This window comes from Mastigoproctus giganteus, chromosome 8 (genome assembly GCF_048544385.1).
Source record: "Mastigoproctus giganteus isolate SK-2022 chromosome 8, ASM4854438v1, whole genome shotgun sequence".
NCBI classification, from domain to species: Eukaryota; Metazoa; Arthropoda; class Arachnida; order Uropygi; family Thelyphonidae; genus Mastigoproctus; species Mastigoproctus giganteus.
The window spans coordinates 228,850,133-228,922,221 of NC_143582.1; the positions used below are offsets into that span (position 1 = coordinate 228,850,133).

The 72,089-nt window shown below is 36.5% G+C and overlaps 1 protein-coding gene across 3 annotated transcripts; it reads left to right on the plus strand.

The window, feature by feature from the left end:
* The first annotated feature begins 582 nt into the window (after window positions 1-582).
* l(2)09851 (WD repeat-containing protein 1 l(2)09851) lies at window positions 583-45,811 on the plus strand. 3 transcript variants are annotated; one of them, XM_090380544.1, is made up of 6 exons: window positions 583-899; window positions 12,139-12,425; window positions 20,894-21,089; window positions 23,891-24,033; window positions 40,094-40,291; window positions 45,450-45,811. In XM_090380544.1, the coding sequence occupies exons 1-6, from the start codon at window positions 629-631 to the stop codon at window positions 45,759-45,761; spliced, it is 1,407 nt and encodes a 468-aa protein (XP_090236670.1). In that variant the 5' UTR covers window positions 583-628; the 3' UTR covers window positions 45,762-45,811. The 3 variants fall into 3 exon arrangements, with proteins under 3 accessions (XP_090236670.1, XP_090236669.1, XP_090236671.1); XM_090380543.1 differs by having other exon boundaries at window positions 12,139-12,410; window positions 20,879-21,089; XM_090380545.1 differs by lacking the exon at window positions 40,094-40,291 and having other exon boundaries at window positions 12,139-12,410; window positions 20,879-21,089.
* Window positions 45,812-72,089: the final 26,278 nt, after the last annotated feature.

Consider the following 72,089-nt stretch of genomic DNA (forward strand, 5'->3'; position numbering starts at 1 on the left):
CGCCATAATAACGGATAGGACAATCCCACACAACAGATCGGACATAACCCTTGTGGACAAGAAGGAAAAGGCTACCTATCTGATTGATATAGCGATACCCAACCCTGCATCCTGCAGAAAACTCAAATACACGATAGTAAGACAGGAGATCAAAGTTCTGTTGCATATGCAAAAAGTAACGACCATTCCGATCATCGTGTCAACCACAAGTATGGTGAAAAAGACCCTATATAACAGCCTAGCAGCAATAGGTCTCCCAGCAAGCACCTACTAGGAACTCCCGAAAGTCGTAGTCATGAACACCTGTAGGATAGTCAGAAAGTTCCTCGACCAACAGTAGCACCAGATATAACAACAACTACCCTGTGTACTTTATTAGCAATACCCGTCACGAGGTGGAAACCCAAATCAGGGAGAAATAATATAAGAGCAATAATAATAATAATAAATAACTTTATTAAATTACAGTATTTATGTCGTCATTAATTATTGAATTTTTTGTAATTTCTTAGAATTTTTATATTTCTGTGCTAATTGGACGCTGCATTGGACACCTGGCGGAGGTTGGTTGGGAGAGATTTTGTGTATTTGGTTCTAAACACGGTGTAGTATTCCACGTGTAGGAGAAATGGCTAGTGACGGTAACGAAATGTCTTTAGTTGAGAGAAGGGAGACGAACGATGAAGAAAGTACCGGGGATGATGAGGAAGAAAGTATAGAAGCACAAGAAATTTCTGGAAGTGATGACTCTGAAGATGAAGGCATTGTAGGTTGTGACAGTATTGACCAAGAAATGGACGATGAACTTTCGAGAATTTATTTGCCGAGTGCTAGCAGTACTGATGTCCCACTTGAATGCGACGAGTCTGCATATATCTTTTATCACCAAGCTCAGTCAGGTGAGATTTAACACATTTCTGCTATTGTGTATAAATACGTATTGTAAATTGTTGACGGGACTGGAATTTCCATAAGTTGCAAGTGAGATATGTGTTCAGGCTGGTTTTAATTAAAGGAAAAGGTGGAATTTCAGATGCTAAACTTGTGATGAACAGTGTTCTTGAAAAGCTTAGGCATCTTGTTGAGATAACACACATGGGAGGTTGCAATTAATTTAGGTTAGTTTCTGGAGATGTGCAAATGTATCCCCAATTCACAAAGTGGGGGGGTGGGGTCAAAGGGTGATACAAGTAATTACAGACCTGTTAGTTTACTTCTGTCCCTGGGAAAATAATGGAGTCACTGGTTAAAGAAGCATTGCCGGATCGTCTAGACAAGACTGCAGTAATAATTCAGATACAGCATGGGTTTGTTAATGGGAAATCAGATATGAAGTTTTCTGAGCAGTGCATACAGGCTGCCAGAGTAGATCATGAGGTATTGTCAATGATATACAGCGATTTTGCTAGTAGGGAAAAGGAGGTGATTATCCCTTTGTATGAGGCAATCCTCGGATTGCTCAGATTACAAACCTGAGGTGGCATAAATTCAAATTGAGGAAAGACAGTTGTAGAATAGGTGTGCGGAAATTTGGCTTTAGCCAGCAGGTAGTTGAGTGTTGGAACAAACTTCCATCTGTCATTTTGGAAGTTGATAGCTTAAATAAATTCAAGGAGGAGCTGGACAAACTTTTAGAGGGAATGGATGTGTGAAATGGTTTTTTTTTTTGGCTAATGCTACATAAGCTTGCTTTCTCGCATCACATGCCTCTACTTCTACTACTACTACAAATGGTATAGATCTTTGCAACAAGCAATGGTAGAAGTGTAGCTCCTTTCGCCATTTTGGCATTGTTTTAAAATTGGAAAATGAGATCCTCTCCACAGTGCTGGTTTAAAATCTGGAAACAAATCCCCCCCCCCCCCCTATGATGGTTTGAAATCGTTTTCCGATTTAAAAACTGCCAAGGTGTGAGAAACTTGTTTCCCAATTTTAAACCAGCAGAAAGATGCTATTCACTCTCTCTGCATTCATTTGCATCCTTAGAATCTGTAGAAAAGAGTTTCCCATGTTTCTGCGTATTCTAGTGCTAACCTGCCAAGGTGCAGTATAATGTGTAGAAAAGGGTACGCATATTCTCTCTTGATTGCTTGTTGCTGAGATCCGAGGGAAAGCACTAGCTTGGCAGTGCAGATGTAATGTGACCAGCTTACGAGGGCAAGTGCAGTCTAGTTCAGTGGTGCACAAACTTATAGGCGCCTCCATAGCCAGGTGGGAAGGAGCAGCAGTGCATACCACACCCTTCTTGATTAGACCTGGGTTCGAGCCCGTCACCACCAAATACAGAGAATGCGGAAAGGTCAGGGAATGACCACTGCATATCCCGGAGCAATATGGCCTTAGTTGCTAATGCTCCTAATAACAAACAAACAAGCACAAACTTATTTCGCTCGTGACCTTTTTTATTAAATATAAAATTTATGCGACCTCTCAATGTGAACCCCGAGGGAGAATGACAAGATTTTTAAAGAAAAATGGCATTTTATAAATTATGTAGTAGAAAATTTTATTTTTGTGCTGAGAAAGGAATAAAAAAATTGTCTCCATTTTAATTTATTTTAATTTACACATTAAAATAATTGTTTAATTTTTTAATTGAATACAGCAAAAACAACAAATCAAATTCTTATTCTTTAATTAAGATTACAAAACAATAAAAAAAAGAACAGTTACAAAACAAAGCAATTTATGAGAAGGATGAGACTGGATAACTGATAATATTTGGATGCAATATTTGAAATTGCTAACCTTGTGTCATCTTCTGGATCAAGTCTGGAATGCTGTTTTGTTTTTATATCTGTTTATTTTGAGAAACAAATATCACATAAATGTACTGAAAGGTAGCTAGCTCTCTTTGTATCACCGTTTTCAGTAATTTTGGATACTCATCTCGAAAAGAAAGGCGGATTTTTTTCACAAGTAGTCTTGAAACGAGCACGGAATGGTTCATCAGATGACAGATCGATAAGATCTTCCTTTTGCTCAATGGTACTTTCGGGACATGAAGGAATTTCAAAAGCAAAGGGATTACGAATCCAATACAGCTTTTTATCTGGAGATACATTTAATCATTTTGAAAAATTCTTAATTAGCATTGTTAGGTGGGAGGCAATGATATCTCTAAATTATAAAATATCAATATTATTGCTATTAACAAAATCAGAAAAACATGGGAACATATTATTACTCTCAAATTCAGTTTTCCAAAGGTTGAGTTTATTTTTGAAATCTTCTGTATACAGTATTTGTTCCCTGTCCTTAAAGACTTAAATTTAAATCATTAAGTTTTTTGAATATATCAACAAGGTAGCTAAGTTTTCTGAGCCATTTTTTTATTTGTAAACAATTGAGCAAGGTTCTGATCTGTATCCGATAAAAACAATAAAACTTCATGTTTGAAGCCAAAGAGACATTGAAACATTTTACCACTGGACAACTGCTTTACTTTCGTATGTAAAAGAAGCATTTCATAAGCCATTTCATTAAAAAGTACAGCAGACTCACGATTTACCAGGATCGGATTAATCAGGACACTTCAAGACTCCAAATAAAAAAATAAAAAAGAGAGAAGAAATTTTTACTTTGTTTTAGTATGTCACATCCATTGTTGTGCTCCATCGCACTGCAGAAGGACAAATTTTGTTTCGTTATTTATGTCAGCAATGTCGGAATTTTTTTTATAGTAAATATATATATATTTTTTTTTTCTTTATAAATCACGAAAATGATGGGCAAATGCAAGAGAATTAAACAAAAACTTGAAATTATTCAAAAGTCTGAAAATGGTGCCCCCATTAAATCTTTAAAGAACCTTTGTAATGTTTTATGCATCATTTTAAAAGATAAAGGGAAGCTCAATATTTTAAATTTAATGATTTAAACTCGACATCGTAAAAAATATAGGGAAGCATCGTATTGGACACGCAAGTAGTATGTGGTAAGTTTTTTAATTTTTTTTTTTATCTATTGCCATACTTTTTACGTAGGTTGCTGAACATTTTTCGATACAGTAAGTCCCTGACTTAAGTTACGTTTTTCATATTTTTTTTATATGACTGAAGATTTCAGTGAAGGACACACATTTCACTATAATAACTTAAAAACCCACAGAATTCTAGCTATTAGTATTATCGCAAATGCAATAAGATTGAGTTTACTACCTGTTTATAATTAGATGCACTAACAGAAAAGCCCAGTAACCCAGAAAGTGCAAATTGTTTTTATTATTTTATGGCAGTGACCTCCAGAAATGAGCTTTAGTAAAATGTGAGCTCGTAACTCAGGGTAACTCAGAAATTTTTTTTACCTGGTGCACCATAAGCGTCAGGCTTCCTTTCAATATATGGCTAATAATAATAAAACTGAAAACTACTGTCAATTGAAGTAGCCATAATGGTACCGCTCACAGTTTGCTCTTTCCATGTCTGGAGAATTTTTCCGTAGTTTTCTGTCTACAGGTTCGAGGCCATTATAGCATCTAGGGAATACCCTCTCTACAGCTGCAATTGCTTATCTCCTGAATCTTTTCGTATGTCAATAATGGAAGCATAGACACGACCAGGTAGCCAGGATAATACATCAGAAGCTAGCAAGGAGGAAATACCAGTTGATCGAAGAAAGTGTACCGTACTACAAGTACGACACCCAGGCAGTACTAGAGACCCCAACCCATAAGCTGTACTGGGACTGCGCCATAATAACGGATAGGATAATCCCGCACAACAGACCGGACATAACCCTTGTGGACAAGAAGGAAAAGCTACCTATCTGATTGACATATCTGTACCCAGCAACCTGCAGAAAACCCACAGGGAAAAAATCAGGAAGTACATGAACCTAAGACAGGAGATCAAAGAGATGTGGCATATGCAACAAGTAACGGCCATCCTGATCATCGTTTCAACCATAGGTATGGTGCCAAAGATGCTACATACCTTGAGTGACCGGGGTTCAAGCTCGTGACTACTGAATACGGTGCTGTTTCTAGTATTCTATCTATCTTGTGAACTCTTCTGACCGTTTGGTCGTCCCAGAGTATAAACAGAAAATTTATTTATTATTACATAACAGCCTAGCAGCAATAGGTCTCCCAGCGAACGCCTACAAGGAACTCCAGAAAGTCACAATCGTAAACAGAGTTCCTCGACCAACAGTAACACCAAACATAACAACAACCACCCTGTGTACTTGGTAGCAATACCCATCACGAGGTGGAACCCTCAGTTAGGAAATATAAGAGCAATGATAATAATAATAGTGAGTTTTCACCTTAAACGCTGTGAATTTATTTTCAGAAAATTTAATTTTGGCTGTTATCATGGTGCCGACTAAGAGAATAAGTGACAGCGGTACTAGTAAATCTATCAAGAAAAGGAAAGCGATCGAGTTGGATCAGAAAATTAAAATAATAAGGATGTATGAAAATGGCCAAACATTAACAAGTATCGTGCGGAATTCAGATTTGTCAGTGTCAATGGTGAACACAATAATGAAGAAAGGCAGAATACGAGAAGCGGTCGGCACCAATAAAGGTCAACTGTAATAACCAAGCCTTCGAAATACATACCAGTTTTTACAGTACAATTACATGAGTTTTTTCTTACTTTTATGTTTTCTTTTCTTATGTGCCACTCCGGCTACTTCACCGCTGTCCCCAGATAGTTTTTAATTGAACTAATTAAAAATATATAACTATTTTTCTATATTTATAACTAATATATAAAAAAATATATAACTATTTTTTTCATTCTTCTGAGGATATTATGAGGTTTTTGTAATTTTGGCATATCAAGGATATAGTAGCAATATTTTATTAGTCATTCCCGAGTTAGATAAAACACAACTTACGTAAGAAGTCCTGTAACGTATGTCGGGGTTTTGCTGTATTTTTGGGTTAGCCGGGAAATCGATTATCTGGGAATATTTTATTACCATCTATCCCAGAAAATCGGGAGTCTACTGTATAGTGAAAAGTTTGCTATTTAAGCTTCCACTTTCTATAAAGTAGATCACACTTACTGCATCTTTCAAAACTTCCTGCAAATCAGTTTGCATTTCCTTCGTTACTAATGCTTCCTTGTGTATAATGCAAAGATTAAAAACTGTATTTGGAGCAATTTTCTTTACTTTGCCTTTTAAACCTTTATTTAGTGCAGCCATCAGTACAAATCACAGCACAGTTATTCAGATTATTTGTTTGAAAGAAAATATTTATAACATCAAAATATTTATAGTACTTCTCAGTACTATTCAGCATTTGAGTAGTGCTGAGAAGTATTAATACATACTGAGAAGTCACACTTATCAGCTGCTTTTTGTGTCCCCGTAGCCTATATTAGGATTTTGTTTTCCAAATAGAAGCCCATAGGCTTTTATTGGGGACAAATAATAACGCTTTCTCATAATGTACCATATATCGGCGCTCTGCCCGAGATGTCATTGCAATGGATGTGAACTGTGCGTCTTTACTCGTTGTCAGAATATTTAACCCTAAAAATGGAAAATAAAAAGTCTAGTAAACGAAAATCATATACTATCCAGGAAAAACTACAGTTTGTGACACGTTTAAAAGTGGGGGAAAGTCAAAATTCGATATCGCAACAAACAGGCATTCACAGGAAAAATCTTCGCCGTTGGTTGCAACAAGAAGCAGAATTATTGAAGCTGGTTAAAAAATGGAAAACACAAACATCTTGATGGTGCAGGAAGGAAGGCATTTTATCCCGGAATTGAGAAAAAACTATTTGAATTTTTCAAAAAGGAACGAAATAATCACCGATCAGTTACCTATAACACATTGCAAAACTATATTTTCTCACCAGAATTTGGCCTTAAAATACCACCTGCTTTTAAAGTAAACAACAAGTTTCTTATTTGGATAGACCAGGAGACATCAGATTAGATCACGTAAAATAACTCATCACGGACAACTGAATAATCGTGATCCAAAGGAAACACAGGAACAAGTAAAGCAATACTTAATTCAAGTAAATAACGCTACAGCAGAAATGACAAGTGATAGTGTTTTTAATATGGATGAAACTCTATGTTACTTTGACATGGCAAGAGATTGCACTTTTCACTTTGTTGGGAGCAAAAATGTTGATGGTGCGGATACAGGATTCAGAAAAAATCGATACACTGTCTGTTTGACAATATCATTTGATGGACGCATACTCCCACCTATGATTATTTTTCGTGGCTTAAAGAAAATTCCCAAAGTAACAATCCCCAGTGGTAAAGCAGTTGTTGCTGTAAACAAAAGCGGACCAATGGACACAAATCTACTGAAGACGTGGATGGATACTGTTTTCTGCAAGAGAGGATCTTATTTTAGTAACACTCCATCAGTACAGTAATTATTTGGGATTCTTATGGAACTCATAAGAAAGAAGAAATTTTAAAATATCTTTTTAAAAATTATGGCTCAAAGGCAGTAATAATTCCAGGAAAGACAACGCACTACACACAGCCCCTAGATGTTGCCATAAATTCCAGTTTCAAAGCTGCTATGAGAAAGGAATGGGATAATTGGGTGAGAGAAGAAACTGCTGAATTTACTCCAAAAGGATATAGAAAAAGGCCATCTTACCAAAAGATTGTTGAAATCGTTATTTCTGCGTGTAGTACAATCCAATCAAAATCAATTCAAAGAGCATTTGAATGTTGTGGCATTCTTGCAAATGGACAAGAAGTACCGTCGACCAATATATTAAATCAAAAATTGTGAATTATCCCTGAAAACAATCATGGACTTGAAATTGAATCTGATGATCTGGCTGCTAGTGATGGAAGTGATGAAGAATTAATGGAATTGGATGAAGACAAAAACAACAATTCTTCCACTACTAACTCGGATTGCTCTGATACAACAAGTTCTGAATGAAAATTACTAATATAAATAATTCTCTTCTTGCAATTATTATTTGTCTTATATATTTATATTTTTTTAAGATAAGAATAATTTTTAATTTAATACTGTTCTGTTGTTGCAATATTTAAAATAAAAATAACCTTTCATTAATCAAATAAATATTATTTCAAAATAAACCTGTTTCTGTTAAGAAGCTCATGGGCTTCTATTTAGGGACAACATTTAATGACCACTGAATATCCCTGGAGCAATATGGCCTTAGTTGCTAATGCTCCTAAAAACCAAATAATAACAACAACAACAACATCTTTGCACCACTGGAGATCAGCATTTAAGGAATTGGTAGGGATATTCGAGAAGTTGAAGCTGATTGAGCAGAGTAAGGTTTCTCAAACTGGAAAGTGGAACGCAATGTGCTATCATCAGCAAAACTATGGATAGGATTTCCGGTCAATGGAAGAAGATCATTAATATACAAGAGAAAAAGAGTGGGGAAAAGAACTGAACCTTGGAGGACACCAGCATTGTTGAAGAAGTTAGAAGACAGAGCCATCTACGATCACCCTCAGTGAGTGGTCAGAGAGAAAACTGGATAACCAATCACAAAAGACATTTGGCAAACCATAAGATGGAAGCTTGTTTAGAAGACCTTTATGCCAAACACGATCGAAAGCCTTTGAGATGTCAAGAGCAACTGCTTGCGTTTCACGGAACTTTTCCATTGAATTTGTCCATAAATGAGTAAAATAAGCCAGATCACCAGTGGATCGACACTAATGGAATCCATACTGGCGATCGTTGATTACACGGGACATTTCTAGGTAGTTTGAGTTGGCGGTTAATTGATTTCTCCATTACTTTAGAAAGAGTAGAAGTAATTGCAATGGGATGATAATTGGATGGGAGGGATTTGTCACCCTTTTTAGGAACTGGCTGGATATGAGCAAATTTCCAAGCAGAAAGATAAACACCTTTGGAATAAGAAAGTGAAAAAAGCGGCAAAGTTCAGGAGCACAGGTTTTGAGAACAAGTGGAGAAATACCATCAGGACCTGGAGCTTTCTTAGCATCAAGATTTGTCAAAATCCTTTTGACAGAAGACCATAGGAGGCATTGAATAGATCGTTTTGAGAATGGTGGGAGGTGTTTTACCAAGATCATTAATATGTGAGTTGGAAGAAAAATGGGATGCTAGCAGGTCAGCTTTATCCTTGGCTGAAGTGACAACAGAACCATCTGGTTTTGACAGAGGTGGGCAAAAGTTGTGGCCAATAGCTTTGGCAAGAGACCAGAATGCTCGGCTACCATTAGGGCAAGAAGCAAGTTTTCTACTCTCAGCCTGTTCAAAATCTAGTTTGGACTGATTAATAACTGCTTTACAATTGTTGTGATCTTTGGTGTAGGCAGAAAATGAAACTGAAGAATTGGAAACAAACCAATTACGATATGCAACATTCTTCTCTTGAACAGCCTTAACACATTTATTGGGAAACTATGATTTAGATAAAGGACGAGATTTTAAGGCAGAGTGTGGGATAAAGAGTGTGGGTAGTAAATGGATGGCCACTGCTCAAAACAGAAGGAACTGGAAAGTTGCTGGAGAGGCCTTCATCCTGCAGTGGATTGAAAATGGCTGATGATGATGATGTGGGATAAAGGATTCCATTCCTACAAGAATAATTTCACTGACAATATCTGAGCAAACGTTGACATCAGAAGTTTTGAAACAGTAATCTAACCAAGGAAAAGAAGAAAAGAAATCTTGCAGGGCATCCTATTTTGCATTCTTATAATGTGCCAAACAACGCAAGGCTGGGAACAGCAATTAACAGGTGGTAGATGACTCTCATCAACCGGTGCAATACCACCACTTTGCTTATTGGAGGCTTGAAGTTGTGAAACCCATGTTTCGTCTCTAGAGCAAAGTTTCCAGCATCCCCCTGCCATACTTCTCCTTCAACCCATGCACGGTACTAAGTACTATAGGTTTTGATACCTTTCATGTGTGGGGTTTTCATAAAAAAAAAAAAAAAAAAAGCCAGTGAGCAAATTAAAGCATATTCCTGAACCCTACTTCCTACCCTACGTGGTAGGAAGTAGGGTTCATTCGTATCTCAGACTTAGTTTGAGTAGCAAGGTCTCTACACTTACAGTATTGAAAAAGTAATTTTAACAATAGGTTTTTTGCTTTTATGTACATAAAAAATAAATTTATTTAAAAATTTCCACGATCCCTTTAATTTATCCTGCAACCTCTCTGGGGGTCATGCCCCACAGTTTGCACACCATTGGTCTAGTTTGTTCTCTGGGCATACATTGTGTGACAGTCACTTGACGTGACATTGGGAGCATTGAGAGCTATGCTTGCCAAGCACCCTGTCAAAGCAATAAGTGGGAGTAACTACACTTATCACAAAGATCCATGGAAGGGTTATCGCTTATAAAGATTAACCTTAATTTAAATTGAGGAAAGGTGATTGAAGCATAGCTGTGTGGAAATTTGCCTTCTGCCTGCGGATAGTTGATTATTGGAACAAACTGTCATCTGGTGTTGTGGAAGTGGGTAGCTTGAATAAATTCAAGGAAGAACTATACAAATTAGAAGTTTTTACATCAAACTGTCATCTGGTGTTGTGGAAGTGGGTAGCTTGAATAAATTCAAGGAAGAACTATACAAATTAGAAGTTTTTTTTTTTTTTTTTAGCTGATGCTATATGAACTTGCCTTCTTGAATGATTTGCCACTACTAATACTAAGAAAATACTATGATTCTAATATTTTCTTCCATAGAAGAATAATACACTGATCTCCAGTAAATGGATGCACCTTGTCACTGCATTATGGGCATGGCAGAAGAATGGAGTGATTGTCCGGTCGAGTTCTGTCATTGGCTGATTACTATGTGTAATTTGCTTTTCTGATTGTTTGATTGGATGCAAATTTGCTTCTGATTTTAGCGGTAAATACGAAATTATCATTTGCTTTGTTTCGTCGTGTTTAATCATTATTGTGCTCTCGGTTATTGTTTAATTGTTGCGGCCATCCTGTTCTCACATATTTTGCTCTGCTACCATTATTTATTCTTTGCATATTTTTTTATTTGTTATTCCGTCTTCAACCCCAATGGAGCAAGTGATTAGCAAGGGAGGCTGGAATTGAACAGAATTCAAGAGTGATGAGGCGAGTTTTTTTTTTTATTCAAGGTAGTTTTTTTTGACAATTTGATTGTTTTCACAGTTATTGTATTAGTTGTTAGTATAAGATTTTCTTGATATGGTTCCCTTGATAGCAGCAGGAGTCTGGGGACAGCAGTCCCCCAAAAGCATTTCTATAGATGTGCATTAGCAATTCTCATTAATGCCCTCAAAATTGTCTAGTAATGTACGGGCGATAAGTATCAGTGGTTGTGTCTGGTATTAATTTTTGCTACTTGTTTAAAAAAAAATGCATTTCTATTCACCTATCTTTTGCTTCCTATTGCTGTTTCTTTCTTCATTTCAGCACTGACACATTGTGATGTCACGTGACATCCACCCATAATATGTGGGCAAGGAGGAGAGAGAGAGAGGGAAAGCAGGGAGATGTCCTCACATTCTGGAGTATAACTGAATGATATAATATGGTATAATTATTCCAGTGATTCACCTTAATTCTAATCCCTAAAATAAATGAACTGCTGAACTGGTCTATGTGATTGTGGATCTACACAGGCCACCATTAAGTTGTCCAGTTATAGTGGAATTTCTGATTTTTACAGTCAGGTATTTATGATATGCATATGCTAAGAAAAATAAGAAGTCATTGTCAAAGATGGGCATATAAGTATCAGTTTCATGTTTTCAAGAAATAAGATGGATCGGGTTTAATACTAAGTCGGTAAATAAGTTTTCTTCTCCCTTCTGGAATGTTTTTTGGTAATCTTTTCTACAGAGTTTGAGGCTGATTTCTTGTAACAAATACAAAATTTTGTAGATCTTTGTTCTAAAAACAATGTAAAAACTTATGAGATAGAATTGTTGCCAACAACAAATAAAAAAACCTTTGCAAGTGAGTAGCTGAAATACTACCTACCATAAAAAAAGAAAGGAAAAAAAAAAACTAGATGTTCTGAGTTATAAAATAAAATGTTTTGCATTTTATCTCCTCATTGTACAATTTAGTAAAGAATGTTGTTGATATGTATATATGTATGATATATTTGAAGGAATTGGATTTTGCTTTGTTTATTTCTAGAATTCATACCGATTTTTTGCTCTCTTTTCATAGGAGCCCCTTGTTTGAGCTTTGACATAATTCCAGATAATCTGGGTGATAACCGTGCAGAAAATTTCCCACTTACAGCTTATATTGTTGCTGGAACTCAAGCAAGCAGGTCACATGTTAACAATATTTTGGTAATGAAAATGAGTAACATGAGCAGAACAAAACCAAAGGAGAATCAAGAAGAGGAAGAAGAGAGTGATAGCGAAGATGAAGATGAAAAACCAGAGTTGGAATGTGCTTTGATACATCATCCAGGTTGTGTGAACAGGATAAGGGTGAGTTGGAAAGTTGTCATTGGAATTTATATTGTATTATAGCAGCCTTTTACATGCTGTGGAAAACATAATTTCCAGAATTTTTAATTATTTTGACTTTTTCGATAGTGCTATTATATGAATTAGAAAGTGAAGTACATTTTTTGTTTGGATTCATGTAAGGATTTTAGTTTCTTGGATAAACTTGATAAAAACTTAAGCATAATGAAAAGGCCACACAAATCCCTGTAAGAATATTGCTGTTCTGCGAGAACCATACCTCTTAAAAATTCACTACCGCACATACATGGCTTATGCTTGTTTTAAGGTCTAATTAGTTCCAAAACAATTAGCTTGTTTTGAGGCTGATAAGGCACGTCCTTCAAGTTTCCAAGTATCATTGTCTTTCCGGATGATAATTTAAAAATAACGATCCATATAAATCCTGCAGATTGTTAGCAGGGCATTGCAGTTTAGCTCAGTGGCCTTTGCTGAATACCTAAGCCAGTTCAGCCTCAAGATAAACTTTATTGGTAGGTTTAGTTAAAGATTACCCAACCCTACAGTGAGAATCTCTCTCTCTCTCTCTCTCTCTCTCTCTCTCTCTCTCTCTCTCTCTCTCTCACACACACACACACACACACACACACAAAAAAAATCTGGAAACAGTAATGTTTCTAAAACATTAGATGTAACTTTTCAATTTTAAACAGGGAAAAATGCAATTTAATTTGATATTTGCAAAAAATTAAGCTTAAGGAACAGCATGCAATGCATGAAAAGAAATGCAAAATGGTATGTCTTTCTATGCATCTTCATTTGAGTTAGTATTAGTAGAGGCATATAATGCAAGAAAGCAAGCTTATACAGCATCAGCCAAAAAAAACAAAAATTCCATTTCACACAACCATTCGCTCTAAAAGTTGTCCAGTTCTTCCTTGAATTTATTTAAGCTATTAACTTCCACAATGACAAATGTACATTTGTTCCAGCAGTCAACCACCTGCTGGCTAAAGGTAAATTTCTGAACATCTGTTTTATAACTGTCCTTTCTCAGTTTGAATTTATGGTCCCTCACTTGTGTGGTCTGAACAGGAGGAAGAATCCCATCAGCACTTATCTTTCTCAATCCATTTAAAGCCTTAAACACCTCAATCAGATCACCTCCTTATCTGTGCTATCAAAGTTCCTGTATATCATTGACAAAACACCACAATGAGAGATGTTGGATCAATAATACAAGTAACAGGCACTGCAATATGCTCCCATGGTCTGATGAATGAATGCCTCATTATCATTTTCCCTCCCCCATTTGCTGTAACTGATTCACAGTTAGCTATTTATGCATGCGTGGGTTTTCTCTCTATAGCAGTGGTTTTCAACCTTTTTTTAATAACGGCACCCCTAAGTAATTTATTTTATTTTGCAGCACCCCTACTCAATTTTCTGTCTGTTATTTCTGATTCTCTCTTTGTATATATCCGTATGTGTGTGTATATATATATATATATATAATGAAAGAGGCCTACGTGCTCTGGATTCATACTACGAAAATTTTTATTTTTATTTCTCAGAGCAAACTAAACTAAAATTACAATTAATTAGCTTTCGGCTGAGTGGACAGCCTTCTTCAGATAGAAAAATACTTTGAATGGCAGTTGGAATAGAGATGTGCACTGCCAGGATGGTGCGTGAGGTTCGTGGCTAATTGTTTGAGGTTGATGTTTGTGGCTGTCACTTATGGTGGTGACGTGGCCAGCGTTTGTCTATGGACAGAATTACTGCTTCTGTGATGGGGTTAACTTGACAACCACTGTTCCTGTTCAAAGAGGTATCCGAGCATTTTATGTTTAACGATTCCAACCAGGTGCACCTTAGGTAATGGTGGGACCTGTCCACGACCATGACATTGCGGTGTGGGTCAATGTCGTGGTGGGTTGCCCAGACATGCTCGGCGATAGCTGAGTGTTCCACATCTGCCAAACGGATCGCCCTTTTATGCTCTGAGAGACGTTTCTCGAGTTGACGTCCAGTCTCTCCAAAGTAGCAGCTAGTGCAGTCACGGCAAGAGATGCGATAGACCAAACCGCTCTGTAGAAGGGTGGGGACGGGTGTTTTTACGTTGGAAATGAGAGAACGCAGTTTCTTGCCCGGGAGTTGGATGCACTTTATCCCATGTGATTTTAGGATTCTACCGATCTGTTGTGACAGGTTGGGGTAGTATGGGATAAATGCCCTCGTGGATGACTTGTCACTGTTGGCGTTGCTGTTGGTCGTCACATTGTCGCATGCCTGTAGATCACACCTGTCAAGGATGTCGATGGGATAGCCACACCTCGTAAGGTCTACTTTGACCCTGGTGATCTCTTTGCGTCTTTCATCTGCGGAGCTGGAGTGTGTCCAGGCGCGAGTTAGCAAGGTTTGGACAGTGGAGAGGAGGTGGCCCCATGCGTGTGCTGACCGGAAGTTGGTAAAATGGCCAGCACGCATAGGTTTACGATAAAATGTCGTCTTCAAGCATGTGTCTTCACGCCGGACGAGGGTATCTAGGTATGGAATAGTGTTGTTCGACTCCATAAGTATAATAATGGGAAGAATCCCATTATTATACTTATCCATTTATCGCATGAATTACCTTTTGACCGTGTTAAACAGGCAGATGATATCAGAAACTGATAGCCGGGTTAATTGTAGGGGACATATTGAAAGGGTTAGCCCTCGATAAAGTCCCTTTCAATATGTCCTATTACCTATAATTGACTTGATATATATTATTATTATGTTTATTAATTGTTTTATTTTTTGCTTTGACTAATGATCATTCTTTACTAGGTTTGGCCTCGTGGACCAGTTACGGCTATTATAGAGTTAAGTAGCTAGCAGCTTATCCTATATGAAATATATCTCGCCTATTTTACTAATTGTACTTAAACTATACAAAAAATATATAATAAGACTGTTGTAATGTTCTATCTAGATATGTATAGATGGCATTAATTAGTTCTTGTTTAGTTAACTTTACATAAGTTATTTATTAATTTTCTATATTTTATATATATATACACACATACACATATATATAATATTAAAAAATATATGTGTTATATGATATTTATTACAATAATATAATTATAAAAATCACATTTCATAATACAAATTATATATACAAAGGGTACTAGGAAAGTTTTGCAATATGACGCAACAATGAATCACGGGAAGCTGCTTGTTGCTGCATGTTGAGACATGTTCATACGTGCATAGTAGCCGCCACGCCAAGTCGATGGGCTCAGTTATTTATTAGTAGTGAGAGTGTAAAGTGCTTGCGATGGCATCGTGGTCACGAAATGAGATAAGGACAGTTTTGCGGTATAATTTCGTGCGTGGTTTAACCATAGACCAGTGCTTAGAAGAAATGACTCTTGCACTAGATGATGATTTTCCACATCGTACAATGATATTCAGGTAGTATAGAGAATTCCAAAGGGGAAATTTCACTCTGGAGGATTCTGAGAGGCTGGGAAGGCCACGAACGTCAGTTACGGAGGAAAACGTTACTGCTGTGAGGAAAATGCTTGACGAAAACAGGCGAGTGACCTACCAACAGATAGAGGATACTTTGGGCCTAAATGCACCAGTAATTCGTTCGATTCTGCAAGATCATTTGCACATGAAGAAACTTTGTTCTCTCTGGGTGCCGCATCAACTGACTGAAGAGCAGATGACACGACGTGTGACTTGGTGCCGGGAGATGTTAAAAAAGTTTGATAAGGGACAATCTCGGTATGTGAACAACATCGTGACAGGTGACGAGACTTGGCTGTACTATTACGATCTGCCGACCAAGGCTCAAAACAAAGTTTGGGTCTTTCATGATGACGACACACCCGTAATTGTCAGAAAATCCCGATCTGTAAAGAAGAAAATGATAGCTGTATTTTTTCAAATCGAGTAGAATTGTGGAACGTGTCGTTTTGGACACGCAGAAGACAGTCACAGCTAAGTGGTATACTGAACAATGCCTGCCTAAAGTCATTGGATCTATGAAGAACCTGCGGCAAAAGTCAAGAATGGACACCTGGTACCTCCATCACGATAATGCTCCAGCTCACCGTGCCAAAGCCTGCACCGAATATTTGACCACGACAGGACTGAAACTTCTCGAGCACCCTCCCTACAGTCCAGACCTTGCTCCCTGCGACTTTGCACTGTTCCGGCATGTGAAAATGAAGCTAAAAGGGAGGCGGTTTTCCAGTGATGAGGACCTTCTACGGGCTTGGGACAACGAGTGTGCTTTACTTCCTAGTGAAACTTGGCAGAACTGGTTTAAAGATTGGTTTCGGAGGATGGAGAGGTGTATTGAATGTAGAGGAAATTACTTTGAAAAAATTAAATAAACAAAGCTGTATTGCAAAACTTTCCTAGTACCCTTTGTATATACAGTATATAATAATTTTATTCTTTATATAGAGGTACTAAGTAAACATAAATTATAGATCACCACAAATTTAAAAGATACTGTACGCCTTTTTATAATGAAATAAACATATAAATTAAAAATAATAATAAGTTTAAGTAACTTAAACCCAAATTACGTGGCACCCCTCAAATGTTGTTGTGGCACCCCGGTTGAAAACCACTGCTCTATAGTATATTATGTTCACCGCTGTAGATCTTTTATAAGTAGAGAAAGAGACTTGTCACCTTGAAAGCTTCTTGTTGCGTAATTTATTTTATAAGAAGAATTCTTTATTATATACAGAAAGCACATTGCTGTATACAACTCCCTTCACGGCTACAAGCCAGGGGTTTACATGAAAGAAATCATATAATACAATAAACACAAAAAAAAAAAAAAAAAAGCATTATGACTCCTGAAAAGTTTGTACACTGAGATGATGGATTCAGGGCAGTGATGAATAGGTCTCCGGGAGCAGGGTCTACTGTCCTCTAACGTGGTCCTGGGAAGGAAGTCGACCGAGTACTTTCTGCCTATATTCCTTGTCGACTGCGAATTTGTAGAGGTCGCCGTCCAAGGACTGTATGTCTTGCAGCATTTGCACGGGTAGGAACCGCTCAGTTAGCTTTAACCGGTTTGGAATGGCCTGTAGGATTGGATTAGCCCTAAGGCTTGGGACCGGGATCCTCCATCCACAGTTAGCCCAGAAATCTGGCACTGAAATTATGTTATGTTATATTTATTGCTTTTAATTGTATATATATTAAAATTTTTGGCTGATGCTCACACGCTTGCTTTCTTGCATCACATGCCTCTTACTATATGAGGTGCTACCCAAAATGTTTCTGAAATGTATTTATAAAATAAATTAGACTTACCCTGGATCTTATTCATCACCTTCGAAGTAGTCCCCTTGAGAGCATAAACACTGATCCCAGCACTTCTGTGATTTGAATGCGTCCTGCCTGAAAGTCCTTCGCCATAGTATTTAGCACTGCCTGCAATTCGGTTTGGATATCCTCTTTGCTGTCAAATCTTCGACCCTTCAGCTTGATTTTCATTTTTGGGAAGAGGAAGAAGTTGCAGGGGCTAAGTCTGGCGAATAGGGGAGGTGGGAACGATTATCATGTTGGATGCCAAAAACTGTGCCACCAGTGGGAGGTGTGTGTGTGTGTGTGTGTGTGTGTGTGTGTGTGTGTGTGTGTGTGTGTGTGTGTGTGTGTGTGTGTGGCTGGCATGTTGTCATGATGGACCCAGTTCTTTGTGTGCCACTTCTCTAGACGTTTCCCCCTGACGGCTTTCCTTAACCGCCTCAGGATGTCGCAGTAGAACTTTGTTTTGACGGTCTGGTCAGGAGGGACAAATTCCTTATGGATAATCCCATAAAATGTCCAAAAAAAGATCAGTGTGGACTTCACATTGCTTCTCACTTGTCAGGCTTTCTTCAGTCTTAGCAAAGATGGGCTCTTCCATCGGGATGATTGTTGCTTGGTTTCTGGGCCATACCCATATACTCAACTCTTGTCACCAGTGACAACCGTAGAAAGGAAATTTTGATCACTCCTGGTCCGTTCTTGAAGATCTCTGCTAACTTCCATGCGATGCTGCTTTTGGTCTTCACTCAGTAACTGTGGCATGGACTTAGCCGCAATCCTTCTCATGTTCAATTCGTCTGACAAAATTCGCTGACACGTGCCATACAATAGTCCTACAATGCCACAAATGTCGTGGATGGTCCACCTGCGGTTTTCATGGATTGCCGGCTGAACTTTTGCAACATTTTTCCAGGGTGGTGCTCGATGATGGATGCCCAGAGCAATTGTCATCATCAACCAACATTTGACCATTTTTAAAACTGTTAAACCAGTAGTAGGTCTGCATCTGACTTAAAGAATTGTCACCAAAAGCTGGTTTCTGCTGTTGTATCGTTAAGAAGGGAAAAAAAACTTGATGCAAGCATGTTGCATTCTCACATCAGCCATCGCAACAATTGCAAACTACATGAAACACACCGCCAAAGAACTGCACATAAATATTTAGTGACTATCTAGCCCGACGCCATGTGGCACTCTGATTCACAAAGCATGCATGCAGTGTTACCTAGTGCCACAAGTCTGTACTAGATGTAGTTCAAATTTCGGAAACATTTGGGTTAGCAACTCATATTTTCAGTTTTTAAGGTATGTTTTATTGTGCATCGTAATCACACAACTATTTTATGTTCCTAATTGTACATATTTTCATTTAATTATAGAAATTTTACTATTTTAGCATCCATGTAATTCTGTTGTTTTAATAAATGGTTAAGTCGGTGGAAGCAGAATTAATAATTTGTTTAATCTTTTTTACTATCCTGAGCTTTATATAAAATAAAATCCTATCATGGTTTTCTCAATATATAAAAAACTTTTGAATATGTAGATAAATTATTATTAGTAATAGTGGCATATGATGGAAGAAAGCAAGCTTTTGTGGCCAAAAAAAAAAAAAAAAACCTGCTGCATTACCTTTTATTTCCTTCAATAATTTGCCTAGTTTTTTCTTGAATTTATTCAAACTGCCCACTTCCACCACAAGAGATGAGAGTTCGTTCCAACAATCAACCACCTATGTGCTGTAGGCAAACCTCTGCACATCTATCCTGCAACCATCTTTCCTCAATTTGAATTTGTGTCCCCTCATATATGTAGTCTGAGCAATAGAAATAATGCCATCACTGAGCTTGCTCAATCCATTCAAAGCCTCAATCGCATCACTTCTCAGGTGTCTAGTGCCCAGATGCTGCAATTTGCAGAACTGAAGCCTTTCTAGGTAAGAGCAACCCCTTTTGTTCCACTCACCAACTCGTTGCCCTTTTCTGTACTCATCACATCCTTCCTAAAATGAGGCCTCCAGACCTGTTTGCACTACTCAAGATGTGGCTTAAGCCATTGCCTTATACAATGTGATAATCACTTCCTTATCCCTGCTAGCAAAGTTCTTGTATATCATAGACAAAACTCTATGAGCTGCCACACTGCTCAGAGAACTTTGTATCTGGCTGCACAATTACCCCCAGGTCCTTTTCATTTTCCCCTATCCCCGAGTGTAATACAACACAGTTGGTAAGTTAATTTGGGATTACTGATACCCATATGCAGTACTGTACCTTGCATTTGTAAGTGTTAAACTTCAACTGCCATTTCTCAGCCTGTCGGCCTAATTTTTTTAATCTTGTAGTATTAGCTTATCCTGATTACTGTCATTAACCATCCTGCCAACTTTTGTATCATCTGAAAACTTTGACCTTAAGCCTTATATATACCTTAATCAGCATCATTAATAAATATAGCATAATGCTGACCCCATATAAACGTGGGAAGAAGATGAAGAAAGAATAAATATAGCACCAGCAATGGGCCCAGCACTGAACCTGGGGGACTCCACTAATAACATCAGTCCATGAAGAGCAGTGCTGTTAATAACCTTCTCTGCGTTCTCCCATTCACCCATCGCTTTATACAGAGCAATAACTTGCCCTTAATGCCACTTATTGCAGTATTTTCAGTAAGCCAGTCTGCCACTAACATGCTGCCACTTTATCAGAGAGAAGACTGAACAGTTTCTAAAATAAATAGTTTTATGAGAGAAATAAATAAATTCAATTCTATCTATGATTCAACTCTATCTAAGGAATACTGTTGCTACATTTATAAAAACTGGCACCTGCAGGCCTTGGACTGAAGACTGGATACTTCATAAATGGAATCTACAATTCCATTTCTTTCTCCTAAACCAGCCTGAACAAGTGTGTCAGTCTGCCACCATCCATTCATGGTTCAATCCCAATTCAGTGAGCTTGGATTGAAGACTTGAATTGCAGCTCAGAGACCACACTTGGAGCCTCCTGGTTGAATCCATTCCTGTTCCTTATTTTAACCAAAAAATATAGTTTTAAAAACTTCTTGAAAATTTTATTCTTTCATGTTGTTACTTTGTTATTATTATTTGTTAATGATCTCCTTTGTTATTTCTTTTCCCTGGGTCTGTATAGTTAAAATTTTATGAGGATCATCCCATTGCAGCCAGCTGGTCTGAAACAGGTAAAGTTCACCTTTGGGATCTGACACAGCCTCTTTCAGCTGTCAACGATCACCGTCTTCTCTCTCGTTATGTCCGTAATGATGAGTCACCAAAACCTATATTTTCGTTTGGAGGACATCACACAGAAGGATTTGCTATTGATTGGAGTTCTGTAAAATCAGGTAGGAATATATAATAATTTTCTCTTTATAGTAAGATATAGTAATTATTTATCTCTTAATAGTATTCTTGGTAGCTAGTTAACATAAAAATTTCTATTTCCAAAAATAGTGTCTCTTATAGAAAAGCCATTAATGCAGGAAACAAAAGCTTTCTGTGAAAACAACATTCTTATATTAAATTATATTACACTTTAAAAAAAGACAGATTTAAGAAGAAAATTGCCTTTACTTAAAAAAGTCACACAGGTTAACAGTCCCCTCCCCAAAAAAAAACAGCATAAGGCAAACAAATAAAAATAAAAAACACCAGAAAATAAATCTGGTGTTTTATTATTTTAATATGCCAGCGTATTTTGGAATCTGATCTCCACAAAGAAAATGTACTGAATTGCCACTTGTCAATCGCTCCTCACCAAATCATGCACACTGTCAACAGCTTCTGGAGTGATGGAAGTTGCAGGTCTTCCACAGTGTGGGTCATCTTCTAGGCTCTCCCTCAATTAAATTCTGCTCCCCACTTCTTAACCATGGAATAGGAAGGGACATCCCCCCCCACAGTGTTTTAACCGTTGCCTCATGAATTGCCTTTGATGTTAGTTCCTTTTTTTGCAAATATTGGATGACTCCACAGGGACTGATTTTATTCATCCTCATTCACACAACTTTGTTGACTTCAGGACCCTTAATTAAAAAAAAAAAAATTAACTGAAACTGCATGTGGGTTACTATTTGAAGTATTATGCATTTAGTACAGAAATTTTTAAACTGTACCACAACCTTTTCATATTCATGTCACAAACTTTCAAATACCCCTTGTAAATGCTGCTATATCTTATCTCTGTGTGTCTAAGTAATTGTGACACAGTTTATAAGATATGACTGCACAAAGAAAATAAAATTTAAAATTAGAGGAAGAGATTTTGGTTATTGCCATTATTGCCCAATTTTGGTTTACAAAAGGGGAAGTTACCTGAAATTCAGATCCAGAAATTGATGAAACTGAATCATGATACATAAATAGATTTAAAAGATAAAATTACATCAAAAAGAGGTAATGCCGAGTTTTTTATGAATTTGTTTTTTTTTTTTTTTTTTTTTTTTTTTCAAATTATTTTATATTGTTTTTTAAATCTTGATTTTATTTTTGAAATAACTTCACTCTAATATTGGGCAACCAAGTCAAAACAAGAATGGATTAAAATTTCATTGAACTAAAAACTCACTCCACAAAGGCCACTGCTAGTGAAAAAAATTACTCATCAGGGCCCAGATATATTCAAATTACCTCATTCCAGAAAGGTTTAACAACTAGCACTTCCATTTAAAATGCTTCCTGTTTTTATCACTTTTTCTGTGGTTTGGAATGACAGACACTAATATAGCAATGACAGAGACTGATGTCTAGAAATTGTTTATAGTGCAGTTTGTTTAATTCATTGAAATCATTTCTTCCATAGGTGACATTTGTCACCTATTTATTTAATTCCCTGATATCAAGAAACCTTGCACAGTACAAAGAGCTTCAACCTTTTGAATATCCACCACCAATTACCTAAGTGCCAATTTCCAGATAGTTCTCCAATTGGGTGAAGAAAACTTAGTTAATTTCAAGCTCTAAAACTCAGTCTTCCCTTATTTTTCTCAGAAAAAGTCTACTGCTCCTATGCTCATCTTTGATGGCACCTAGATTTTTAAACACGATCGCATATCTCTGTTAGGGATTACCCTGACTTCTAATGATTAGAAGTCAGGGTATCTCTCTTGGCATAAGCACATCATGAATATTGCTTTCTCTACTTTAAAAATACTGGGTTTTCTTTTTTTCCCCTCTCGCTGCCTTACTTTTCTTGTAAACAGCTGCACTCTTTAGAAAACTCAAATCTCCCCTTTCATGGAACGTTGTTCCCAAATCTGGGGTAGTGCCCTGAAACCTCTCCCAAGCTTCTAGACTTCCAGTCAGTTTAATTAATGACCTGTGTCCCGTAGATATTCAGTTTCTGTTAATGCCTTTTCTGTAGATACAGATACTGGACAAAAAATTAGTTGCCAGTGTAATTTTCAGTTGATAGCAACAGTCATGCTAAAGCATGAATCGTTTCATGAATTCTCATTGGGGAAGGATTCCCCCCCCCCCCAGGTGTAAGATTTGCTAACTATATCTCCAATTGATGATATGAAAGAATTCCTCCAGTCTGCAAGCAAGAATTGACTGCAAACCTCCCAAGATGATTAACAAGTAGCAAATCTGTTATACTGTCACATGAAACATGTTTTGTAATAGTCTTTATTATTTGTTACATTACAGTTTACCAAAGTTAATATCAGAAAATTTCTGGGTGGTAAAGAGGACAGTGTGTTAATTTGACTGTTTGAATTTGCAAAAGTGAGGCAAAAATAATGTGCAAAAATTTATTTACAGTATGAACATTGGGTGCATTTAATTAATAAATCATTAAGTAAATATAAGTTCCAAAATTTGAAATAGAAGGGTCTTAAATTGACACTACTGTATCATGTTATGTATACAGCCAGTTTAGTGTAGCCAAAACTAAAAAAAAAAAAATAATAATAATAATTGTCTATTATTAGCATACTGTAATCATCATCTTACAAAATATAAGGTGTGAAATGATAAGGGGAGAATCAGTTTAAAATTTTTCTCAACTTTTTCAAATCAGATTCATATATAGACAAAGCCTTTTTATTCTCCATTGTTTTCCATCAAAATGTTTATGTAATTATCACAATAGCAATAGGAATTCACTATTTCTTTTGAAATTCATTTTACATTTTTGTTTCAGGAGTTCTTGCCACTGGAGACAATCATAAAAACATTCATGTATGGAAACCTCACGAAGGTGGAACGTGGAATGTGGATCAGAGACCATACGTTGCACACACCTCATCTGTAGAAGATCTTCAGTGGTCACCAAATGAAGCAGATGTATGTATTTCCATAGTATAATCATATATACAAGGAGTATTTGAAAAGTTTCTGGTATGTCATGGAAAGAGCGAAGCAATCTGGAAATGAATCTGGCCTTGTTTTGGGATTTGGAGGCTGGTCCACTGGAAAATCTGCTCTCCCAGTAGTTTAATCCTCCACTAATTACCTCCATGATTACCCACATCTTGTCATTAACACACTGTGACCAACATAGTTGCCATTTAAGGTCCACAAACATGATACAGTATTCTCACATCTTTTTTTAGACCCCCATAATAGAACCCACTGTTTAGGTCCTCTAACCACTCATTGCATGAGTGACTTAATTATCTGTTTCCAAAGTATTGCTTTCAAATGTGTATTTACAACACAGGATGGAAAAAATGAAATATTTTTTGTCTCAAAAACTGATGCCATCAGTTAGTACAGTTGTTCCTCGCTATAGCACAGTTCACTTTGTGCTCGTTTGCTATAGCGCTTTATTTTTTTTTGATACTCTGTCCCAGTGTTGTGCTCTGTTCCCCCAAAATGTCACTATTCATTTAAAATGGGGGGAAAATTACCCGTTAACAGGTGTTGGGATGCCTGAGAGGCTCTGTTAAAAAAAAAAAATTAACACATTTGCTGCTGGAATGCAAACTTGTATCAAAATAACCAGCAAAAAGTTGTGCCTTAATGCAAATACGCATTCATTCAATTTCAGTCAATAAATGGATGCTGTAAAAGGAAAGGCACATGAAATGAAATAAACAACTGCTTGCTTGATATTAGCTCACTGATTGAACCATGGGCTATTTGCATGCATTATGGTTGGGATTTTGTGTAGCAACAATCGCACTGTCTAGAGAGTGCTATAAAAACTGTATTCTTGTTTTACAGTAATACCCTTTATGTTCTTTGCTTATGTTGAAGTTAATTTTATCTAGTTTTTTCCACAAGAAGAAAAGGTATATTTTCCACAAGAAGAAAAGGTAAAATTTTTTGAAAATTATGCTTGCTGAATTTTAATTCTTTAATTTGTAAAAAAAAAAAAAAAAAAAAAAAAAGTCATCCTTATTCCGTATGTCTATTAATAAAATTTTGTATGAAAAGTGGAAAAGTGTTTTCCTATAAAATTTTGACCTAGAGAGTTGTTATAATGGATCTACAGCCTTGGACGTTAGGACTGAAAAGGATGGACAGTATGTTGAAACTGATGACATTGAATCAGCTCTTTATAATATGTCATCTGATACTGAAATAGGATTTTGTTCAAGCGATGCAGATTCTGCATCTCATTCAAATATCATTGTTAGAATGCTACAAACAACAGATGCCAGTATTATTTGGAGTGATGATTCTTTACATATGAAATCCCTTCCATTTACTAAAAAGCAGTGCTTAGTTGTTCCAGCACCCCAAGGCACACAAAAAGGGCCCTTCACAAATATAAGCAAACATGTTAATGCTCTAGTTCAATTTTCTGGTCAAGTGCATTTCAAAGGGGTATTCTTTGATTTAAATCAACTTTTAGTCGATACTCTAATTAATGAGAAAACGGCTGAATCCAGCTAAACTGGAAATGCTGTAAAACAGTGGTTCCCAATTTTTTATCACTCACAAACTTCAAATGTCACTTCAATCAAGTGACATTTGAAGTTTGTTGTTTGTTTGTTATTTGGTTTTTAGGAGCATTAGCAACTAAGGCCATTGCTCCGAGGATATGCGGTGGTCATTTCCTGACCTTTCCGCATCCTCCGTATTTGGTGGTCACGGTCTCGAACCCTGGTCTAATCAAGAAGCATGTGCTACGCACTGCTGCTCCTGCCCACCTGGCTACGGAGGCGCCCGACATTTGAAGTTAGAATATGTATATTCATAGCACACCTAAATAGCAATCGCCATTGAACTCTATGGAGCTCCCCCTAATTTGATGGCACACTTAAAAAGCATTGTGTCATTCTGGTTAGGAACCACTGATGTAAAGCATTTTCAATTTATGACAGGGAGAAATTTTGAAAGTTGTCTCTTTATTGCCCCTCATAGTTATGAGGACTCTTCAATAAAGAATGATCATAATTTTTTGAAGGAACAACCTTACTGCTTACTATTTGTAGCTGAGCCGTGGAATTTAAGACCTATCCAAGCTGCATCACATAGCAACTGTGCAGTTGACTTGTGCACACGGTGTGACCATGGTGATCAGTCAAGTTTATGCCTGTTCAGTTTTGCCCATGTAACAATGGACATAACACATGAGGAACAGTACACTGCTCTCAAATTTTGTTTCCATCTCAAGAAAACATTAGCTGATGCATATGAAATGTTAAAAGAGGTTTATGGTGAATCTGTATTTCCATATAGTACAACTCACTGATTGTTTAGAACGTTTAAAGATGGATGTGATTCAGTTACAAATATCAGTGGTCCTGGAGCTCAAACTTTGCTGTCGCCACAGAAATCATAAACACTGCTTCTCTAATCTTGTGAGATCATTGTATAACAGTAAGGCAACTGGCAGAGATGTTGAGAATATCAGTAGGAAGCACACATGGTAATTTCTGTGACCATTTGCATATGACACGTGTTTGTGCATGCTGGGTTCCAAGACTATTCACACCTGAGCAACAGCAAGTTCTCATGGAGGTTTGTCAGGAGCTTCAATGGATGTTTACTAGAAAGGGCGAGATTTTGCATAAGGTGGTAATGGCATATGAGACATAGCTTCGTCATTTCAACCCAGAGATTAGGCAACAAAGCTCTCTTTGGAAGTCTACACCAAACACCAGAAAAAGCAAAAATTGTGGCTTTTGCAGAAAAGGTTATGGTCATCTTTTTTTTTTTTTTTTTTTTTTGCCATTCAAGGAATGGTTTACCAGCATGTTGTGCTGTCATATGTTATGGACTGTTATGGAACCTTACTTGAGAACTGTCCTGCACACTTTGTGGAACCATGTTTGTCACAAATGACCACAAATAGCACTACTCAGCAGTACTGTTTTGAGTTTAGTATTGGTTTACATATTATTTGCATTAGATAGTATGAACCAGAGCTGTAATGCTCAATACATTCTACGTTGATATCAATATTTTTAAAATAATAAGAGAAGTTTACCTCAATATAGTACGTAAACACTTCCATGTGATACTCTCGAGAAATTAAAACGAAAAAATCTAAAAACTTACATTAGAGTAACAAATAATTTAAAAAATAATTAAAAATCAATTTAACACAATAAAACTCAATTTAACGCAATTAAAAAAAATAATAAGAAAATTAATTAAAAGAATTTAACGAAAAAAATTGCAAAACAATTTTCCTTCGTGAAGCTGATGACACTTCAGGAAGGAAAATTGTTTTGCAATTTTTTTCGTTAAATTCTTTTAATTATTTTTTTTTAATTGCATTAAATTGGTTTTTAATTATTTTTTAAATTATTTGTTACTCTAATATAAGGTTTTCGATTTTTTCATTTTAATTTCTGGAGAGTATCACATGGAAGTGTTCTATGTAAACTTCTTATAATTTTACAAATATTGTTTGCATGCACAAAGTGCATGTAAATGATATGGTAATAAAAAAAAATGTGTAATAAAATAGCACTACTCAGTAATGCTGTTTTCAGTTTAGTTTGTTTTGTGCATGTAAATAAATAATATGGTAACAAAAAAAAAATGTATAAGATATAAATAATTACAAAGTTGACAAAATAAGGAGTTGCCACACAACTTACAAAACTGACTACTCGTCAGGTGTCAGTGGCAAGGATTGCAAGTAAAATAGCAACATGCATCTTCATTTCTGATGTAAACCACAAGCCAAAGGGTAAAAAGCATAATTGTAAATAAAAATGAGAATAAAATTTTTGTTACCAAAATAATGAAAATAAAATTTTGTGAACAAAATAAAAAATTTACAAGGATTAAAAGGAAGCTTTTTTGAAAATGACTTGTGATCTTTAGAGTTGACATTATGAAGATGAGAAATTAAAAACTGGAATTGACAACAGAAATTTCTAGAAACCTATAACTTATTAGTTTAATTTTTTTTCCAGGGCCACTCCCAGGGTCAATGATGATCAACATATGCTATGTACACATTTTATAATTATTTAAAAAATTTTAATTTTCCATCTTTTATATAACCACAATACCTTATTAATATTGGTATCACCATATTGCATGTTGATCTTCACAGAAACAGAGAACCATTTATTGTTTGGGTGGTTGACCCCAGACGAAGTCACCCAAATTGTAGATATAGAACGATAACATTTTGTGTATTATCATGTATTTGCATTCCTTAACTATCTAATTTTTTTTTTTCACCTAATTCTATAGATTTACCTAGGTATGGATGTCTTGCTTTTCACTATTCTTTGCCATATACTGTTACATATGTGTATATTATTTGTGCTAACTAATAATATTATATATACATATACATACATTCAATTTCTGCTGCATGCCTTTTCTATAAATATTTCCATGTTCTTCCGAGTTATCATCTATAATTCCACTTCTTATTTTTGTAAATAAGAAGTGGAATTTTAAGTTACTAATTTTACCTCTTCTTAATCCTTCTACTTCTCCTCTTTGGAACAACTTTCTTTGTGTATATTTTCTGAAAATTACAATCTACAGAAATTCAAGTAAGATAACATGATGTATTTTCTGTCTTCTCAGCTTTCAGCCCAGTCACAGTACTGGAGTATTATACAAGATTAGATTCAAGTACCTTTTGTGTTTGGGATCTATAATATATATATAAAGTTGTATTAATATTAAATTAAGTATGCATAAATGGATGTGAAAGTTACTCAAGGTGCCAGTAACTATAAGGGTGAGGAAAGTAGAAAAAGAAGAGTAGTAGATTTGTGAAAGGTGAAAGAATGTTAATATCCTAGAGGTTATGATGAATTAAGTAAATTATGGGCGGAATTGCCAAGCCAATTTAAAGTGGGGAAACTTTAAAGTAAAATTAGTACAACAAAATATTAATAAAATGCAAATAAAATGAAAATGGTGTAGCTGTCATCAGATATGGGGGAAGAACATTTTAAGTTTTAAGTAAATGGTCTAATGTGGGTAATGCAAAAATGCTTGATGTCAGCTGAAATAAATATTGATACATGATCATGTATTTCTTAAGGGGACTACACCTGACAATGTATTAGGAACTGCATTTCTATACTTGTCCATAGTAGTAGCAGAAAAGTGAAAGCCCAAAAAAGCAATGAAAATTAAATTAGCACTTTCTAATACAATATGTACAAGGTAGTCCCAATGCAGTGTAATTTATTTAGGTAAAATAAGTATCGAGTTGGGATAAAAATGGTTATCAGTATGTTTAATATAAATATGTAGAATATGGTGTAGGATTTAATTTTGTATAGATAGGAAATCAATGTATTTTAAAAATAGATTTGGAACAAGCAATTGGTATAAGGGTGAGGTATTAAATTGAGGATGGGGAAGGGACAAAGGAGTATTTTAAATAAATAAAGATGAAAAATAGCAAAGAAGTAGGATAGTAGGAATGTTCGTTTCACCCTCATATTACACTAATAGTTTAACGAATGGGAAAAACTTTAGAATTAGACAGCAGAAAGATAAAAAACCATAGAAAAAGTTATTAAATAACACTAAGCTTGCTGGGGTTGTGAAGCCCAACCTTGTAGTAAGGGCTCTGGCATTTGTAAGCATTAGTATAAAAGGGAGCTAATACCAAATGCTTGTATTAAAAGGAAAAATATGTGTCAAAACATGCCGAGAAACGAATCTAAAACGAAACCGAAAGTATGATAAGACAGTGAAAGTGTACGATACCTGGAGTATTTCAAGAAATGCAAAGAAAATGAGCTGGCTGGAAAAATAAAAGTGGGGAGCTGAAGTTGAAGTGCACAAATTCAGTAGAATAGATGAATGCATGCAGGCTTCAACCAAATGAGCAATATATCTACATGTTGAAGCAATTTATAGCAGCGAAGCGGACTTAATAATAAGCTGTGAAGAAATTCAAAATAGCGGGAAGATAGAGACCTCTATAATCGTATTTAGAATACAAGTGCATGGAGATAATTTATAATTAGCATTGAAAAAAGGAAAAGAAAATGAAACATGGTTGGAATATTACTTTACTGTGATACAGACAAACAAAATTAAACATTATGGTGGCAAAAAACATATACACATTAGACCAAGTTTAACACTTGATCTAACGTTATAATAAGGCTACGTTATAATAAGCTGAAAAGTAAACATCAGAGTATGGTAAACTCTGATGTTTACTTTTCAGATATTTTGAGAAATAAATAAATTAATAATTATAATCTATCCAAATTTGGATGAAAGTACATCCAAGCAAAAATGACTGGTTTAAATCCATACAAATAAGTAACATGGTGACATGGATGATTGTTTTCTGCAGCAGCATGTTCGAGAGGCAACCAGAGAGGGTAATACTCTTGATCTGGTTATCAGCAGTGATCATTCGTGTATTAAGAATTTGCAGATAAAGGAACCACTAGGTGGCAGTGTTCATAGTGTACTGATGTGGGATTTACTTAAAGATATAATTACCATCAGGGGTAAAGGAAAGGGTTTTTGCTTCCGTAAAGGTGAGTACAGTGGTCTCAGACAGTTTTTAAATTCTGTACAATGGGATCAGCTGACGATGTTACCAACAGTAAATTCTAAGTGGGAAGCATTCAAGGAATTAATTGTGGATGCTACTAAAAGTTTCATACCTATTAAGAAATATTGTTCAAGGTTTAGGCCTAAATGGTTATCAAATGAACTAATGAGACTCGTGAGAGAGAAGAAAAATGCATGGGATGCATATAAATTATCAAGCGACTCAGAAGCTTATGGCAGATATAAGCTAGTCTCTAAACAGGTCACAAAGGAGGTTAGGCAGGCAAAGGCAGATTACTAGAAATCTTTGGCAAAAGACACTAAGAAAAACAGCAAGGATTTCTTTACTTATATAAACTCTAAAAGGAAGGGGATGAATCTGATTGGTCCACTTGACATTGATGGTTCGACTGTTGATGATCCTGCTCAGATAGCAAACAAACTGAATCAGTATTTTGCATCTACATTCACACATGAGGAGTTATTAAGGTTTGAAAATGGCAGAAGGTTATCAAATTGTAGTAGGGTGCTTAATAATTTTGTAATAACTGAGAGCAAAGTGGAGGAGAAATTGTTGAAGTTAAACATAAGAAAGGCACCTGGGGTGAATGGGATCTATCCAGTTATATTAAAGGAGGCGGCAAAGCAACTAAGCAAACCATTAGCCATAATTATGAGATCATCCTTGGACTCAGGGGAGGTCCCCATGGACTGGAGATGTGCAAATCTATCCCCAATTCACAAAGGAGGATCGAAGGGTGACACGAGTAATTACAGACCAGTTATAGTTTAACTTCTGTTCTGGGTAAAATAATGGAGTCACTGGTTAAAGATGCATTGCAGGATCATCTAGACAAGACTGCAGCAATAATTCAGACACAGCATGGGTTTAGTAAATGAAAGTCTTGTCTGACAAATTTGATAGGATATTATGATGTGGTTACAAACGAACTGGATGCAAAAAATAATTTTGATATCATATATTTGGATTTCAGGAAAGCTTTTGACACTGTTGTGCGTGGAAGACTATTGTACAAATTGGAGCAGAGTGGTATTAAGGGTAAGTTGCTACAATGGATAAAAGGATGGTTGAGTGGGAGAAGACAGAGGGTGGTAATTAATTGGTGCTGCTCTTCGTGGAACAGAGGGTGGTAATTAATGGGTTCTGCTCTTCGTGGACTAATGTTATTAGTGGAGTCCCACAGGATTCGGTGTTGGGTCCTCTTTTGTTTTGTATATTTATCAATGATATTGATGAAGGTATATCAGGCTTAGTGTTGAAGTTTGCGGATGATACAAAGGTTGGTAGGGTTGTTAATGACAGTAATGGCAGTGTGCTACTGCAACAGGATCTAGATAATTTTGGCAAATGGGCTAAGAAGTGGCAACTGAAGTTTAACCTTGACAAATGCAAAGTACTGCATATGGGTAGAAGTAACCCCAGAGAAATGTACCAACTGTGTGGTACTACACTTAAGGTGGTAGAAAACGAAAAAGACTTGGCAGTAATTGTGCAGTCAGATATGAAGTTTTCTAAGCAATGCAAACAGGCTGCCAAGGCAGGTCATGGAGTTTTGTCAATGATATAGGAATTTTGCTAGCAGGGAAAAGGAGGTGATTGTCCCTCTGTATAAGGCAATGGTCAGGCCATGCCTTGAGTACTGCGTACAGGTCTGAAGGCCTCATTTTAGGAAGGATGTAGATTTTCTTGAGCGTGTACAGAGAAGGGCAACGAGATTGGTGAGGGGAATGAAGGGATCCTCTTACCAAGAGAGGCTTAAGTTCTGCAAATTGCATTGGCTGGAGACTAGGCACCTGCACGGTGATCTGATTGTGGTGTATAAGGCCTTGAATGGGTTGAGCACGCTGAATTCTGATGGGATCCTTCCACTTGTTCAGCTTACGAACCTAAGGGGGCATAAATTCAAATTAAGAGAAGACGGATGTAGAATAGATGTGTGGAAATTTGCCTTTAGCCAGCAGGTGGTTAATTTGCTGGAACAAACTTCCATCTGTCGTTGTGGAAGTTGATAGGTTGAATAAATTTAAGGAGGAACTGGATGGGCATTTGGAGGGAATGGTGTGATGATTTTTTTTTTTTTTTTTTTGGCTGATGCTGCATAAGCTCATACACTTGATTTCTTGCATCACATGCCACTACTACTACAAACTTCCATCAGTCGTTGTGGAAGTTGATAGGTTAACTAAATTTAAGGAGGAACTGGACAGGCATTTGGAGGGAATGGTGTGATTTTGGCTGATGTTGCATAAGCTCATAGACTTGCTTTCTTGCATCAAATGCCACTACTACTACTACTACATAAAACCAAAGGTGGTGCAGTTATGGATCTGATTATAAAAGAACATGACATAAAATAACATGAAATAAGGCCATGTAAAAGAAACAATTCCAAGGAAACATTTATAGTATAGCAGAACAGGAAATAATTCCATGTGTATAATACTAGATAAATCCACAGGCAGTATCGGGTATGAATATACTGTTGAAATAGTAGTAATAAATGAAACCAAGGAAAAAGAATCAGTAGACATTATATCCAATAATGAAGTTCAACAAAGAGACACAATATCTCCAAAGTTGTTTACTGCTGCACTGAGAAAGCTTTCAGGAGATTAGACTGGTCGCAGAAAGGAGTCAATGTGAATGTAGTAGTAGTACTAGTAGTATTCTTCTTTTTCTACTTTTCTCACCCTTATAGTTATTGGAACCTTGATTAACTTTCACATCTATTTATGCATACTTAATTTAATATTAATACAACTTATATATAGGCACCTCCGTAGCCAGGTGGGCAGGAGCAGCAGTGCGTAGCACACACTTCTTGATTAGACTGGGGTTCGAGCCCATAACCACCAAATACGGAGGATGCGGAAAGGTCAGGGAATGACCACCGCATATTCCCAAAGCAATATGGCCTTAGTTGCTAATGCTCCTAAAAACCAAATAACAAACAACTTATATATACTCTTGTATCCTTTAATGCTGCTTTGCGCTTTTAGGTGCATCTGTCATACCTGATTTATATTTATTAATCTTGCATTCACTGAAACCATTTCATCAACTATATACCTATTTTCAGGCCTCCGTAGCCGAGTGGGCAGGAGCGGGAGTGCAGTAGTACACGCTCTTTGAGTAGACCGGGGTTCAGGCCCCTGACCGCTGAATACGGTCGACCTGCCACCCGCACTGGACCAGCGTGGCAGATTATGGTCCATTTCCCTCAGCATGAATTGTTGAGGAGGCTTCCGCCCTGCAGTGGGTTGATAATGGCTGCACTTTACTTTTTTTTTTTATACCTATTTTCATATGTAACTCTTTAAACATTACCTTTAAGGGGGTTACATTGAATACCCATGTATATTAGCATTAGCATTAGTAGAGGTATATGATGCAAGAAAGCAGCTTATGCAGCATCAAAAAAAAAAAAAAACTTCCACTTCACCCCTCTGTTCGTTCGAAATACCTGTCCAGCTGAGCCTTAAATTTATTTAGGCTCTCAACTTCCGCAACAAGGGATGGAAGTCTGTTCCACCAACCAACTACCTGCTGGCTAAAGGCAAATCTCCGCACATCTATCCTACCTCTGTCTTTCCTCAATTTGAATTTATGCCCTCACAGGTGATTATTCTGAGCAAGAGGCAGAATCCCATCAGCATTGAGCATGCTCAAACTATTCAAGGCTTTATACACATCTAACAGATCACCTCGCCGGTGCCTAGTCTCCAGACACTGTAATTTGCAAAACTTAAGCCTTTCTTCGTAAGAGCAACCCTTTGTTCCATTCACTAATCTTGTTGCCCTTCTCTGTACTCTTTTCAACAGCTCTATATCCTTCTTGAAATGAGGCCTCCAGACCTGTATACTCAAGGTGTACTCAAGGTATACTCAGGCCACACCCTCAAGGTGTGGCCTGACCATTGCCTTATATAAGGGAATAATCACCTCCTTATCCCTGCTAGAAAAATTCCTGTATATCATTGATAAGACACCATGAGCTACTCTTGGAGCCCGTCTGCACTGCTCAGAGAACTTCATATCTGCCTGCACAATTACCCCCAGGTCCTTTTCATTCTCTACCACAGTCAGTGTGGTACCATAGAGTTGGTACGCTGCTCTGGTGTTGCTGTTTCCCATATGTAGTACTTTACATTTGTCAATGTTAAACTTCATTTGCCACCTCTAAGCTCATCTGCTCAACCTTTCCAGAACCCTGCCAACCTTTGTATCGTTTGCAAACTTGGACATTAAGCTTGATATACCATCATGAATATTATTTATAAATACAGAAAACAATAATGGACCCAACACTGAACCCTGAGGGACTCCACTAATAACATTAGACCACAATGAGCAGTGTCCATTGATTACCACTCTCTGTCTTCTCCTTCTCAGCCATCCCTTTATCCATAGCAGCAATTTGCCTCCAATGCCTCACTGCTCCAATTTGTGCAGCAGTCTTCCATGTGCAACAGTATCAAAAGCCTTTCTAAGATCCAAGTATATATTATCAAAATTATTCCCTGCATCCAGTTCTTTTGTGACTGCATCATAGTATCCAATCAGATTGGTCAGGCAAGACTTCCCCTTAACAAAACCATGCTGTGTCCGAGCTATAACTGAAGTCTTGTCTAGATGATCCTGTAGTGCCTTTTTAACCAGTGCCTCCATTAATTTTCCTGGAACAGAAGTAAAACTCACAGGTCTATAAATACTTGTGTCAGCCTTTGATCCTTCTTTGTGAATTGGGGGTCACATTTGCACATCTCCAGTCTATGGGTACCTCTCTTGAGTCCAAGGAAGCTCTCATAATTATGGCTAAGCATTTGCTTACTTCCTTTGCTGCCTCCTTTAATATAACTGGATAGATCCCATCCACCCCAGGTGCCTTTCTTGTGTTTATCTTCAACAATTTCTCCTGCACTTTACTCTCAGTTTTTACAAGATTATCTAACTTACTGCCAGAGTTGAATACACCTCTAGCATTCCCCTCGCTGAATAACTCCTCGTGTGTGAATGTTGATGCAAAATATTCATTTAGTTTGTTAGCTACCTGAGCAGGATCATCAACAGTTGAACCATCGATATCAAGTGGACCAACCTGATTCATCCCCTTCCTTCTAGAGTTGACATAAGCAAAGAACTCTTTGCTGTTTTTCTTTGCATCCTTTGCCAAAGATTTCTCGTAATCTGCCTTCGCCTGCCTAACCTCCTTTGTAACTTTGTTACAGATCAACTTATATCTATCATAGGCTTCTGTGTCACGTGTTAATTTATATGTATCCCATGCATTTTTCTGCTCGGCGAGATGTCTCATTAGTTCATCTGACATCCATTTAGGCCTAAACCTTGAACAATATTTCTTAGTTGGTATGTAAAGCCTAGTAGCTTCCAAGATAAGTTCTTTGAATGCTTCCCATTTTGAATTTGCTGTTGGTAACATCATCAGTTGGTCCCACTGTATAGAATTTAAATACTGTCTCAGTCCATCGTAGTCGCCTTTACGAAAGTAATAACCCTTTCCTTTATGATTCTGATTCTATCATATATAAAATATTTCATTTTACTTTGTAGTTTAGCTTGTGGATTGTAGATGTATAAGTATCATCATTAATTCAGTAATAAATTAATTGCCTTCTCCACCAAATTTGGATTAATAGTTAATAATGATCTCATTTGGTTATTGCTGTTTGTTTTTTTTTGTTTTTTTTAGGAGCATTAGCAACTAAGGCCATATTGCTCCGGGGATATGTGGTGGTCATTCCCTGACCTTTCCGCATCCTTCGTATTTGGTGGTCACGGGCTCGAACCCTGGTCTAATCAAGAAGCGTGTGCTACATACTGCTGCTCCTGCCCACCTGGCTATGGAGGCACCCATCTCATTTGGTGTAAGGCTTAAGAAATTTGTGCCAGAGGTGATTACAGGCAACCCACATATAACATGGTACTTCTACAACGTGGTTTTGCTCTAACACAGTTAGAGAATTTCAGTAAACCTTGCATAATGGTATTTTTAAGCCTTTGTGCGGGGAAAACCCTGCTATTATGTTGGATGTAATTTTTCAATGTTTCCACTCTTTTTGAATCCCCACTGTTGACTCGCTAGTCAAAAAAAAAATTATTGAGAAATCCGTGTATTTTATTTTGTTGGGAAATTCCCATGTTACGTTCTGTGCTATTGAACTTGTGCTTGTTAAACTTGTGGAAAAATCTAGATTTCAAAGTTTTATTACTATTGGATAGCATACCAGGCCATCCAAAATATTTAAGTCATCCACACGTTGAAGTTACGTTCCTACCCACAGTTGTACCAGGTTAATACAACTTCTTTCATTTAGATGTGAGATCAAGGCATTATATCCACCTTTGAAACTCATTCCATCATAAAATCATTACAATGGATTTTGGAAAAAAATTTGATTCCGAATCTATTGAAGTAATGGAGGCATGGAAGCATTTCTCAATTGTGGACTGTATCAGAATCATAACTTTATCGCTGAAAGAAGTAAAAGCATTAACGTTAAATGCATGTGGAAAAATGTATGACTACAGTCAGTTCAGTCAGGAAATATGATCGAATGGGCAGAAAACGGAATTGGTGTGATAGTAGGACTTGATATGTCGGTAAGAGGGGAAGGTTTTGATGACTACTGAAGCCCTTGTGAGTAGTGCAGTTGATAGTATCGCCCTTCTCCTCACCCTGGCTGGAAAATACCCAAGTTCGAATCTTGTTGATGAAGGGAGTAAAAAAACCATGCTACTCTCGCCCGAGTCCAACTAACTCAGCCACAGCTTGGCTGAGTTAATTGGGCTCAGGCAAGGGTAGCATGGTTTTTTCTCCCGGAAACTTGGGTTTTTTTGTCCATCAAAACAGAAAATCAACCTTAGGGCACACGCAGTTTATAGACAATATATGCGGAGCAATATGGCCTTAGTTGCCGATGCTCCTAAAAAAATTTAAAAAAAGATATGATTACTGAAAGAGGCGCCTCCATAGCCAGGTGGGCAGGAGTGGCAGTGCGTAGCACAAGCTTCTTGATTAGACCGGGGTTCGAGTCCATGACCACTGCATATTCTGGAGCAATATGGCCTTAGTTGCTAATGCTCCTTAAAAAAAAAAAAAAAAACCAAATAACAAAAATAAGGTTACTGAAAGACATTCAAGAATTACTGCTAGAAAAAGAGGCTGGCAAAGTGGATTTGGTGGAAATGGCATCAGAAGTTAAAACCATCAATTCATAGGATGATAAAGTAGATAAATTCTAAACTTCCAAATTTTACACTAAAAAGCATACGGGAAGGCATAAAGTTAGCCGAGAAATTGGAATCTTATTTTTTGAATGCAAATTCTTGAATGAAAGGAGCCCAAAGTTCAAAAGGGAGCTTCAAAAATGCTTAGTTCCATATGATGAAATTCATAAAGATTTATCAAGCAAAAAGCAAACAAACCCAGATTACTGATTTTTTAAAGAGAGCAGAAGATATGCAAAATCTAGAGTGGTGTGTTTTTGTTAGTTTTGTTAACGAAATAGTGTATTTTTATTAGCTTTTGGGACGTAACCCTCCCCCCTTTTGTACTTTTTCTTAGTCTCATATAATACGGTTTTGCACAACATGACATTCTACAGGAACTTAATAACCATGTTATATGAGGGTTACCTGTACATGCTGCTGCTTTTTATTCTACTGTATAAAGAAGTGATCTAGCATATGCATTTCACAGTTATGTATTGCTTTCTTTATTATTGGATTCTTTATAAAGTATTTTATTGCATATCTGGTATATACATACAGAGGTCCATAGGTTGATAATGTTTTATTTTGAATTTTTAATACAGTCTGTGAAAACTAACTATGAAATAACTAAGTTGTCATTGCAAATTTATACATTTAATGAAATGCAACTTTTGAGAAATACTTAAATATTATGTCTTTTGATGTTTTTATAAAAAGATTTTCTAAATTAGTTATTTACTAAAACTTCACATTCATCCTTTGGCCAAATACTTATAAAAATTTCAAGCCAGCTTAAAATAGTAATTAATGCTGTTTTTCAATTCCTACTATTAGTTCACACTCTCCCTATATATATTTATATATCTTGTTCAAATTTTCAATCGTTAATAAAATACTTTTTATTCATCCACTCAAGTTCAAATACATTTTTTTAAACTTGTAGTGGATGACACTTGATGTTAATACAGTTTTTTCAAATATTAATTCATTAATTAAATTTAATTAATTAATTTTAGTTTTATATGGGAGAAAAAAATTTCTCTTATATAAGATATTTAGCAAGATATAAATTTAGGAATAAAATTGAAATCAACAGGCAGTAGCTCAATCGGTAAAATGCAAGGATTTCAGTATTTTTCACGTGAAGATGAAGAATGCGAGTTCAATTCTTGCGAAAATCAATAATTTTTTGATAAATTTTTGAAGTTGAAAGTCGAAAGTTCGTTGTTGACCTAAGTAGGAATTGACTTTAAAAATTTTTTTTTTATATTATTTGTTATTGTAGTATACTTATGGATTAAAAACTCAGGCGATCATAAATTAATTTTTTTTTTTTAACTCAGGACTCTCCTATTATGTCTATGTTTGTGCAACCTATAGATACATGTACACTTGTTCGTTTGTGTATGGCAGTCTGGTGAGTTTCCACTTGTGAGGTTTTTTCTGCTTGTGAGTAGTTGATGGGAAACCTGAATGGATAGCTATTGATAAAGAAAAATATAATTTTCAAATGCTTCAGTGTTTGCATGCCAGTTTATATTTTATTTAATTATTATTTTGACTATATATACACTTACTCAATAAGAACACTTAATTTCACTGATTTTGATAAAAGCTTATTGTAAATTATTTCTGTCAAAGCAGCCGACCGGGCTAGCCGAGTGGGTAAAGTACCTGCCCGGCAACCCAAAGGTCGCGGGTTCGATTCCCGCCTCGGGCTTGGATCAAAGTACTGCAAAAACCTTGGGAGGTGCAATATGGCCACAGAAGCCGATGCGCCAACAACTACCAAATCAAAAAAAAAAAAAAAAAAAAATCTGTCAAAGCTTTTATAACCAGTGCAGTTAGATGTTCTCACTTATTATTCTGCCCACCAACCCATGGTCTTTCATCGATTACATTTTAATGTCTGTGTATGCTTTTACCAGTTTTATTCAGTATATTTTAACTGTTTTTATTGTATTGGTCTTTTACACAGTTAATATTTTTATTTCTGTCTCATTATTCTTAATAGTGTAAAGTTGGTTGGCTGATCCAGGTTGATAAAGTTTTGAATAAAAGCCTGACTTGTTTGTGTGACTGTCTCTTAAGAGAAAGGTTGTCATTTTGTTTATGGTCATGAACTCAATGGAATTTTAATATTTGAAAACAAGCATGCTATTTATATAGCATTTCCTCTGTTTGCAGGTTTTGGCTTCTTGTTCGGGGGACAGAAGTATTCGTATCTGGGATGTAAGAGCTACTCCACACAAGGCCTGTATGTTAACATCAGAGAATGCTCATGACAGTGATGTTAATGTTATCAATTGGAACCACAGTGAACCTTTCATTTTATCTGGTGGTGATGATGGAGTCGTAAAAGTATGGGATCTTCGACAGTTTCCGGTGAGATTATGAAGTAGTTTCACATATAAAAATAGCATTAAAATTTTTATATCTGCACTTCTGGTTGTAAATTGTTCTCTAATGTAGGAATATTGACAAAATAGAATATTGTAAATATTCTACATTGGACACCAGTAATTCATGTAAGCATTGAAACCACTAAAAGAAGAATTATAGACACTACAAAATTTAAAATTGACCAAATTTATTACTGCAAAGACCATGGAACATTTTGTTGATGATTTACTTTAGTATTTGCAGCGCCTCCGTAGCCAAGTGGGAAGGAGCAGCAGTGTGTAGCACACGCTTCTTGATTAGACCGGGGTTCGAGCCCGTGACCACCAAATACGGAGAATGCGGAAAGGTCGGGGAATGACCACCGCATATCCCCGGAGCAATATGGCCTTAGTTGCTAATGCTCCTAAAAACCAAATAACAAACAAACAAGCATGCTTTGAATCTGGAGAGGGTTTTTTTTTTTTTTTTTTCATCATCCAAAACACTGCAGAATGAACCTGGTGCAGATCTGTTTGTTCTAATCTTCATCAGAATTGTCCAAATTGATTCCCTCAATAAGCAGACATAATTTCTATGCAAACATTTTTGCCTGCTTTTGGAGTGCAAAACACTACTGTTCACAGTTGTTGTAGTCTTCCTAATTCACAAAGCCATCCCAAAACTGTTCAAACCAATGAAAAACACATAAGCAAGATAGAGCATCAGCTCATATTTGTTTCACCATTCATTGGTTTCAGTTGTATGCTTCTCCAACTGAAAGCAAAATTGAATGTTTACTTTTGTTCCATCACTTAACAAACACTGAACAACCTTCAACAACATGCAGGTCTAACACAACTGCATGAGAATGACTTACTTTTCCCAAATAACTTTGTATGGAGAGAGAAACAGTGACAGGTCGGCTACCTTAGCATGTTGTGTGCCATAGTCCTATAGGACTATGGTCAAACATTCAAGAATTCTTGTTATATATGTTCATTTATATACAAATTGCATTAATCTTACTCAATGCTGTCATCTCTATTACATTTGGAAGAGAAAATTAAACCAGTATATGATAATTGGTCACTCAAGTGGGCTTGTTTAATTTGCATTTATATTTGTATTTGTAGTTTCTTCTTCTGATGGGAGTAACTTTTTTTTTTCTTTTTCTTTTGTGTATGCTGTGGTACTAAATGCTGTCATTCCTTACATTTTTTGTCATGCATTTTTCACATTACTTATTTAATATATTTTTGTAGTTTTTAATATATTTTAGTTTTATTCTGATACTATTTTGAAATACAGTAAAATGCCAGTTATCCAGAATAATTTGAAAGGCTGATCTTTCTTCTTTTTTTTTATTAATGGTAGTACTGTTTTAGTGAACATGTTTTCAAATCGAATTTTTGATTATAAGCAAAAGGTCGTGTTTACTACCTGTTTATAACAGATTGTACAAACAAAAGGCCCAATAAACCGAAAACTGCGAATTGTTTTTATTGTTTTATGGTTGTGACCTCTAGAATTCTATGTGACCTTCAGAAATGTGCTTTAGAAAAATATCACAGAGACTACTGGGTTTTCTCGGATTTCAGATTAGTTAAGCTCCAGATTCGGTAAGAATAATATCAGTCCGAAACTTCAATTTATTATTTTTCTCAATTTTTTACAGTAAAATGTGAATGAAAAGAAAATGCGTAGTTTTAACATTGCAACAAAAAACGGAAATTATTAATAGAATTAAAAAAGGTGAAAAATTAGGAAATCTCTCCAGGGAGTTTAATGTGGAGACTTCAACAATTTACGACATAATCGACATTTTTAATATTCCAATGGTATAACATAATTTGTGTTGATTATGGATAGTAAAGGAGGATCTAGCAGTAAAAGGATGATGTCGAAACCTGAAAATGGCACTTTAGAGAGTGCACTTTATTTATTTTATTTTATTATTTTATTTTATTTTTTTTTTGGTTTTTTTTTCGGAGCAAAGTTTAGGTGAACCAGTGTCTGGCCCAATGTTGCGTGAAAAAGCATTGGATTTTAATCGAAAATTAAGAGGTAATGAAGATTTTAAGGCAAGCACAGGTTGGCTGAAAAATTTTAAACTGAGACACGGTATACGTGAACTAGACATTCAAGGCGAGAAACTTTCTGCAGACGAATCGGCAGCTGTGTCCTTTAAAGGTAAGTTCACTTCAGTTAAGCAAATTACGAGAAAGAAACCATTTATAATGTTGATGAGATGGGCTTATTATTATGAGATGGGAAATTAATGGTAATAAGACGGTAATGCTTTCCCATCTCATATATTATGAGATGGGAAAGCATTACCGAGAAAAACCCTAGCCACTAAAAGAGAAATGCCTGCACTGGGTTTTAAGATGAGAAAAGAGTGAGTTACAGCTGCTGTGTGCAAATGTCATTGGGACGCACAAATTGTCCGTGCTCATTATCAGTAAGTCAAAAAAACAGAGCATTTAAAATCTTTCTAATTTTCCTGTTTTGTATAAAAATCATAAAAATACCTGGATGGATGTTTCTGTTTTCTGAGATTAAATTTATTTAATCTTACCGGAAAAATTATTCAGAAAATTTGGTTATCCAGAAGAGGTCTAAGATCAATTATTCCAGATAACTGACATTCTACTGTATGTGAAAATGTCTTCATATTAATAGTTTTGATTTATTTGATTGTTTGATATTTTTACCTCTTTATTTCTTTCTTGAACCTCCCTTTTTTTCTTGTTATTGTTTAATTTCTGGTCTTAACTTATATTATGTTTAAACAGTTGCATTGCATCATTGGATAATATTTTTGACAAACAGCAAATCCAAGGCCAAAACACAAATTAAGCAAATGCCCAGACAGGCAATGTATTTTCCGAAAACTTAACAGAGTTTTTAATTCAGAGATAAAATATAAACCTAATTGAAACTCTTCACAATTATTTGCCTGAGTAACAGTTAGGCAAACAATAATAAAATAATTATACAAAAAATTGACAATGATTAGATAGTCATTATGGATAAAATTGATTATGAAAACAAATTAGACCAAATTATTCAAGATATGATTACCTATAAAATCGAGTATTCTTTTAGTATAACGTCAGTGAAAAGATAAAGTCGATATGTTTCTTAGAGAATTAAGAAAACAAGGGAAAATAAGTCTACAGTCTTACAGAAATAAGTTTATCAGTCTTACAGAAAGTCTACTCATTCTATTCAGTTTCTTTTATACTTCTCATTATCCTTTAGTGTAAAAAATGTCTGCCCTCTATACATAAGTCCTTAATGCAAGAAAAAAGTTGCTGTACTAATACTCCTGATCTGGGTCAGGAACTTTGTTATTTTCACTTGTGTTTCTGTTGTGGGGGTTATCCCCTTCTGGTCATAAATGAAATAATAAACATCATACACTCACCTTCTCTACTAAATAAAATGAAGTTGAAAAAAGTTTAACTATCATATGTGAAACATGGCAATGCCCTTTTCTTAGAATTGTTAAAATTCACAAACCATTATTCCCAATCGTTTTATATAAATTGTCCACTTTTTTTGGCCTTTCCTCTTATCTAATAAGTATCATTTCCCCTTTAGCCAGATCAACATCTACATTTAGAGTTAATAACACAGAAGTGATCTTTCAAAATTAAAATATGTTAAACTATACCAATGAAGCCATTTTAGTTTTATATGATATGGCTTCTCTTTACACAAATGTAGGTGTTGATTTTACATTAAATAGAACACTGGAACTAACTATTAAGATCAGATACTAGTCTAAAACAACGTACAAAATTAACTTCGGAAGATGTTACAAAACTGACTTCCTTTCTCTTGCGAATTGTTTTGTATATAAATTTCAAACTTATATTTTTGGACTTCCTGTGGGTTTATACATATCAGCCCAAAATTCTGATATTTATCTACTGTTGAAAAGGAAAAATCCATATTATAAATCAATAATGTTTACTGCTTCCTCATGCAAATATGTGCCATTAGATTTTTAATCCACTTGGAGGGAAAATCACCTACTTTTAGAACTTTTCCTTACAATTTGACAGAAGAAAAACCAGATAGTTTTTAACCCTTTAGCTAACTTAAGTAAAATCATATCCTTGCCTTATCACAGTTCTCTTGCTAACAAAATTAAAGACATATTTAGGTATAGAGATGTAAAATTAGTCTTCTCAACATGCCAAATTGTTGGGTCTGTGTTTCATAATGTAAACAAATCCTCCTATAAAATCACTGATCTAAATAATATAGTATATCTAATTAACTGTCAAGAAGGTTGTTCAGCCAAATACACTGGATCAGCTTCTATTAGGTATGGATGCTCCAATATGTCGAACACACACACACACACACACATACTTTTGTGAATACAGTATATGTATCAGAAAGGGAGTTACAGAATTTACAACACATGCACTTTTTTTTATTATTATTATTATTAAAGAAAACTATCTTAAGAGTTGCCATTTGTCACCTCAAAGAAAAAAAAGGTGCCACATGCAAAGATTATTAATGACCAGTGCTGTGTAATCAAATAAGACAGAATCAAAATAAATGCATAAATAACTTAAAGTACTTTTAGAACATAAAAATGAAATGAAATAACCTTAAAAATAGTTCATTAAATTTTATAATGATATGTAATTTTTGTGCTGTGTCATATGAATACTGTTCTCTGTATTTCAGCTGAAAGATGCATTTGTATTCAAGGTTTTCCAAATTCCATTTACTAAAAGTTGGTAGATGTTTGGGCCTGTGTTTTTATTTTATCAGTAACTTTTTTTTTGTTTCTGCAGAATTAATAGACGTTGTGCTTCCTTGAAAATAATTGTGTAAAAAACAATTAAATATTTTAAAATTTTGCATTAAAAAAAAACAAAAAAACTTGTGTAATAAGCATCGCAATCCATTAGTAAAAGAACAAGCATTGGGTGTACTTCAAGCAAAAAAAAAAAAAAAACCAGTAGAAAACAAAGTTGCGCACCTGCCAGATTTTGGTTTAAGGATTATTTGACGTTAAGTAGGCTTCCAAACTATATCTCCAAGTAAATAGTTTTTAAATTTGTTACATAAAGTTTTTCATTATCATCTGTAGAGTTTTAAAGTAATGAATGTTATTTATTCTTTTGTTTAGAATGGTAAACCGGTTGCTTCATTTAAGCATCACACAGCTCCTATTACATCAGTTGAGTGGCATCCTACAGATAGCAGTGTTTTTGCTGCCTCTGGTGCAGATGATCAGCTCACTATTTGGGACATTGCAGTGGAAAAGGATACTGAAGCAGGTGTTGAAGAAGAGCTAGCACTTCAAGCATTGCCTCCCCAATTATTATTCATACACCAAGGCCAGAAAGATATTAAGGAGATTCATTGGCATCCACAGATGCCTGGAGTTCTCATCAGCACGGCTCAAAATTTTAATATCTTCCGGACTATTAGTGTGTAGTGATTTTTACTTATGCATTGTAAATAAAAAAATTTTAATATTTTTGCTCACATACTTCAAAGTGGGAATATGATACAAGTACACATAAATAGAGTGAATGTAAAGAAGCTCAGGGTTCTGTTAAGTCTGGTATTATGTCTAGGCCACTGGTCTGGTTGCAGTCCTATTCCGGTTAAATATCCGTAAGGGTTTGCCCATAGTTGAATGCAAAATATGCAGTGGAGTAATTTGAATTTTTATTACCAACTGCATTTATTATTACATATTTTTTATTTACTCCTTTACCTCAGTGGCAGGCTATTGTTATGTGATATACCATCTGTTTAGAAAATAGTTCCAGGTTTAAATCCCATTAAGAACAGAAAAAGCTCATTTAGGTATTAGCATTAGCAGAGGCATATGATGCAAGAAAGCAAGCTTATAACAGCATCAGCCCAAAAAAAAAAAAACTTCCCATTTCACCCATCCATTCGCTCCAAAAGTTTGTCCACTTCTTCCGTGAATTTATTTAAGCTATCAGCTTCCACAACGACAGATGGAAGTTTCTTCCAGAAATCAACTACCCACTGGCTAAAGGCAAATTTCTACATATCTGTTCTACAACTGTCTTTCTTCAATTTGAATTTATTACCTCTCAGGTGAGTAATCTGGGCAAGAGGAAGAATCCCATCAGCATTGAGCTTGCTCAAACGATTCAAAGCCTCATACACCTCAATCAGATTACCACCCTGGTGCCTAATCTCCAGACGCTTCAATTTGTAGAACTTAAGCCTTTCTTCGTAAGAGCACCCCTTTGTTCCCCTCACCAGTCTTGTTGCACTTCTCTGTACCCTTTCCAGCAGCTCTATATCCTTCCTGAAATGAGGCGTCAATACCTGTATACAGTACTCAAGGTTTAGCCTGACCATTGCCTTATACAAAGGGATAATCACCTCCCTATCCCTGCTAGCAAAATTCTTGTATATCATTGACAAGACCCCATGACTTGCTCTGGCAGCCTGTCTGCATTGCTCAGAAAACCATATCTGACTGGACTTTTGGTTACTGCTAACCATATGCAGTACAGGCTGGCCTCGATTAACGCGATTAATTTGTCCTGCGAGCGCATCGCACAAAACGGAAACACATTAATCGAATATAACAATCAATGAGAAAAATTATACTTGGTCCTTGACCTGGAATATCCATAAAGAATTTAAACAATACCTTTTAAATAACTTTTGAACTGTGTACAATGTAAAAGATAATGAAAATAATTATGAAATTAAATGTTTATTGCATAAAACGGCTGTTCCCAAACTGCGCCATGGAATATTAAATTTTTGAGGGAAATAGCGATACTCGACATCTTTCGGACACCGCGCGAACTATTAGCTCGAGGTAGTTCACAGTTTTAACATTTCTTATTAAGTTGTTTGGACCTAACTACTTAATAAACGGAACTGTTAGGTATTTCTTTTGGTCTGGGTGTGCCTTGAAAAAATTACTGAGACACTAAGGGCACCGTGAACCCAGAAAGTTTGGGAACCTCTGACATAAAATACACACTGAAGAAATGACTGTTGCGGAAATGTTTGTACAGTGTTAACTTTCTCTTTTCATCAATCAATTTCCGATAGCCGACAACAATCTTCTCTGGGCCCTGGCAAAATAAATATCACAGTGAACCTCAAACCTTTCGTTTGAGGTTCTATGCGATGCGAAAGATTTCATCTAATTCTTATGTCCTTCGCGGTAACATTTTCATCTGGCTCATTTAAAAATTTGAATTATAGGAAAATAATTATTTGAATGAATAAAGTCAAGTGTGCATTGACTTTATTAGCAGGAGACAAACAAGTAACACTTCTTCCGATGGTTTATGGAACACACCGAGGCGGGCAGCAGGCAAACGTTTGTTTATTCACCATACGACTCGCGGTAAGCTTAATGCGCAATTCAAATCTTTTTCAACTATCGCATAAAAAAAAAAAAAAAAAAAAAAGATCGCGCTAACTGGAAATTTGCATCGTGAAAAGTGGTATAATTTTTCAAATAGCATTAACTGAAAATCGCGTTAATCGAACTCGCATTATGCAAGGCCTGGCTGTACTGCATTTGTCAATGTTAAACTTCAGCTGCCACTTCTCAGCCCATCTGCCCAACTTACTAGATCCTGTTGCAGTAACATACTGCCATTGTTGTCATTTACAACCCTGCCAACCTTTGTATCATCTGCAAACTTCAACATTAAGCCTGAAGGTCTTTTGGATGAGAGACTGAATTAGTCTCACGTTGATGAAGTTTATTTCCAGTTTTTTTATTTTACAAGCAGACAAGCCAGATTTAAAGGCCTCAGTTAGGTTGCTACCAGCACAAATAAATGAAAATGATATTCCTGTAAAAAAAAAAAAAAAAAAAAAAAATTCAACACAGATGCTGTGCCATATACCCCACTTTCAAGTTATACATTGTGCAGAACAATAAATCCTCTTTTTATATTAATTTAGTAACCTATATAATTCAAGGACTTGAAGGAGGACTAGTGCAACTTTTAAATGTAAGTTCTTTAACATTGCTGGGATTCAGGTATGAGTGTGCAGTTGCATACATTATCATCATAATTCCTGATTTGTTAAAAACTGTATTTAAAGGAAAATTCATCAAAATTTACTTACATGTATTTAATACTGTTTTTTTTTCCCCCCTTTTTTTTTAAATATGAAAATTTGACAAAGCTGACTGGGTGACTTTGGCTGACCGACCTCAAATTTGAACGTGACAGAAGCATGTGACAAATGCAAAACACCAGAAACTGCACAACAGAATTAAATGCCAGCACATGAAAATCCATGCTGTTTTAAAATTAATTAGCAGCTAAAAACAATAGAGTGCTGAAAAGAAAGTGATTGTAATAGTGAATGAATACTGTGATAGTGTAAATTTTAGAATTATTTACTGTATGTGAATAAAGGACAATGTAGCAAAGAAAGTTAAGATAACAGTTTTGGGCAGGAGATGTGGATTGAAATAATAGCCAAGCTTTCTATGAAAAATCATTTGTTCTTAAAATTTTTCCTACCCAACTAAAACACATTTTTAAATATCCACTTTATCAAAAATATGTTGTAATTTAGTTGCTGTAGTTCTTGGAGTTTTCACCTGAAAAGCAGTGTGAAAGCTTATTTAATTAAAGATTTTTTCCAACTAAATATAAGATGCATTTAGTTGGAAAAAGTATTTAGTTATCATTTAGCTGATAAATGGTTGGATCTTGGAAATCTTTAAAATGATTTCCAAACTTAGATCTAACTAATTTAATTCTGACAGAATGTGTTTTTGGCTACATTGCCAGCTTGTCTGGCACAGATTATTAAATTGTTTACCTTATGTGAAAGGATATGTGCAGTACAATTTTTATTGAATTGAGTCTTTTGTTATATATAATTTTAATTGCACATTTCATTTCTTTCTTAAACTTATTCTCAGTTAATTTAATCTAAAGGATAGAAAATGATGAAATCATTTTGATCTGTAATTGACACATCATAGATATTTTTTATTTTGCCAACCAAACTGTTGAGGAAATACACTGAGATTGAAGTTGATATTAAAGATTAATTTATTAAAATGAAAATATAAAAAAAAAAAAAAAAACCTAAGAATGTGTGTTATGTAACAAAAAGATGAAAAAAGCACTTGCAACTATGTTGGTAATGCTGGAATTTATTACAGAGAGTTACAGTAATTTAGCCATGTCGTTTGTAGATGCACAAGAACCTATTAAATGCTAGGAATAACCATTAAATTAAATTAGACATTTTGTAAACTCATGAATACATTCATCACCTTTACAATATTTAAACCAATTACATTTAAATAACAGTTAAAATAAACACTGAAGAGACAGCTCAAGTTAAAGAAATTTTGTAGTTAAATAGGTTCGTGAAAGCTGTTTTTTTTTTTCAGTTTGCAAGTGTTAACTTTTATTTCTCTTACTCTTGTTTTAAAATAAAAGAAGAGTAAGAGAAATTTTCTAATTTGTTTTAAAATAAAACTGTCTTAAAGTATTTTGTCACTGATGAAAGAAACTAGTATTATTTGTGAGTTCATGAAACATCTGTAATTTAACTTATGCAGTTATTCCTTCCATTTGTTTATATGCTTTTTCCAATAGACATAACTAAATTAGTGTAACTTGTCACCAATAATCATTACTAACACATACAAGTGCTTTTTACATCTTTTAATAAGCTTACGATATTTATTAAATGCACTTTTTTTATGAAAATCCCAAGCAGGAGAGGTATTAGAACCTCTGGTACCGAGTACCATGCATTTGCTTCAGGTTGAGGAGATGAAAGAAGATACTTGTTTACATTAGACTTGAATTTCTGTAGATTGTAATTTTCAGGGAATATATGCGAAGTGGAGTTGTTCCAAAAATGGAAGTTGAAATAAACAAGGAACAAGAAAAGTAGGTTCTGTGAGTTTGAAGTTGGAGAGTGAAGGGATGCTGACTAGTTACAGCATGTGTTCACACTGGTTTGGAAGAGAAAGCAGGAATTTTAGAAGCCAATGCAGAACAGTGCTTATGCAAGTATCTATTAAAAAGAGATGCAGTAGAAACAGAACATCTATGAGACAAATAATGGAGAGACTGTTAGGGATTAGTCATTAATTAACCTAATGGCCTGCCCTCTTTTGAATAGAATCTAGAAACCTGAGGTTTTGGGGGACACAGCCTCAGATGTGGAAACAATATTCCATGGTGGGGCAGATTGCAATTTGTACACAAGTGAGCAGCTGTTTGGAAGAAAAGTAACACCAAGAGTAAGAGAAATCCAATTTTTTTAGATGCAGAGGAAGCAATATTTGTGATGTGCTTATGCCAAGAGAGTGGTCAGAGCAATCCCTAACAGAAATATGTGACTTGTAGAAATCTGAGCATCGCTGTAGGTATACGACAGGCTGAGTTTTAGAAAGATTGAAATCAACTAAGTTACCTTCGTCCTACTGGAGAAATACCTAGAGATTAGCATTAAGGGAATTGGCAGTGGATACTCAAGAAATAAGCTGTGCAGGGCAAGGTTTCTCAAACTGGAATGCGATGTGCTATCAGCAAAATGATAGGATTTCTGTGTCAATGGAAGGTCATTAACATGCAAAAGAGAAAAAGGTGGAGGAAGTGAGAAACATCTTCATTGGTGAAGAAGTTAGTAGATTGCTCTGTGTTCCACCAACATACAATGAGTAGTCAGAAAAAGATACCCATTTTAAACAGTTGGCAAACCATAAATTGGAAGCTTTACGCCAAACACGATAAAAAGCCTTTCAAATGTCAAGGGCAACCGTTTGAGTTTCAACAAAATTGTCCACTGAATTTGTCCATAGATGGGTAACAAGCCAGTATATCATCAGTGGATTGAAACTGACAAGATATATACTGGTAATCATTGATCAGAAAGATTTCTAGATAATTTTATATGTGATTAATTGATTTCTCCATTACTTTAGAAAGAAGTGCAATGGGACAATAATTGGATGGGAGAGATTTGTAAGGAACTAGCTGGATATGAGCAAATTTTCAAGCAGAAGGGAAAACACCTTTGGAATAAAAAAAGTGAAAAAGACAAGGTTTTGAGAAGCGAAGAAATACCATTAGAACCTGGCAGCAAGACTTCAGAATTCTTTGAAGTTGAATGGAGTGCATTGTGAATGGTAGGAGGTGGTGAATGAGGATCAATACATGAGTTAGAAATTAAGTTGAATGCTAGGAACTCAGCTAGGTATTTAGTTGAGGTGACAATAGAACCATCTGGTTTTGACAGGTTGGAGTAGAGATGTGGAAAAGTTGTGGCAAAAGCTTTGGCAAGAGGCCAGAATGCTCAACTACCATATGGACAAGAAGCAAGTTTACCTGTTTTAAATCTAGTTTGCCATGATTAATAACTGCTTTACCACTGAAGGATTTTAATTATGCAAGTGTAATACATATGCATAATTTCTACTACCACGATAGTTTTAACGCACAGTTACAACAATAGTACCTGCCCACCCACTGATGAAAAGCCAATAAGTTTCGAAACAGTGCCTTCTGGGTAGTGGTATCTGCTGGGAATAAGTAACATTAGTCTTCTCTATTGGTGAAGCATTACTTATTTGAGGTAGCACAATACCATGGCAACTTGTAAAGGTATTCACAATATGAGATTAAACTACCTTGTTGGTTTAAATGATGTGTGTGTATTACCCATGCATAATTAAACTCCATAGGCATTTAGCCAAGAAATATCTTTGCTTTACCACAGTTGCAAGCTTTGTTGTAGGCAGAAAATGAACCTGGAGATTTGGAAACAAGCCAATCATGATATGCAGCATTCTTCTCTTGAACAGCCATAGCACATTCATTGGAAAATCAGGGTTTAGATAAAGCACAAGATTTTTTAAGGTGGGGTGTGGAATAAAAGATTTCATCCCTACAAGAAGAATATCACTGATATGTGAGGAAACGATATGAGGGCTAAAAACTAATCAGACCAAGGGAAAAATCTCAGATCCCATTTTGCATTCTTGTAATGACAACAAGGGGTTGAGAAAGGCTATTGGAAAAGAGACACCAAGTGACCATTGGTGCCTAGAGGACCACTCACCTCAACTATGTACTTAAAAGGGTTTGTGAGAAAGTTTACAAGTGATGGTCAGGATGGTATTCTGGTAGGTAAATGAATAATCTGCAATTACTATTGACCATTAGTAATGTCAAAAGGCTGAGCATCTCAACCAGCTGGTGCTGTAACTAGAAAATGGAAGCCAGCTGGAATTGTATTAAAATCAAGGAAAATTTCCTCAGTGTTCAGTAAGTTGGGAGAAAGGTTTCAAAGAGTTACAAGTGAGTAGTGGAATTGGGAGGGTGATAGGGGAAACAGATGAATTCAACAGAATGGGACAGAGATTTTAAGGCAGAGAAGATCGAAAAGGGAGATTTCAAATTACTTCTCTGATAGAATACCAGAAGACATGCACAAATACCTTTGAAGAAAAAGGAATCAAACAACAACTGAGATGAGCCATAGTTGAATCAACTGGTAATTGAGATTCTGTCAGAAAGAGTACATGGAGTTTGGCAGACTAAGTGGAAATGGGCATCATCATGATTGGAACTGGGACCATGTATATTTGTAAAATGGAAGTGTTTGCGAGGTTTAGATCTATTCACAAGTAAGTTTGTTCTATTGTTTGACTATTTCTTACTACCGAATACATGGGGATTCATGAAGTTTTTGGATAGGGTGTGCATGGCAAGAATATACCCAACTCCTTAACATAACATGGTCTCGATAATGTCCTTTTCCCCCAAATACACAGTAATCAGACTCTCTCCTGTCACTGTATGGTACAGTAGAGGCAGTGGGATTATACACTAGCTGATATGGAAGCCTCCTGGAGAGTTTACAAATAGGTTCAGTCTCTGACTAGCACCAGCCTGCAAACAGTTTTAGAGCTGTATACCCTTGAAATATATGGAAGATGGAATTTTGCCATGTCCATCATAACCTCAAGCCACTCATATTGCATGATGGGAGAGGTTTTCCGGAGCTTTGCTCTGGAACATGGATGCCAGCCTCCAATAAGAAAAGTGCTGTGTTGCACCAGATGAGAGTCATATACCACCTAGTAATTTATTTACTTCTTCCTCATACACTGAGTGATCACTGAATTATGACCACCTACCTAATACTTCATAGGTTCTCACTACAGCAGCTATCCGACGCATTCATTCAACAAGCTGTTGGAAGCATTCAGGAGGTATGGCCAACCAAGCTGTGTGTGTAATGCGGTCAGCAATGCTGGTATGGAGGTGATTGGTGTATCCAGACTCCTGATATGCCTTTCCATAATTCCCACAAGTGCTCTATGGAATTGATATTGGGGGGAGTTCAGAGGCCAATCGCTATGCTGGAAGTCAGAACTGTGTTCCTCAAACCATTCCTACACAAGAAGTGCCCAATGGCTTGGTGCATTGTCATCTTGGAAGACTCATCATTTGGGAAAACGTAACAGCAGGGTGTACACAGTCAGCAAGCAGTTGATAGCAGAGACCACTGATATGTTGTTCCACATGCATCAGGGGTACAAGTTCCTGCCAGTGAAACATGCCCCACACCATACAACCATCAGCGTGCACTTTCGATACCATGTATGATGGATCAAGTGCCTCATGTTGATGCCAAATCTGTATACCCCATCCACGTTGGGGAGTAAATAACGTGACTCATCTGAACAGCACTCCAGCCAGTCTTCTAACGTCCGACTTGTATGCTCTTTGCAACAGGCGAGTCTTTTACACCAATGTGTAAAATCGGAGTCTGCTGCCGAGGCTAGGAGGGGCCAGACGTTTTCAAAGCCACTAAGTGGATTTTTCTTATTTATTGATTTGAAATTATTGTTTTTCTAAAACTTGATTTAAATTTAGTAGTATAGCATTATTTTGTGATTTTCTGATTAATTTGGTGTATTTATTGTTTACTCGGCCTTGCAATTGCATAAAAGTATCGGTAAGGGTATCCACGTGTTACAAATCGCAACTCCGCTGAACGAGAAGTTTTTTTTTAGCCATATTTAGCCGCTTATTGAATATTTTTTATATCAAATTATTTTTTGTAAGTAGCTTATAGACCTAGTAAGGATCCTTAGTTTATTCTGAATTGAGACAGCGAGATTTGAAAGTTAATTAATATTTAAATGTCCATAGATTACCGTTCGTAACTTCCCGCCTTTGTCTTTGTCATACAATCGTTATATATCGAACCTAGATAGCATTAGTATAGTATAGGTTATAATATTTTCAGTGATCGGTAAAATCTATTAAACTTCTTGAACTTCGTTGGCATTTAAATTGTACTTTTAACTAAATACATATACCGACTTAGATTACAAACGTAACATAATTAATTAATACATAACTGATACGGAAGTTATATAAAGGGAACTTGGAGATAATTATTACTTGACACTAAAAAATATATATCCCGTTATAACTGTGTTGGGAGATAAGTTAGGGTTATAAACGGAAATTGAAATTTTATTTAAATTAAACGAAATCATGACTCAGACCAGAGCAGCAAAACAAAAGGATCAAGCTAATGGAAGTGCTGTGGCTCAGAGGAGAACTGAGGGGACCATTTGCCTTCTGAATCACAGCCTTCTAAAATGCACAGCTTGCATGATGTTTGTGGAGCATTCAGGTACGGGACATGATATTGCCATGGGGGATGTCTTTGTGTGTGTGCGCGATGCAAGGAGGGTATCGAAATCAGACAACAACTAAGCGTTCTTATGGGCCTATATGAGAGCTTGAAGGACAGGGTAGATGCCCTCGAAGGAACTAAATTGAGGGGCCCATCAAGCTCTCAGCTGCCACATAAACGCCAGAGCTTGCACTGGGTCGTCGCGCAACACAGCGGCAACCCCCTAAGGCAGAATGCGCTGGTCCCAAAGGAACTAGTAGTTGTTGGTGACTCTATTGTCAGGGAAACGGGGAACATGCTTTGCAAAAAGGATAAGTGGAACAGGACCAGGGTATGTCTGCCAGGGGCAAAGGTTGATGACGTTGTAGAGCAGATATCATCTTTTAAGGGCACAAAAGGTAATATAGTTGTACACGTTGGCACTAATGATATCAAGATTTGGAGACCGGCAGAATTGCTTAACAAGTACAGGTCACTGTTGAAAAAAAGCCGTGAAATAGGGTTGAATTTGAAAGTGTCTGCAATTCTGCCCAGACACGATAGGAGGGAGTATATGATGAGAGCCTTGTCGATCAATTCGGCCCTGGAAAGATTGTGCAATGCTCAAGGGGTAGAATTTTTTTCAGCCTGGCCTGTACTTGTTAACAGGAGAGATTGTTTCTACAGGGATGGGATACACTTAAATAGAAAGGGTGCAAAAATATTTGCTGACGCTATCGAGGCAAATTAACAGTAGCGACTGGCAGAGGTGAAAGAGATTCTTGCACTGCTTCTATTGGAATGAGCAGAAGCCTGAAAAACAAGATGCAGGATATTTCAGAGACTGCCAGGAGTCATTGCAGTACAAGTAAACACATGGGTTGTGTTAGGGTAGCTAAGAATTGAAACAGGTGCAGGTATACTTGCGTGTACACCAATGCTAGGAGTTTAGTAAATAAATTTGATGAATTTGAGGTATTGCTGAAAACATCAAAGGCAAATATTGTTGGGATATCAGAGACGTAGTGTCACACAGATATAAGGAATGCAGAACTGGAATTTGGGGAGTACAACGTCTACAGAAAGGATATACTGGATAGGAAGGGAGGAGGGTTTATGCTATTAGTTAAGAAATACATAAAATCCAAGGCAGTGAAGCCAGTGGACATCGCTGGACAGTGCAGTGTCGAGTCAGTTTGGTGTGACATAAGTATTGGGAGATCAAAATTGAGAGTAGGAGTGTGCTATAGGCCTAATGACTCTGATCAGTATAATAAGAAACTGTACAGGGAAATAGAGTGGGCCAGTAAATCAGAGAGTCTTATAATGGGATATTTTAATTTCCCAGATATTGACTGGAATTTGGGCGCTGGTCACTCACACACTAGCAAGGCTCTTGTGGATTTATTGGATGATTGTTTTCTACATTAGCATGTTCGGGAGGCAACTAGAGGGAGGAATACTCTTGATTTGATTATAAGCAGTGATTCTTCATGCATTAAGAATCTGCAGATAAATGAACCACTAGGTGGCAGTGATCACAGTGTGCTGAAGTGGGATATACTCTAAGAGGTAACTACCATTAGGGGTAAAGGGAAGGGTTATTGCTTTCGTAAAGGCGACTACGATGGACTGAGACAGTATTTAAATTCTATACAGTGGGACCAACTGCTGACGTTACCAACAGCAAATTCAAAATGGGAAGCATTCAAAGAACTTATCTTGGAAGCTACTAGGCTTTACATACCAACTAAGAAATATTGTTCAAAGTTTAGACCTAAATGGATGTCAGATGAACTAATGAGACATATGGCAGAGAAGAAAAATGCATGAGATACATATAAATTAACACGTGACACAGAAGCCTATGATAGATACAAGTTGATCTGTAACCAAGTTACAAAGGAGGTTAGGCAGGCGAAGGCAGATTACGAGAAATCTTTGGCAAGGGATGCAATGAAAAACAGCAAAGAGTTCTTTACTTATGTAAACTCTAGAAGGAAGGGGATGAATCAAATTGGTCCACTTGATATTGATGGGTCAAGTGTTGATGATCCTGCTCAGGCAGCTAACAAACTAAATGAATATTTTGCATCGAGATTCACACATGAGGAGTTATTCAGCAAGGAGAATGGCAGAGGTGTATTCAACTCTAGCAGTAAGCAAGAGAATCTTGTAATAATTGAGAGTAAAGTGGAGGAGAAATTGTTGAAGATAAACACAAGAAAGGCACCCGGGGTGGATGGGATCTATCCAGTTATATTAAAGGAGGCAGCAAAGGAAGTAAGCAAACCCTTAGCCATAATTATGAGAGCTTCCTTGGACCCACAGACTGGAGATGTGCAAATGTGACCCAAATTCACAAAGGAGGATCAAAGGCTGACACAAGTAATTATAGACCTGTGAGTTTAACTTCTGTTCCAGGAAAATTAATGGAAGCACTAGTTAAAAAGCACTGCAGGATCATTTAGACAAGACTTCAGTTATAGCTCGGACACAGCATGGTTTTGTTAAGGGGAAGTCTTACCTGACCGATTTGATTGGATACTATGATGCAGTCACAAAGGAACTGGATGGAGGGCATAACTTTGATATTATATACTTGGATCTTAGAAAGGCTTTTGATACTGTTGCACATGGAAAACTGCTGAACAAATTGGAGCAGTGTGACATTGGAGGCAAATTGCTGCTGTGGATAAAGGGATGGCTGAGGGGGAGAAGACAGAAAGTGGTAATCAATGGACACTGCTCGTCGTGGACTAATGTTATTAGTGGAGTCCCTCAGGGCTCAGTGTTGGGTCCATTATTGTTTTCTGTATTCATAAATGATATTGATGATGGTATATCAAGCTTAATGTCGAAGTTTGTAGACGATACAAAGGTAGGCATGGTTGTCAAGGTCACTATTGACACTATGCTGCTGCAACAGGATCGGGAAAGGTTGAGCAGAGGGGCTGAGAGGTGGAAAATGAAGTTTAACATTGGCAAATGTAAAGTACTACATATGGGAAACATCAACCCCAGAGCAACGTATCAACTCTGTGGTACTACACTGACAGTGGTAGAGAATGAAAGGGACCTGGGGGTGGTTGTGCAGGCAGATATGAAGTTCTCTGAGCAGTGCAGACGGGCTGTAAGAGTAGCTCATGGTGTATTGTCAATGATATATAGGAATTTTTCTAGCAGGGGTAAGGAGGTGATTATTCCATTGTATAAGGCAATGGTCAGGCCACACCTAGAGTACTATATACAGGTCTGGAGGCCTCATTTCAAGAAGGATGTAGAGCTGCTGGAACGAGTACAGAGAAGGGCAACAAGATTAGTGAATGGAACAAAGGGATGCTCTTACGAAAAACGGCTTAAGTTTTGCAAGTTTCAGTGTCTGAAGACTAGGCACCAGCGAGGTGATCTGATAGAGGTGTACAAAGCCTTGAATGGAGTGAGCATGCTTAATGCTGATGGGATTCTTCCTCTCGCTCAGAATAATCACCTGAGAGGGCATAAATTCAAATTGAGGAAAGACAGATGTAGGATAGACGTGCGGAAATTTGCCTTTAGCCAGCGGGTGGTTGGTGGAACAGACTTCCATCCCTTGTCGTGGAAGTTGATAGCCTAAATAAGTTTAAGGCTCAGCTGGACAGGTATTTTGAACGAACAGAGGGGTGAAGTGGAAGTGGTTATTTTTATTTATGTTACTTTTTTTTTTTTTTTGGCTGATGCTGCATAAGCTTGCTTTCTTGCATCAAATGCCTCTACTAATGCTAATGCTAATACACTACGACTGATGCAGCCTCACTGCTATTTAGCCAAATGGCAACCTCTACCAGATCCTTTGCCTGGTATCTTTTTTTCCTATCCCTGGCAGTGGGGGGAGGAGATGGCCTTCCTGTTTCCTCCCTCCCCTACCACCCCATATATTTCGCCTGGTGAGGCATGGGCATGCCTTACTGATCATCTGCGGTTGCCTTCCCTATCGACCCCATACTTCTGTCTTTCCCCCCAGTCTTCAGTCTCTTCCCCCTACTCTGGGAACGCCAGCGTAAATCCCATATAACTAATCAAAATTAACGATTTCTAAACTGAAAACTGAACCATATCAACCTCTCCTGGCTTTTCTAAACTTAAGTGCCCCCGTTTTTTTTTTTTTTATTTTTTTTAAGGTCCTAGCCACCGAAATCTCAGGAAATTAGGTGGCAGGACCTGCCAGAGTGCATATAAGCTACTGGGTTCCTGGTATGCCTCCACGGGGAGTAAGTGTGGCAACGTTGGGCCCCAATTGGGGTTTATCGGCTAAACGACCAGAAGAACAATGGTACATGACCTTAAACGATACAAGACCCACACACTTTTAAATCTCTGGTATTTACATCGTACTGTAGCACACCACAATGTAAACTACGCGGAGATGGGGGAAACTCCTGGTGCCGCTTGACCCTAAACACACTTACGCTTAAACTAGTCCCTATTAACACCCACAATGCATTTCCACATAATTAACGTTGAAATTATTCACAAAAATTCACTATGATGTCATTCATAGTGAATGGTACGATGCATTCAAAACCAACATCTAACCCAAATCAAACCGGGGAACCTGTACTAGCCGCGAGGTAAGATGCCTGTTCACCAACAATGGCTACTCATGTTAGAGTCTGGCAAAAGGCAAAAAAAAAATAAATTATAAATTAAATTCCGAAGTTACAACTAACACCATCTATTGAGAGAAAAACAAAACTTTTTATTTCCCGCCAAATCGGGACCCGCCTCCGTCCCAGCAAAATCAGTTCATATTGTCGGGACCCGCATCCTCCTGGGGACCCGTCCCAACAAAATCGGTTCATACCTACTCCCGATACTACTGATAAACAATAATCTCTTCCGCCATTCTTACCATAGACACATAAACAGTAATTATAAAAGGTTTTAGCCAAACCTGCATTATTATGTGGTGGAGTAAAAATTCCAGAGACGGAATCCTTGGGGGAGAAAAAGCAGGATTCACAAAACTAAAAACGCATACTGATATCTTAAAATAACTAAATACAACTTAAGTGGATGTAATATCTGTATCGAAAGACAATTTACAGATTAATAACAGAAATCGAGCTCTGAGTAGAAGAAATTTGTGGGTACAGAATTGAAGGAAGATCAACACAACGAAAGATACAGAGCACTGGAAGCATTTATGCAATTAGTTTATGAAAATGATTCAATTAAAAACCCGAGGCCGCTATCATGAATCGGGAAAAACCAGTGACTGAAGACCGGTTTTGATGTGTAACAAATTAAAAGAGAACAAATGTAGCAATGGTCCCGGTACAGAATTATAATATAAAGGTTTACAATGGAAAAGAATATAAAAATTTGTCGAATGTAGTCCATAAAAAAATCATAATCAACACATTATATACAAACCTAGCCGAATAAGATTGTCTTCTTCCGACCATCACGAATGGATTCGTCTGATATCTGGGATGTTTCTGCAAACCCTCGGACCTCACAAAGAACACGGTGAAGTTCAACACTTTATCTACAATCTTGTCTGCAAAATGTGCAATACCTTAGGTCAGTGTTCCCGGCAAATACGTTTCGAATGTATAACTCCCTGGGAATCGATGCCTCATCTTTCTGCAGCTCGAAGCGCTATAGACAGGACACAGTGAAAGAACTCCATAAACACGAAAAATAAACACTACGTGAAAAGAATTCCCTGCAAAGGCTTTCCTGGATTCACCACTGTGTTTTTTATTGTTTGGTATTTATTTATTTTATTGTTTATTATTTTATGTATTGACTTTCACCTTGTTATGTATTGGCAATCTGTTTTGATCTCTTGCAATTCCAATGAATGCATTCAAATAGAATTTGCATAATGTACACCCTTCTAGCCGAACTAGGCTGTTCCAGGGGTGTCCACTGATGTGGAAATAAAATGATATTAATAATAATAATAATAAGCCGTAAGTTACTGTCTATACTCAACTCATTTAAACGCACCATAGCTGTTTTAACAAAAGAAGAACTGCATTTCCTTGCTCAAATAACTAGAAGACACAAACACGAAACAGTTTTCAAATTTCTCCCAGGCATCTGCCATTTAATAAAACTCCAAAATATCCAAAAGAGCTACTTTCCAATCATTAATTTCATGAGGCATTTATCAAGTTTTACCCCAAACTTTTATTATCGGCACAACCCTTATTTTTAATCAACAAAGAAAGAGAGCGGATCTCTTCAAACCTTAAACTGTAATTCTGTGTCTAATAAAATGCCATGAAATTTTTCTAGTTCAAAAGAAACAAATATGTTTGTGTCAAGTTGAATCGAGCTCAAAGCAAAAGAAGCAGCACATATGTCGTTTTAACTAAATTTACCGCAAGATCGAAGAAAGTCATTTAAATAACAGAATGGTCAATGAGTTGCCGAACATAAATATTAAATTTAAATTAAATTCATTAAATTCTTATGCTATTGAAATCGCATTGCCTTTCACTGTTGAAATTATGGAGTTCTTTGTGGTCGCTTCAGAATCATTCTAGACGACAACTCCATGGGTCTCTTTTTGTCTACAATATCATGAACTCTGTTATTGATTCTCCATCTCTTCTTGAACAAATACCTTTCACTATATCCCGTTTGAATTCTCGTTATAAAATTAATTTCTCACTGCCTGTTTCTCGTACTCATCACTTACTTGGTAGTCCTCTGTTTCGTTTCCTTCAGGTATTCAATAATTACAACATTGATTTTACACTTAATCCATCTATCTATAAGAATTTGCTCCTTACTCTGTTTTCTTAATCTAAATATTTTATATATTTTACTTCTAGTTTTGTATTGACTATTGCTGTTTTGTATTAACAGTAACTCTTAGGGTTCTCACCTGTATTTAGGGTCTGTGTGCCCTGTGTGCGAGAAATGTGTGTATATTTCTCGTAAATAAATAAATAAAAACAAGACTGCTTAGAAATCATTTCCATATAAATAAATTCTAAATGTATCAACAGAAACGAAAGTAGTAAAGCATTAAATCCCTATGGCAGCGGTTCTCAAACTTTCTGAGCCCACGCCTCCCTTGACCAGTAAAATTTTCGCGGCGCCTTCCTTGAAGTTAAACATCTATAATTGTGTAATTTCTTACTTTTAATAAGTTAATACAATAATTATTAATACGTGTTGATGCGTTCGCTTCGTCAAAAATACCCCAAATATTTTTTACAATTATTTACAGTAATAATACAGATAAAACAGTAACAGATATCTAACAGTAAAAAAAAAAAAATCATTCTTAATACATTTTTAATATTTGCCATGGAAATCTTGCATAAACTATTACATCGTCCGCGACGCCCCTGGTAAATTATGGCGCCTCCCCAGGGCGTAGCATTTTGCACAGTTTGAGAACTGCTGTACTAACGAAAAGTACGGACAGGATTTTGTTCTGTTAATTCCAAATAAACGATTTCTTAATTCCTTAACGATTCCTTATTATTCTTTTAATTCCAAATAATTTTGAAATTTAGTGTAACATATGCCAAATTTAAAATACTGAATTAATCAAGGCACCACATTCAAGAACAGTTGTCGGAGAACAGGATAACAGAAATTTAATTCCTAGGGGAAAAGATGCCATGTGTTATTAAAATAATCGCTTTTATAAACTCGGTTGTGAGAGTGAGATAAGATAAATCCACCGACTTCTATCCTTAAAGATCTGTGAATAATCAAAATTTTAACATAGAGTCCCTGTAGTACTAAAAGGTTGGCTCATGATCGTAAGTTGCTGTTTTTCCTATTGACATTAAGGTTTTGTATATCAAGTATAGATTTCTATGATGACCACTCTTATACCACGTGAATATTAAGAAAGTTTATTTAGCTAAAACTAAATCCCTATATATTAAGATAACGTTTTGGGAACCTTGCCGAAACTAATAATTATACTGAATATAATTATTGTTTTGATTATTTTCGAATTATATTGAATATAATGATTATTTTGAATATTTCTTTTAAATGTTTTAATTAGGGACAGCAATTAAGGATATTTCAGGTTTAAAAAATGTAATTATGGAATTATTAAACATAATGATTACACAAAAATTTTATTTTATGTTTAATGTTTAATGTAGTAAAAGCTATATGGCCTAGTTAATATTTGAAGAATAATTGGATTACTTCGCACATAGCCATGCCATATACCTTTTGTTATATTAAATATCATGAAATAATCAGTACACTGCATGGCAGCTCACATCGAACAGGTTCTTTTTTTCACAAAGTTATCTGTGATTCATTAATTGAACCACCTGCTGGATCAGGTTTGGTTTTACTGGAGTGTCAGCGATTAAGGTGATAATGCACTAAGGCCACGTCATCAAAAAATAGGATTTCAGTAATATTTAAGAGGGGCTACCTCATCAAAAATCTATATAAAAGTATAAAAATATATCTATATATAAGTATAATAAAAGGTGGTATATGGACTACAAATAAATGGTCTATATTATACATAAAGTTAATTTGTTAATTTTAAAAACAGCTAACATACAGTCATTGGATAAAATTTAACTAAGTGTATAAGGCTCAGTTAGGTGGATAGAAGCGGTAAAACATATATTCATTTACTAATAAAAGTAGAGCAGTCAAGTAAAATATGTTGCATAATTCGAATGGTGTCACTGGAATCGTAGATATCAGTGTGACAACCCTCAGCAAAAAAGTATGTGTAAGTTAAGTATCCTATGACGAGCAGAGAAAGAACAACTTCCAATTATTCCATCGCATACTAGACAGCAATGTTTTCATTACAGGCTAAATTGGAAATAATTCTTGGTCGATGCAAGGAACCTTTCCAATTGGAAATTTTGGTTATTTCGTATAACTGACCCATGTATATTTGTATAGGATACCGACAGGCCATGTTTATTTGAGGGAATTGGCGTGGTTTCAGTATCATCCAAACTGTTTCCTTAATCCTAATGAGGCCATGGTGCCAGCAGAAGAAGATGTTAAATTCAAGTTCATAAAGAGAATGTATCATCTGGTGAATCCAGATAGTACAAATAATTTGACTATTTCATACCGTATAAAGCCTGTAAGATACAGAAAGAATCTGTATATGAACAGGACAACGTTTTTCATGAATATTTTATTGTGAACAGTGTCGCCAAAGTCGAATATCTGATGTAATAGGCATCCTGGCATGCATATTCCGAGTATCCAATAGAAATCGATCTACCATCTTAAAGAGCCGCACATTATGCAAATTATTCCTGCCACGGTTGCGACCACATCACTTCATTTCTGCTTTTTTTTTTTTTTTTGGCTTGCTCAGTGGGATAGCCACATCTCCAATACTAAGGATGGCAAGTCATCATCGTTTAGATGATGCTTTGAGATGGCGGGCCGTTGGACGACTTGAATCCAGGCAGTCGCAAGGTGGCACGTTGATTTAATATGTCACGCAGTGTCATCTCGGAACTATGAAAGCCTTCGACTCACCCCGCTGCCACTGTGGAGAGGATCAGACGTGGGACCACCTTGCCCACAGCTGTGAAATCTGCGAGGACTTCAGGAGGATCCTAATAACGAAATTACGCTTCAACTACTAAAATCAAGAACACCTCACTCTACAGAATGAAGAAACTTACCGAGCCCTGACTCAATTTGCAATGGACCTATTTACCAGGCAGAAAGCGCTACCAACACCATAGTATCCGAATCAATAGGTCAAAACAACCATGATTGCCAATTCTTGCTGTGCATCACTAAGCCATGGATTCTAACGCTTTGGACCAACTTACACAAGACTTGACTAACAAACCATCCGGAGTACAGAACCCAACTATATCCCTCACATCTCAAGTAGTCAACTGGTCTCCCCACTTCGTTGAGACAATACTAGCAGTGCAGTCAAAGACAGGGTCCACATATATCTTGACAAATTTCTCATCATTGATTCCTAGACCAACTCCTTCCCACCGGACGTGACACATTTCATCAAGAAGAGACCTATGTTTTTGATAGGAGTACCATAACTACGCAGAGGTACTGAGAGCAAATCCTGGAATCCTATGTTCGACTTTTACTGGTGTGGTTGGCCCAGATTTTTTTTTTTTTTTTCATGCACAACAAAGCCACTGCATATAGAACTCAAGTGGTGATTGGTTCTTGTTGGATTTTTTTTTGGCGCAAAAGCAACTTTGGCCATATTGCGGCTATCTATTAGTATTATGTGACAATGACGTTGACGTTTCTTAATTACTGCTTATATCTGGCTAAAATATCCTATTAGTTTTAAATAAGTAAATATATTTTCCATGTTGGAGTTATCGCCTAGGATTTGTGATAAAGTCAGGGAATCTTGAATATTTTTAGGGGGATGGAAGGCTGATTGTCGCACCATGTGGTATCAAGTGGTGAGGGAGGACCTTGAAACTGAAAACATCCAACGACTGCCGTGACCAGCACGATCAGCAGTCTTAAATCCCACCGAACATGTGTGGGACGCCCTTGGGTGTCACACTGCACGCCAAAAGCCAACTCCTCGGTCTTTGGTGAGCTAAGGTCTGCGCTGGTGGAAGAATGGGATTTTTTGTCACAAAATCTTATAGACACCCTTGTATCGAGCATGGTTCACCGCTGTCAGACCTGTTTAACCATTGGCGGGATAATACGCCATATGGGTGTCATGTGACCATATTTTTGAGCATATTGTGCCGACTTCTGTGATGTGACTTTTTTGGTAATTCCTATACAACTCCTTTAAATGTTCCTTAAACGTGTCCGAAGTTTCTCACTGTTTCCTCGTTTCATCACTGTTCTATGGTTCACAACCATACTGTTTTGACCCGCTTCATTGCAAGATGCACGAGTTAATTTTGTCGAGCAGTGTATCTAATGCACTGGCGGAATTAGCAAGTTCATATGTGATCCAAGTTATCCAAAATCAAACTAAGTACACATTTAGTTTCGAATTCGGATCACACAAGTACAGATAAAGGCTTAACGTGGTGCATGGTCTGCAAGTCAAAAGGATTGGATTGGATTTTTCTGGCGCATTAGCAGCAATGGCTATTATGCGTCGCAAGTCATAAGGAGAAGGTGCGAAGGGTACTCAAACCTCCCCAGAACTTTGCGCGCAGCTGGTGAATATGCTAAAGGAAAGCCAATTTTACCAAATAAGAGCTCCAAGAATTTTATACTTGGTACTACTGGAATAACATTTTGTCCAACCAACAATTCAGGTTCAGCAAGATTATGGTTATGAAAAATTGTAAGCAAACGACCTCTTGCGAAGAGAACCTGAAGTGCCATTAATCAATGCCCAAAAGACGTGGCGATCAATGGCTTGTTGCACTTCGCATTCAATGACACTCATGACTGATGACTAGTATATTTCCCATGGCTGGGAAATATATACTAGTCATCAGTATGGGGAGCTCTAATTATACAGCCTCTTCCAGAATTATTTTTCAGAGCGAATAGTTCTTCTTAAGTCAAAATTCCAGCAAGTCTCCAGATCAGTAAACCGAGTTTGTCCCCAAGGGTCAGTCTTGGAACCCCTCATTTGGAATATAGTTCTCCAAGACTGGCTTTCACGCCCCTTCAAGAATGCGAAAATTGTGGCCTTCGCTGATGATCTCACAGTAGTAGTGTCCGAGCATTCACGGAAGGCTATCGAAATAAACGCAAACCAGGTCCTCGACGATCTCTCATCTTAGGCTGCACTCAATGAATTGCATATCAATCCAACAAAAACTAAAATGATGCTATTCAAGAACAGACTGGATCTCACCCACCGCAGGTAAAGATTTCCAATGCTCAACTACCAATCGGCACCCAAACCAAGATACTTGGGGTGATTAATGACCACAAACTCAGCTTTCTCCATCTAGTCCATCTAAGGAACAAAGTTAAGAAATTCTCTGGATCCATCATACGCATCTCTAAATATGAGTGGGGACTCTCCAAAAATCCCTGCAGTTGTATTACAAGGCTATGTTTTTACCAATTTTGACCTACGCGGCCGGCGCCTGGTTCCTCCGGGTAACTCTTGTGAAGATGCGAGACAAGTTGGAACCGTCCAGGGGTCAGTGTTAATGGCAATCTGTAGAGTATGTAGAACGTTCTCCACTCCTACTATTCAGGTCATCGCGGGAGCCCTTCCACTCGATCTATATGTCATCTTCCGGGCTGTGCTTTCAGCAAGGAGGAACCTTGACATTGAAATCAATCTGGACGTCGACCCCAAAGCTGAAATTCCCCATTGTTACAACGAGCTCATCAACATTTGGAAAACTCGATGGGATACTTTAACACTGGGCACTGTCACAAGAAGATTCCTACCTAATGTAACGTACACAGCTTCTAAATCTTTACAGTCTTGGTCTACCCCTTCACTTGAAATGTCGTATCTTATTACAGGACATGGATCCGCGAATGAAACATTACACCATCTGGGTCTCCACCCAACAGATCTCTGCCGTTGTGGAGCCAGACAGAACTGGTGGCACATATCATTTAAGTATGATGATCTCAAACACAACCTTGTCAGCTGTACGCAGATCTCTGCCGAGCATCAAGAGCTCTTCCTACACAACCCTGGCAACCTCCTTGCACTGCAAACCTACTCAGCTAAAATCTTTAAGCGCAGACGAAGGATTAACAGACCCCAGTGCCCAAGAACAACCCAGCAGTGGCCAACGTCGATAACCCAGCAACGGACTGAAACGGATCAAACTTATCAACTATTTACAGTTTTATTTATTTATTTGTTTTTCCTTTCCCGTCCTGCTACACAGGCTGTGGAGCTTGTTTATGTAGCCTGTGTGCGGGATGGAAAACTTTTTTTTCCTTCTCTCTCTCTCTCTCTCTTTCTTTTTTTTTTTTTTTAAGTGTTCTTCACAGTGTAGCTGTCACCTTATTATTATTTTTATTTATTAAGCTTTTTCGGTCCTGTTACACGATCTGTGGAGCTTGTTTCCGTCGGCCTGTTTGCGGGTGGAAAACACTTTACCCCCTCTCTTTTCTTTTCACGTTCTTCACAGTGTAGCTGTCACATTGATTTCTTTTTTTTACACCACGAGAATTTCTTTTTTTATATATATATTTTTTATTCGTTTTTTTTTCTTTGGAGTGGGCTGCAAAGAGGAATCTGGCCCTCTTTTGACATCAGGTGGGTCAGGGTCTCAACTGAAACAGTACTGGGACTGGCCCACCTTTCTGTGGTGTGGACCAGTACCAAGAATCATCTCTTCAGGCGATTGATGCTTCTGGGCAACTAAGCGACCAGAACATAACAACAGAACACACATACACAATACACACAAACCTACACCAACACATTCTGTAGAGGTATGACGGAGTAAGTCAAATATTTTCTACATAAAAGACACACCTGTCGAAAGACACTGATAGATATCTAATCAGGAAATGACCTATGTGTAATTATTTACTTGTGCAATTGTAGTGCGCGGCATTATCAAGGTTTAATAAATATCACAATGTGATTATTTACCTGCATTTCCATAGGTGACCTATATAGGTCACTTAGGAAAAGGCCTTTTGCTTGGGGTTCCATAATGCATGAGGAATATTGTTGTATCTGAAAGAGCAGGACTAAAATATTTAACTAAAATATTGTTTTTGTTAAAACAATATTTTAGTTTACAAACTATACAAATATTTAAAATATTTACAAAACGTTAAAGATGCAGTTGTCTTGCAATGCGACGAACGTTTACTTGCGTCCCACGTATGCGCTCTACATTGTCAACAGCAAATGTCTCATTTTGTCCAGCCACCCATTTGTTCACGAAGCTCATGCACGTCCAGCATCATTTGAAGCCAAAGTTCTGGGGGATGGTTGTTAAAAATGACGGCGAGAAACTATGTTTGTACGATGAGCTGGAGACAGTCTGAATTATTATATACAACCTTCTGGACATAACTAATCTGCATATTTTAATATATGTTAATAAATACAACCTATGGCATAAACATTATCTATTAAACTGCCATTAGTACGTTCTATTTCATCTATATTATTCTATCAATTACTATATTTATTCTTCATAAACATCATTAGAAATAAGAGTGCTGACTGAAATAATTTGTTAGTTTTGAAAAGATCATTCGCTATATTAAATAATAATAGATGGAATTTCTATTATATAGATTAACTTCGAAGACCAAACTTCAATTATTTCTGAAGAACTATTTTAACTTTGTCCATTCGTAATGATCCTGGAATTACTGATTCTAATGCTTGCTAAAGCAGGCGCGGAATGTCCTACCAGAGATGACACTTCCCCTTGTTATGCTGCAGGTACTATACTTTTCTGCGAGAACATTTTTCATTATCGACAGTTTCAAAATTCTCTCCCAAAATATAAAGAATGTGACGTATATGTTCTGTCCATCTCTAACTCAGCAGTGGCTTTCTTCTCAAATGACACATTCAAGGACGGACCCAATTTTCAAGATTTTATTTGGGAATTCTCAGCGTTCTTATCTCTTAGCGATGGCGAGAAAGCATTTTTGGGACTGGAGACTTCCTTGACTAGATTTAGTATTTATTCTTCGTTTCATCTGAATAACTGGAAATGGTCACAACTTCGATCCTTAACGGTGTTAGAAAAACTGGAGGTTTCTGAATGCGATTTAGAAACAATAAATGAAGAGATGTCGAAACTGGATAACAATTTGAAATACATATTCTTTAATAATAATCGCATTCGATGGATTCACCCAAGAGCGTTCGCAAAATTAAAAGCTCTCGAAATATTACATGTGCCAAATAATAAGATTTTGGAAATGAAGAGAAGCATGCTACCTGATCCTGCGCCATACCTTATGGAGATTGACCTTAGGTAACTTTTTTTTCTGTACTTTATTTCATAAGATATAAAGACATTTTCATTAAATTTATCTTAAGACATTTTCAAAGTGTAAACATCTGTAAAAAGAACAAAATGCCACTATAAACAATCTAAGCAATCCTGGGAACTTCAACTCGCGGCTCAATTGCCCCCTTTGACTAGTTTGAACAGTGTTCATTAAAAAGCTTGAAAAAAAATAGGAAACTGAGTAATCACATATTTTAACTGATTTTTTCCCAATTTTCTTTAAGTTCCCTTCAAGGAACTGTTAGCTATGGACACGAGGAAGTATTTACACAAGACAGAAAAAGGTTTGCTATCGCAAACCTTTTTCTGTCTTGTGTATCAAAAATAAAGTGAAAAAAAAATATATATATAAAAATTTTCGCATTGGAACAACTGACAAAATTAGCAAATCGTTGTCTTCTTTGATATTATAAAAATGAAATGTAATACTAGAAAGTTCCAAATGAGAACTCTTACTGCACCAGGCTCCAATGCCGTGAAAGATAATTCTCTCTGTGTAGTAAAGCAGGAGGTAACTGCAAACTCAAACTGTTGCTAGTTTACAACTACCTCAACTATGATGCATTAAAAGCACCAAGCAAAAACACGTTTCCTGTTCACTGGGCAACCAATAAGACGGTATGTGTAACTAGTCACTTGTTTGCAGATTGGTTTATTAATAATTTTGCCATGGAAGCTCAGCGATGCTGCCAGAAATGCAACCTTGCATTAAAGGCGCTGCTAATAAGAAGAATATTAAGGATGTAACTATCGTTAAAGGTGAAGGGAAGAGGTTTTGGTTTTGCTCTCTTAAAAGTGACTACAGTGGTCCCAGACAGTTTCTAAATTCTATACTGTAGGACCATCTCCTGATGTTACCAAATTATAAACGGGAGACATTCAGGAAAGTAATTGTAGATGCTACTAGGCTTTTCATACCAACTAAGAAATACAGTTCCAGGCTTAGACCTAAATGCGTATCAAAAGAACTGGTGAGATTTGTGGCAAAAGAATAAAAATGCATTTTATGCATTTGCATGCATTTATACAAATTATAATTTGTATAAATTGTGGATTGATCACTCGGATACTTTTTATAATTTGTATAATTATACAAATTATATATTCTTCCAGTGTAACTTTGTGACTTCATTATTTATTTATTTATTTAATTATATATATATACACGTTTCTCACACACAGGGCACACAGACCCTAAATAAAGGTGAGAACGCTAGGAGTTACAGAAAATACAAAACAGTAATAATCAATACAGAACTAGAATTAAAATATATACAAAATTTACATTAAGAAAACAGAGTAAGGAGTAAATTCTTATAGATAGATGGATTAAGAGTAAAATCAGTATTGTAGTTATTATTTATTACCTGAAGGAAACGAAACAGAGGACTACCAAGTGAGTGATGAGGACGAGGGACGGATAGGCAGCGAGAAATTAATTTTATAACGAGAATTCAAACGGGATATAGTGAAAGGTATTTGTTCAAGAAGACAAGAAGAGATGGAGAATCGATAACAGAGTTTATGATATTGTAAACAAAAAGAGACCCATGGAGTTGTCGTCTAGAGTGAAGAGGAATGATTCTGAAGCAACCACAAAGAGCTCCATAATTTCGACGGTGAAAGGCAATGTGATTTCGATAGCGTAAGAATTTAATAAATTTAATTTGAATTCCCTCAAGTCTGTGAGAAAGATATTCCTGTTGTGGGGACCAGATAATATCACAGTAATCAAAAATAGGAGGTATAAAGTGCTTGTAGAGAAGAATTATAACTTTGTCACTCATGAAAACAGAGGAAGAACGCTTGATCAAACCAAGAAATTTAGAAGTATGAGATATTATATGACTGACGTGGGAAGAGGGATGAAGGTCAGATCGAAATAGGACACCTAAATCATTGAACGTATCAGTACTTGCAATTACTTGGATCTTGCATTTACCATAGGCTTCTGCATCACGTGATAATTATCAGGTGATGCAGAAACCTATGGTAGATGTAAACTGATCCGTAATAAAGTCACAAAGAAGATAAGGCAAAATAATGCAGATTACGAGATGTCTCCTGCAAAGAATGCCAAAAAAAGCAGAAAAGACTTTACTTATATTAACAGTAAATAGAAAAGATTTAATCATACTGATTAACTTGATGTGGACGGTTTAGCTGTTGATGATCCTGTTAAGGTTGCTGACAAACTGAACAGGTAT